Genomic DNA, 72,089 nt, shown 5'->3' with positions numbered 1-72,089 from the left:
TGATATTTATGCAGTAATTAATTACGAAGAAGGACCGACATTCAATCGTAAATCTAGAAATATTTATTGACAAACTTAAACCTTGACCATACCTTGAACGGCTAGGTCTATGTCTTTCATACTTCACATATGTAATTCTTGTGACCAGGGGCTCGTAACATAAAGCTTGCTAAGTTTTTGACTTAAGTAGGGTCGTAAGTACGTTTTAGGCACAATCTTAGGACCTGCCTAAGTACTACTTAAGTATGTCTTAAACCGTAACATAAAGCAAACTAAGCTAGGTCCTAGCTAAGTCAAACTTATGTTAAAAATATTTCATATGAGTCAACCTATGGTTTCTGATTTTATATAGATATACTGCTAAAAGTGATTCAGTTAAGGTTTTAATTTATTACATATTGAAGTTGACGTCCTTACCTATTGGTTTAAGTTATGTTAGATTAGATTTCGTATTAAAATTAAAATTTGTTATAAATTAATCGGAATGTTTGGAAACCAATACCGCACTGTCAGAAAGTGGCGATTTGTGGTTCATTGTAATTGTACGACAATTGTTATATCACCTGAGATGTTTTCAGTTTACCTTTTGTAACTCTTTTGTTTTGACAAATGTTCACTTACCCTGTTATTATCGCAGACAAGAAAAGATAATCGACCGTTTATCTATTTAAAATTGAAACTCTAAAGAGTTCAATACATGTTGAATCCCCGCTTTGTATCAGGCCATGCATGTCAGAAGCAAAAACTGCAGAAGCTTTATGATATATTCATTTGCAATTTAATCAAGGATACAAAAAAAAAATCGGGATATTTTTTTCGTATATCTCCACTTATCAGCAATTCTCTCTCTCTCTCTAACTATAGTGAGCCCTGTCTAAATTCGCACTTGTCGCGTTCTACAGATACTTTTAATGATATTATTGTTACTGTCATCATCCTCTTTCTTTTCTATATTTAACAAATCATTTCAACTCATTTTTTCAAAGTAAACATACAGATCCATGGTTTATTACTGTTTTCAATTTAATTCTTTAACCGAGGTCCCACTAATTTCAGACGTATCCCTAAAATAAAATTTTATATGTACATGTATGCTGTGTTGGTAGTGATATTGGAATCAGTGATCAGCCCCCCCCCCCTCCCACGAAAAGATAAAATTCTTAAACCAGCGTCAAATAGAGATAATTATTTTCTTTAATGCATAATATGAATAGAGTAATATTTTAACATCGAAAGTCAACATGAAAGAATTCTAAATATATGTACAAGAAAGTTAAGATATACTTAAGTCACCTCTACCGGCCGCCTAAGTTTTGCTAAGATTACCAAGTCTTAGCACGCTTCTAGTTACGGTCTTAAGTTTTAGACTGTACTTAAGTCCTACTTAAGCACGGTCTTAGACGTAAATAGCCTTTATGTTACGACCCCCAGACCTTTGTATAGAACCCATTTTTTTTCAATTAATACAATTTACAATTAATACTGTTGCAAGTCTTTAATTTTTGTACAGAAGAATTGTTGTCACTCGCTATTAGTGTCTTTATGGGTGAGTTGTCAATATTTGTGGTATATTGTTTTATGAACGCCTTATAATATGTCATTCAAAAGTTATCAGAAAAGTGGACTTTTTAGATTAGGTCAAACATGATCAAAATGAAGGGGTCATAAGTCTTATAGCATATGTTAGGACATAACTTATATGGTTATATACAGCCTACTCCGGATATATTGAAATTCAGGGGACCAGGCAAATTATTTCAATATATCCGTAATTCATTATAAGCGAAATCATGAGGCCGCCATTTTAAAAGTTTAATCTCGATCTAAAATAATGAAAAACAAACCCGAACAAATTAATTTTGTCTTCGTTTTTCTATAACAGTGATCATAACTTGGAAAATTAGCTTGAATATTTTTTGAAAGTTAAAATTTTTTTTTGGGTTTATTTCCCAATTGCATTTATTTACGTTTTAAAGAAAAATCACCGGACTCAAACGGTTGAGTGCTGCTGAATGCTGCTTTTAATTGTATTTCATCGTAAGTGTACTCGCGTTAATTGTCCTTAGCTATTTCGAATTAAGGTTATCAATAGAACTTATTAACATTACGTATTTTATTCCAAAGTAAAGTTTCTTTTCTAAATCTATAGGGGTTACTATATTACGTTTAGCCTCAATGCGTCCGTATTACACAATATACAACGGGTAACGCGGGGGAGTCGCTAAAAAGTAAGAGGGGTCGTTTTCAACGTATGGGGGAGTCGATTTTCACCGCTTCGGAGTCAGAAGAGATGTGGGTCACGTCTTTTTGCGGTATATGTAAGATGTATTTACAAAAAACAACTAGCCCACGGAAGGAAGCAATAGTTAAGCTTCTGCTGGTCATTTGTCTGGCTAGCATGTACGCCTAGTTTTCTCACACACTTCGATACTATTCGACAGATTTCATATTTACGTTGATCGAGTGATTAAAACATGCATAGATTGCACAATCTACGACTTGTGTAGGGATTATGACAGTTAAAACAGCAAAAGCAAATTTAATGTTAATCTTTTAATTGCAACTATTCAAACTTGGCTAGAGTTTATAAAAAATTAATAGTTAAGGCATTTTCTCTTCAGACAGTAATGGTTTCGCCGGGGGGAGTCGTTTCTGGAAAAACACAAAGCATAGGAGAGTCGCAAAATAAAGTGAAATGCATACCTAATCTGGTGTTGTTTAGTTCAAGAAAATGTCAGCAATATGCATGTACAATTGGATTATATATCCTGGGAGCACATGTGCTTGGGGACAAGACCCTTCCCTAGCACAGTATGTAATTTTCTCATGCATCACAAAAATTCAAGAAGATCACGAACCCTCACTTTCAACAATGACAGCCTCTCCATAAAGAAAGAACAATCAGATTTATAATATGGAAAATTTCTTGATAATAATATCAGCCATTTTTTTTAATTAGAAAAGTGCAAATCTCTGACCCTTTATTCCCGCCCCTTGACTTCTTTTTTTCGAGGGGGGGGGGTTAGAAATTTTTAAACTGGTATATGCTTTTAATTTGGTCGACATATAAATAATTTATTTTTTATTTATCATATAGAATAACACATCTTCAGGCACAAGCGATGTATCTTAACTGAGAATAGTTGGGATGATCTGGGGTTTACACAGTCAGCACTACATATACATTCATAGACAGGGTTCGAGGGCAACATGCGTTTTTTCGGACCGAAGAACTAAACTGTTTGCCCGAGGTTGTTAGGCCGAAGGCAAAACGTTTTGTTTGATAGGTTGACAAAAAGCATTTTTGTCCAAGAACAATCGATAAATGATTTTTTTAAATATTGCTTATTATGATATTGTCATGATGAAATTTTGCTCACGCGCACAAAAGTTTAAACTTGGTCAATTCCGTCAAGTTCTGATAGTGACCCCGCCTACACTGTGAAGTAAGGGGTGCAATATCTCATCGACAGGTCCAACATCTCACTCCACTGTCAAGCAGCGATTTATTTGACCGCTCAGGAAAACAGTAGAAAGGCTTTACTTTTTTTTAGTTATAGTTTTTTTAACAATAACATTTTTTCATAAGTATGAAAAAAAAAATTTATAAACAACTTATCTGAAAAAAATTTGACAAACAAAAAACGTAGGTAGAAGATTGTTACAACAGAGTTTCTCAACCAAATTTTATTAACACATTTGCAAATATAACTATGATTTAACTATTCTGCAACAAAACGTTGGAAGACATTTCATACTACGTGCCTGTTTCGAGAGATGTATTTCAGAATTGTTATTATGGGTAAGGGCAGGGTCTGACGTTCTAATTATAATAAGAGCTGTAAAAATTCACAAAGAAAAATATCAAAATATCATGCCCTCATTCCGAAATACATGTATACTCTTTAGAAGAGTTTGATGTTATGTGTGAAGGAAATTGGCAAAGCTGAAGTCCCCTTTCCATATTTGTAGTTATTGTTTTCTTCGACATTAACAACCTTTAATTTAAAATGCTGAAAATTTGGAATATGCCACAGCTCATCCTTGCAGAAACCATATCAAATGTACATAAAGTAATGTATATGAAATACGGGTACATGTATATACCCATGCACTTCACATAAGAAACGATAAATACATGTTTTTTTTAATATATACATATTGCTTTTATTGATCTTTATTCATGTTACATTTTACTAACATTGTAAAATTACCAAAATAATTATGTAAGGTAGCATTTAACAACAGAAAAGTCGAAATCTAAAATAGTAGTACTATTCAATTGTGCGACTCCCCTATACGTTGTGGTTTTCCAGAAACGACTCCCCCCTACGTAACCATTACTGTCTGAAGAGAAAATGCCTTAATTATTAATTTTTATAAACTCTAGCCAAGTTTGAATAGTTGCAATTGAAAGATGAACGTTTGCTTTTGCTGTCTTAGCTGTCACAATCCCTGCACAAGTCGTAGATTGTGCAATCTATGCATGTTTTTATCACTCGATCAACGTAAATATGAAATCTGTCGAATAGTTTCGAAGTGTTTGAAAAAACTAGACGTATATGCTAGCCGGACAAATGACCAACAGAAAGCTTAACTATTGCTTCCTTCCGTGAGCTAGTTGTTTTTTGTAAATACATATTACATATACCGAAAAAAGACGTGACCCACATCTCTTCTGACTCCGAAGCGTTGAAAATCGACTCCCCCATACGTTGAAAACGACACCCCCTTACTTTTTAGCGACTCCCCCGCGTTACCCGTTGTATACAGTGGTATTATATACATGGAAACAAAGAATTTAACGGTGAATAATTTTATTGCGTAAGAATATGCAGTATAAAAACACATAAAGGCCGATATATACGGTAAGATTTGTATTATAATACAAAATCTTACTGTGTATACACTCTTAATACAGTGTATCATAAGATTTTTCAAATCTCATAAAACTGTATTAAGAATAGAGCAATGCTCTATTTCCTAATACAAGTCTTTACTAACCTATCACTTTCAGCCAATGAAATGTAATGACACTAGGGGTCATCCTATTTTTATCATTACTAAAAAAGCACATGGTAAATAATAATGATCAACTTTACAAGTAAAGACATCGAAAAATTCCTGGTTTAATGGGAAAGGGAGAAGGACTTGTGGAATATATATCAAGCAATGCATAGTACGATGATAGACACTCGTATCAGAGCCTCATCCTCCATTTTTCTTTCTTTGATAGAGAGAGAAATATGGCGTGGAAAACACGTTGGAATACTTAGTTTATTTACAATCTTATAAGATATGTATTAGCCTGAGTACAGGAAAGTATCATAATACAAAAGTATACTACAAATCTCATCGTGTATACAGGTCTTAAGGTGAACACTTAATTATTCACACCTTTGTATATCATCTGGTCAGTCAGGGATAATTACTGTCACTAACTGTAACGACAGCCGCGGAATTTCAAAATAAGCGATTTCAATATAAGTGGAGTAAGCTGTGCTAGTAAATCACGGGTAATGCAAATGTCAAATATGAAAGCCCAACTCTTCTCAGTCAACAGTTTTGATTAAATAGAAAACTTAAATATTTGAAAAGTAGGTCAAATTAAATATTTGAAAAGTAAGTCAAACTTAATTAAGGTTCAACGTCACGCGGTCAAAACTTCTAGTGTATTTAGAAAGATTTTGTTCCTGGTTATACACATGTGAAATGTGAAATCCCTATCTCTTCTCCAACAAAAGTTTTGACATAGGTTAAAGTTTTGAAAAAGGTCATATTTTAGATTCAAGGCCATGAGCTCAAAAAATCATAGTGTACTAGTATCTAAGGTTCATAAACCCTGTGCTCACTCAGATGAAATTTTTCTTTAACTTTTATGATTTTCCAAAGGAAATGTATATGCTGAATACAATACAAACAATTATAGCATGCCTTGCAGGGATAAATTTGACAAAAAGGCACTTAAACTTGACAAATTTATAAGGAATAATAGACTTTTGTGTCATTAAGAGTTATCTCTCTTATCAGAGTACTTAGTATCAATGTACCTTAAAAAGTTCTAGCAACAGATTATACACATTTTTAATATGAAAGCCTTATCTCTTCTCATTTCTGTCATTTTTTAGCTCACCTGAGTCAAATGCTCAAGTGAGCTTTTCTGATCAAAATTTGCCCGTTGTCTGTCGTCGTTGTTGTCGTTGGTGTTGTCGTCGTTAACTTTTCTCATTTTCGACTTCTTCTCAAGAACCACTGGGCCAATTTCAACCAATCTTGGTACAAAAGATCCTTAGGTAAAGAGGATTCAAGTTTGTTCAAATGAAGGGCCACGCCCTCTACCAAGGGGAGATAATTATGAATTCGTGAAAAATGGCATTTTCAAAAAATCTACTTCTCAAAAACCACTGGGCCAGAAAAAATGAAACTCATCTGGAGCATCCTCATATAGTGTAGATTCAAATTTGTTCAAATCATGACCCCCGGGGGTAGGGTGGGGCCACAATGGCCGATCAAAGTTTTACATAGGAGTATATAGGGAAAATCTTTAAAAATCTTCTTCTCAAGAACTACTTGGTCAGGAAAGAAGAAACGCATGTGGAAGCATCCTCATATAGTGTAGATTCAGTTTTATTCAAATCATGACCCCCGGGGGTAGAGTGGGGTCACAATGGCTAATCAAATTTTACATAGGAATATCTAGGAAAAATCTTTATAAAAATCGTCCTCTCAAGTTCTTCAAAGCAATGATTCGTGATAGTGTAGGAAGAGAATGTTTTTTAAAAATCTTTTTATCAAGAACAGCAAAGTCATATGCTGTATTAATATGAAAACTCTCTAAGGTAGTATTAAATTCACACCCCTCACCCCTCTTAAGTAAACTTTTCAGTTCTGTTCAGTTCTGATTTGTCTTTTCTCCTAGACGATTTGCTCAGGTGAGCGATGTGGCCCCTGGGCCTCTTGTTTAAACATTCTTCTTCAGGTTTTGCCTTAATATTCTCAAAGTCTATATAATACGAGATAAGAAAAACATCAGAAAATGTTGATAACCGTTTTATACGCGTTGGATTTATTATTTTTTTTTTAATAAGCTTTGACTTTTTTTATAAACCAAGGAAAAGAAATCATTCTAATTTTAGCACTTTATTTCAAAGTATATGGCCTTTTAATCTTTAATGACCGCGACTTTTACATAAATATTAAGTTCAACCAATAAAAACCGAATTATTCTGACTTAATTTACCAGTGTCTACGAATGTTTTGGACAACCCTTGTAATTAAAAAGTGAAGTGTATATGTTAGAAGTATATTTTTATAATCAGGAAGAATAAATTACAGTATATGTCAAGTTTTGTCAAAAGCGTTACATAGAATTTTCACTTGACCACAGTCTTCAAAATGCGAGAATAAAACATAGAGAAGAAGTAATTTTCCAGACATGTTTTTTTTTACACTTTATACTGAGCAGGGACAGTAGAAGGCTTCAGTGATGATCTAAATTTATCAATATGAAAAAAAAAATAATGTCTTTTTGAATTGTCAGCAACAGCAGTAAAAAGAGATTGATATAAAGATAATTTGTAGCGATACAAATTACACAAGTTATCAAATAGGAATAACAACTAATCGAATAGGAAACACATTGTATCGAATAAAAATGATATGTTTTAGGATAAAAATTATCTTATTCTCAAGGTTATGCTCCGAAAACGATCACATTTAAGCCGGGGCAGGCTACTGACAGATAAGTTTGTTACAGGGATTTTACCAACCTTCTTTAAAATCATCATCACTTACATGCAATGGTAGCTATATTGATTTTTTTCTCTAATATAACCTATCATTCGATTCATTTTGGCCGATGTGTTTCATTCTAATTTTTAGGCTTTTAATTCTGTAAATTTTATACTAAATTTGACTAGATGGGATTTTCAACCCACCTGATCAATATATATAGGGCTCACTTTCTAGGCTCAAAATTTCCAGGTATTTGTTTTATGCCCTATTCATAGTTTTGTAGTTATTTATGTATGCTATGGATTTTAGAAGGCGTTGTCAAAAAAAAAAGTTGCCATGCTTGAAGATCACTGAAATCCTGTACTGATCAAATTGACAAAATATGTCCAGGTTCACGGTCACGTGATGGCACAAGGTGTGTAAATTTACCTGAAGGATAAATGTTGTGTTATATTGAATGAAAGAATTACGGACAAGGCTTTTATGAACTGCTGGAGGTATGTGCCATAGGATATAACGTTAAAAAGTATGTAAACAAGATGTTTGGGGAAGTTGTCTAAAAAGGTTTATTTACTGAGTATCGCCTGAGTAGTATTCACCATCTTGACCGCCTGTATAACGAGTGGTCGATCTTGATCTTGATAAATACAAACTTGTTACTTGTATTTTTGAACATTGAACATCTAACTCAAAACCTAGCAAATATACAATATGAGTGATATCAACGATACATCTTTCACACCAACAACTCACGGCTTAAAGAGAAATATTCATCAAACTGTTAGCCCCTCTGAGGTGGCGGATCATGTGGATGCTCCCGCACCTCTACGAATAAGAAACTCCTTTGACAATTTAGCCTCCGTCCAAAAAGGCAGTATAGCTCCAATGATACTAACACACCAGGGTAAAACCTTCAACATCTCAAAACTGGTCCATGCTACGATCATGATCAATGGTGCTGATTTCATTCAATCAGCGGCATCAACCTTTATCACAGCCCTTATGCCACAACTTGGGACTCTAATAGCTGAATCATTTCAGCCACTCACTTCAAAAATTGACACTGTTATTCAAGATCTAACGACAATTAAATCAGACCTATGTCAGAAAATCGAATCTCAAAATGTTATAATTCAAGAACTAAGCTCAGAAAACCAAACTTTAAGAACTGAGGTTGACAATCTATCTGCAAAAGTCAACAAGATAGAATCAGGCCTGGAAGCACTTGAACAGTAAAAAGAGAAGAAATTTATTAAAGGTTCCATGGGGTTCAAATGACTACATCTGAAATCAACAAGACCGATCAAATTGTGGTTGGAATTTGTAATGAAAAATTGAAGTAATTTCCCCCTATCAGTCCGGATGATATAAACAGGTCCCACATAATTGCATCAATCCAAAACCGAAAAGCCCAATTTATTTGTAAATTTAACAACTGGAAAATCAAAAATAGGGTCTACCGGGGAAAATCCGAGTTAAAAGATCAAGGCAGTGAAAGTGAAATCTCTCTTTCCGAGGACGTTACTCGCTCTCGACAACATCTTTCAAGCTCTATCCAAGGCGCGTTATTACAAAAAAATTGACTCATATTGGACCAATGATGGAGGAATACTTGTAAAGGAGACTGTGACCTCACCCAAAATCTTGATAAATCACCTCAGTGACATTGCTTTCTTCCTACCAGAAGTTGACCACGTCAGTGATGACGAGGCTTTAAATCAAATAAATGTACTAACTGTTATTATCCCCAAATTACTATAAAAAAAACTCTTATAAGAGATTCCAAACAAGTAAAACAACCAGCGATATTTCTTTTCAAACACTTGCAATGCTAAATGTGTACGACTGTATATATTGTAAACATGTATATTTCTAATTTACACATGAAGACACATTTATCCTTTTTTCTAATTTCCTTGCATGCCCATACTTTGCTCTGGGTTCTTACTGATTTCCATGTATTCCCAATTCTTCCACTTTTCTCCATGTCAATACTTTATGTTTCTTTCTATCTCACTTTTCACCCACTTTATCATTGCACTATAGCTTCTCTTTACTCAATGATTACTCAAGCGTTACGCTGTATGAATGAAGTCGACACTCCTGTCAGCCATCGCCGCACGAAAATCACTCTTCTTTACATATTTCGATTTGACGTTTTAGATCATGGGTAATGATATTATGACATATCGTGCGGCGATTGGAAAATACAACTCCGTGTATCACAAAATAATTATTCGAAAAAGATTTTTTATTTTAAAAATCGGCAAACTGGCAAAAGAAATTTTGTTTTTCTTATTTAAGGTTGTAGATTTAATCAAGAAAAATATACTGAACATTCAGTATATTCTAATCCTAATAAATCTACTTTTGTTATGTAATGATATTTCAGCTAAACGTAACTGGTTTGACAATCTTTCATCTAAACTGTAGGAGTATACGACACAAATTAGACAAGATAACTAATTACATTGAATTGAACGATATTTTGTGTTTTACCGAGACTCATTTGAATGATCTAATTAATACAGAGAATTTAACAATTGAAGGATATAATTCCCCATTCAGATTAGATAGAACTAGTCATGGCGGTGGAATTCTTGATTATATAAGAGAAGGTTTAGAAGCTCTAAGACGTAGAAATTTCGAAAATGCGCTGGACGAAACAATCTGGGTAGAAATCAAGCTAAAATCAAAAAGCGTTTTTCTATGCACTATTTTAAAATAGACTTGAAACATCGAAAGTTGAATTCTGGGAAAAGTTAGAAAATTCTATTGGAAGGACTTTAAAACAATCAAGTAATATAATATTAAACGGAAATTGGAATATAGATTTCAACTAGAGCAAAGCTCGTTGGAAAGAAACGAGTAGGTCTTCCGTCCTGTTTTGACCGGAAGTGACGTCAACAAAAGAAAGCAATGAGCTAAGTCGTCTCCAGTCACTTTATACTTTCAATTTTGCATCAAAACCTTAAAAATAAGCTATTTTTGGCTACCTCCGGTTTGATCGGAAGTGATTTTAACGGACGGAAAATTAAGTTTTATGCTTCCAGTGACATATGTTAACCCAAAAACTTGTCAAGAACGGCAAAAATATGCATTTTTTGACGACTTCCGGTTTGACCGAAAGTGACGTCGCCGGACGCATTTTGATGACTTCAATAGATTAAGTTTGACATTTTGAACAACTTTGCTTTTTGGACGTATTACATAATTATTCTCAATACCTTTTGAGATATCTGGAAAAACTTTTGGCCCCTCTAGATCCCTTAATTTAGGGGTCAGCCCTTTTTTCGAGATATCATTTGAAAGATCTTCAAATTCAAATTTTGTTCTATATGTTTTATCAAAATATTTTTAGTTTAGAAGATAAAAAGCAAAATATGTGTAAATTTTCGCTCTTTCAGGCGTTCTAATTTTTTACCCCTATATAACGCCATTTTGAATAAAGAAATCGAAAATCAAAAACCGATGTGCACAACTTCAATCCTTTTATTATCTTAAATCAGTAGAATTTCTGCTCCAGCTTTAGTCGTCTCTGAGCCTTTGTCTGGAAACGAAAGCCTAAAAATTTTTGTTTCAAGGGAAATAGCCCAAAATCGGAAGTGACTTTTTGAAATTTTGGACAATATTCTAATAGAGTTTAGTAACTTCTAGTACGTCTGAAAATTTGAGCGAAATCAATTGAGAATTGAGTGAGATATGAGGCTTCAAAGTTGGCGTCTAGGAAGTAGAAGAAAAAAAAGAATAATGATCTTTACCAACAGAATCAGTAGAAGGTCTTCCGTTGGAAACGGAAGACCTTAATAAAAAGCTTCCAATATATGTAAGTGATATAATTTCGACATACATGTATAACCTTATAAACTATATTACCGAGCCAACAAGAGTGATAAATTTGAAATCTACCTGTATTGATCCCATACTTATTACAGATACCCTTGATTGTATTGAATCGGGTTCTATCGATATAGACAAAAGTGTAAGTGATCACAAAGCAACCTATATAATACTTAACCTTGATACAGCGATCCAAAATGTTTTTTTCAATTTTTTGTCATATCTAACTAGAAAAGCTAATGCAATACAAAAAATTTCCTTACATTTTAGTGTTACTTTATAAACAGTTCATAAAAAATCCTGGTCATTAGAAATGGGTTGTATATTTTAGGTCGCGCGACATTGAGATAAATATGTAAATACATGTACTTAATAATCTACTCAAAGATGAACTACATACTTTAAAGTTTATTCTGTGGAAAGAAAAATATAATGTTAAATAAATTTTACATTTTATTTGATGTGACACAAAGAGTCTAAAGTCTATGACTCTGTCCATGAATGTTTTGAGAACCCTTTTACATATAGACTCTGATATGTCGGTGATATTATTATTTTCAAATATAAATGTTTAAGTAGTACATGGTTGAAATATTCTAACAAATTCTGAAGGTGCTGCACTTCTATGGGTTAGTTTTGTCTCCCCACTGCTCTGAGATTTCTTTCCTTTTCGAAGACCCAATTTGTCAAACCAACCCATCTCCACAAACATGAGTTTGACGCGATGAGTAAAGATAAAGGAAATCATAATATACACCCCCTGTGACCCATTTATAACTGTTACTAGGTATGAAAAGGGTGATACGGGGAACAGTCCATCTATGATCTGAAAAACCCAAGCTGTACCAGTCAGAAGAAAAAGCTTAAAATAAATTCTAAGATCGTTTCGACATTGGGTATTTTCAATTGTAGGAGCACTGTGGATTTTATAAAACGTTATAGAAAACAAAATAAAGTTTATGAAGCAAATAATAGAGATAGGAAGAATAAAGCTGTACAGTTGAGTGTCCTTGTCGTCAATAAAACAAGAACTTCCCCCAAACCCTGTCAGAGAAGATTGCGAGAGAGCCATATGAATTCCAATAGTTAGGCAAATACTTAAAACAGGAACCAGGAATGCATAAATCGAGTATAATATGATGGTATGATTACAAGGGTTTTTGTCATAAAATCGAGCATCACACACAAACACACGAAACATATGGAAAGAACAAACACTCGCACAAGTAAATGTAGAAAGCCAAAAGTAGTAAATGAATATCCCAACCACGTTACATGCTATCTTGTTATCTTCGAACACACCTTTAAGGAGTAAAAATAGTTGAGCAAAGAACAGTGATGCTACAAAACACATCAAATTTTGACCTGGGATGGTGCGAAGCTTTTTGAGAATGGAATAGACAATGAAAGTAATAATCAGAGAAACAATGGATATGCATGTTGTTAGAATTGTCAATACTTCAAGGAAGAAATGTTCTGAATTTTCCCCAGATCCTGACTGAGTTTGATTAGATTGTATCGTAGATGTATAGTCAGTGGCACATATCCGAACCGTATTGTTTTCACCTCTGGAGAATTCATTATAAAAGAATGTCCGGTTCAGAGAAGATACATGTACCTGAAGTCCATCATGTGAAATCTGAAACTCTTCGGTTGATAATGACAGTTGCGGACAAAACAACAGCTTGGTGATATCAATACCTGGGTTATTGCTGTATTGTCGAAGAGACAGATAGTGTGTATCACATAATTGAAGGGACGGTAATGTGTTCTTTTGGATTGGTAGAAACCACGCCTTCACATCCTCTGAAAATTCCATTGAAAAATTCTGGAAAGATCCAGTCTTCGTACAAGCGTTATTAAGACTATGTTCGATTTCATTTTGATCTTTCACATTATTTTTGCTTTGTATGATTATTTTGATAAAAATGCTTAACTCAAGTGGATTTGAATCAAACACCGTTATTGTATCTTCACACATTCTTTTGTAGCGCTGTCGATATTCCAAAATATTAACACTTAGATCGGTACCATTGTGAAGATCCTCTATCAAGAAGGAAATCATTGTTTGAATTAATTGGTCAAGATTCATCTGCATGTAGCCTTGGTGTACTTGAAGAACTGCTTTAAAGGCTATGTTGTAAACTAAAGGAGATTGGAATGAAATCAATGGATAACATTTCCCATTCACAAGGGTTTTCCCAGGGAAACAGGAAAGTTGTCGACATTTTCCCTTAAAGTAAACAAAAAGTTTATCATATAAAAATTGAAACAAACAGAACCATTAAATGTAAATGAGGCATATGTAACTCAAACCCATACGGAATATGTGTTTGTTATTAAGAATAGAAAAATCAAACGCATGGGGAGAAACGGTATATATATGGCATAGTTACCTTGAAAATGTCAAAAAATTCATTATCTTGGCATTTTGCGTTAGGATCTTTAGGGTTTTCTAAGCCTATTTCATCTGTGTTTTCAAATAACGAGAATATCGTACGATAATTAATAGTAAATTCACGTCCTCCACTTATAGTCTTTCTTGCTTGATCACATAGTGAACAGTACAGACTTCCAGCTACAGAAAAGACACAACCGGGTGGAAAAGAAAGGGATGGCCGAAAATTTAGCTGACAATTCCTAGAGTCAACGTTTTGTATGATAAGTTCCAAGCTGGCTTCACGTTTAAAATTCCAAATTTCAGGACATGCCAAGGAAATAGTCCATGGCACGAGGTAGGTGTGGTTTTGAATATTGTCGCTATCCGGTACAACACAAAGAAAACAAAAATAATTTTTGTACGTAACCGATGTATTTTTATCCGTGATTGGTATAAGGCTAAGATAATGTTTGTTGTCTTTTTCACAAAGATTCTTGATTTCAGTGTCATTGTAAGCCTCCGAGCATTTACTTATCATAAAATAAGAATTTTGGTATAAATCAAGTGTCCGAGGGTACGATACATCCACACATGACCATTTGTTCACTTGCTTCATAATGAGCTCATACTTTGGATCTTCACAACAGCTGCTGGTATTGTTGCACTCGGCAGAACATGAACAAGGACGATATGAATATTTGTCATCTGAATACTCTGCATCGGCATCAATACGGGACTTGGCTCTTCGACACCATTTCCTCTTTAGAAACCAGCCGAAATCTTCAGCATTTGCTTGCGGAAAACGTCCTTTGGTATTTAAATGGATTGATATCGAGGATTCATAGGAAAAATTTACGTTACTTACACTAAACTCAGATACATAAGACACTTTTCCAGGAATAAATTGACCATTCTTGTTTGTTTTTTCTGGTCTGTTGTAAATATAAATAAACAATATGGCGTCTTGCAATTTTATATCGGTTCTTCCTGTTTTGACTAAATTACATTCTTCACAATATTTGTTTTTATATGGATATTGTAATGCTTCTACAGTATCGTTCATGCATGCATCATATAAATGTTGAGGTATATAATCAATCTGCCCCGTGACATTGCAAGTTGATATTGGTGGTTCAAACAAGCCATCTCCAATGTTACACAACAGGCAAAAGGGATTTTGAAACAAGCCAAAAGGATGATAGTTTGTCTTGCAAGCAGTTTCAACTGTCGAATCAAATGAAGATAGCTTTCCCGTGGCATTGCACTCACCGATACGATGTTTATTCCAATCACATACTTTAGGGACTTCTAATTTCTGGCGAATGTCATCTGAAGGGATGAAACTTAAAGAGCAATGCTTAGATTGAAAATAATCCCACACATCGTCAATGGTGGAAAACACGTTTTCACTAATGGGGCAATTTGTTTCAATATCCCAAGGAACAAAAATAGAGTCATTATTACATTGAGCACAGTAAGCATTCCTGTATGACATATTAGTTGATTTTGAGGTAACAGGGTTTCTTCGAAGTAAATTCTTATTCTCGTTTGCTTCTTGAACTTCCTTACAAGTTGTTTATCGGCACTTGGGAGGCAGTCATTTTTTATAAAATAAAATTTTTGTTTCCCTTCAGAACCGAACGAGGTTTGCACGCATGTATTGAACGATATATCAAGGCAACAGTTACCATGAATCTGACATAATCTATTGCAGCTACAACTTGGACAGGAAACGTTGCTTGTCCTGTTGGTGGTGGTGCCTATCAAAGATTGATCACAAATGGCGTCTCTGCCACAAATTGAGGAATATTGATTCATTAGATTCTTCCAGTCTTTATCATCTTTCTCGGTAGTTATAGTAGACATCGACAAATAGAAGACAATTTTGACCAACCAGAATGCTTTGACACTTGATGATGGATCTAAAAACAAAATAATGTGTTGTTATTAAATTTCATAAAACAACCATTGCATGCAGTTCAAAGCAAATAGAAATAATATCCCTTGTATTATTGGTAGGATTTTTATTCCATATAAATGAAAATTTCAGCGAGACGCAAATTTAGCGATGTGTCCTTTAAAATTGGTAATTTATTTTTAGCGAGATGTTATTTTAGCGATTTTAAAATCCACATTAAAGAAGCTATTACAATATATAACGCAATTAATTTTAAGCGATATTCAATTTTAGCGATCTCAGCACTCTCGCTAATAATGCCAAAATTAAATCCTTGCTAAAAATTCTGCTTATATGGTATGCTCTTGGATGATATATTATTAGAGATTCCAAATGTTTTTTTTATATTTTCTTGTCAAATGCAACCGTCTTTGTATCCATTTATTTTAAATCATACTTTTGCCTTGCCTTCATACAGAAACAGTGCAGTTCATGTAACTTCTGTATTTTATGTACTTTAGTATGACACGAAGGTGCAGGATGATAGAATTATTTCTCTTCTGTTTGTCTACTTTCCTTGTTAAAAAGATTTTTTTTCAGGTTAACTTTCTGAAATCTAGCATCATTAAGACACCTTCCAACGCAAAATTTCAAAGTTTCAGACCATAAATGTAAAAGATTTTTTACTCCAATATTTACAATTTACTATGTTAAAAGATAAACAATTCTTTATTATCCTATCCTTTCACATGATTTCTTAATGCAGATTTGTCATTTTTCGGCGCTGTATTTCGTCGAACCCAAGACAAGTGTGGAAAATGTGCAGAGAACTTAGAAAAATACTTATCCATAAGACATCAATTAAAACATTTCAACCGAACAGTATCAAAGAAAGTTCGATTTATTAATTTGTAAATACCTACAATGTATGATAGGACCATACACATTTAAAATCATACAATTTATAAACAAATTACCTTTTAGAACATTGACTTTTAAAACGAAAGATAATAATTGTAGAAAATATGCACCTTTAACATGAAATATTTAATAATATCAGGGTTATGTATCGTACTGAAACTTGATAATTTTAAGTTTTATTGCAAGAAAAATGTGAGTTTAATTTTTGGGAAAACCATGTGAGTTTAAAAAGTGTGTTGAGCTGTAAATATTGAAAATATTTTGAGTAACTTGTCATGAACCAAAAATAGTTTGTGAATATAATTTTACGGGCACTTTTTATGATACTCTGCTGTTGATATATAATGTAATATGATTTATTCATAATATAACTCTTAACTCCTAGATATACATAAAATGTTATTTCGAGAGCTTAAATATGAATATTGGCACTTACTAACAATTTTTTTAAATCCAATCTTATGATTGCTTTGCCGTATCGTTCCACGGATGTCATTGTATGAGTTCATGCATTAGGTGTAAATCATGCTTTAGTTTGATGCATGAATATTATTTATTATAAATAATAAAAAAAACCCAAGATTTTATCGTCATATTCAGCCTTACAAATTGCTTTTACAAGTCATACACTGACACTAATGGGTTCCGTCAAACGTCAAATTCTAAAACACAGATTGCTTACATATAGGTAAAAGGAGCTAATCAGCTCTCCACAAGAACGCAACAAGGGAATTAATCTTCATTCTTTAAAATAAAGGGTTTTATTTACACCCCATTTGTTAAGAAAATTAAATGTAGCTTCCTTACAAAGTTCATTTGTAGGTGCCATCTTTTTATACTTCAAATCACTCTCTATATGATAAATAGGCTAGATTAAATTTGAATGCCTTGCACAATCTCATTATTGTATATGGTAGTTAGCGCTCTTCCTAATTTCTCTGCTTTACGCGCCATTCTCACTAGTAAGAACTTATTTGAGAGGGATTTTCTTTTTATTAATTTGTGATGTTTGACATTTTTTTGTATTTGGTCGTCAAATATAAGGTTATGGTTATATAATAAATAAGCTTTAGATAATTAAGGAGCAAATCAAGACATCAAACTTATCCATACTATCTACGTTTTTTGTTCTAATGATGTCTCTTGATTAAAAATTAAAAGAAACGTATAGATATCAAGTGCAGAATTTACAATACTTACAAAGAATTCTTGTTTGAACATTCCTATCATGAAGACCCATGATTTCCGATTCACTGTTCTACGTTTATAATGTAATCATTTGCTGCGTATAATACAATCCTAACTGATAGCTTAATGACCATTGATGTATCACTGTCCTCTGCACACGACACAAATAAACATTTTGAAAGAAATATAAGTTTTAAAAGGGGACAGTTTTTCGATATTCCCCGTTTATACTCCGTTCATAATTGTCCTACCTAACTGTCATTTTAGGTAAATGTATTGCTTTTTTGTCAAGGGATATGAATTTGGAAGGGAGTATTATTATCGAAACAGATGGTTTATTTGCCTTAGGTCAGCAGCTTTTTAATTTGTCTTTCTACGAGTACATTGAAATCAAAATAAGAAAGAACTGTGTTGCTTATGTTTTATAGATAAAACAACGTTTCAGTTTTCCAACAGGGAATTTAATCAAAGTTTAAATACGTTCAATCAATCAGTTTAATGTAAATTCATGAAACCCAACCCTTTTAATTTGATATTAACATCCCTTGGAAAATTCTTTTAATTACGATCTAATTCTTTTCAGTCAACAAATGTTCAAAATTTCACATATCACCCTGAAAATATACAATATATTTAAATGTCATATTTTTTAGAAAATACAGTGAAATCACCCTTAATCAACATGCACTAAAATGTTTTGAAATGAATATCACTTTATATGCAGAGATTTCAAATATAAGTTGTATTTTAAAAATATTAATTTTTACGATATTTCGTTTGCATATACTTAATATTTATGAATAAATTTGTATTTTATTATAATTGATAAGAGAAAGTCTATAGAAATCATTTGCCAATGAAAATAATTAACTTTCTAATTACCATATTAAGTCTAGATTGAAACATAATTTCAAATATGGGTTGATAAACAGCCGTATTAAACATTGTACGATGTCGCCTTGCCACAATAACATCCGGTTGTTCACATAGGTAGCAGCTGCTATTCAATCGTAATGTTATGAAACTGATAATACACGCAAGCTTGAATGCATCAGAAAAAAAAAACACTAAGATTTATAAACTGCCCATGTTTAGCTCTTTAAAGAGTAAAAACGATTTAATATGTGAACATCTATTGCATGAACTGGATTCCAGGTTTCTTATTTGAATTGTGTTGGAGATATTTAACGATAAGTTTTAGTCTTTCATAAGTCTAATATATTTTTTTTGCATTAGTCCTCCAGATCATTTCTGTAGATGTAAAATATGCATCTATTTAACAATGTCTTATTGAATTTCAAAATATAATAAAAAAAATTCCTTGTCATAAATGCATGTATTACGGGTAACAAGTTCATATTGACATCAATTATAAGCATATATGTAATAAATTGAGATAGTGACAAGTTTATAATACTGACAAGACCATAATCAATTTTTACCTTACCAAAAAAGAACCCTCAATTAAAACATTTACCAAAAAAAAAAAAAAAAGAACCCTCAATTAAAACATTTCCTGATTCTTTTTTATATGACTATACTGTAATGAAAAAAAAATTATCATTATCAAAGACAAAGTAATGGGAGGTATAAAAATTCATTTACCATGGAATTTTTATTCATTTACCATGGAAATACAATAATTTTAATTGCTTAGAAATCTATAAATATGATTTAAATAATATTACATACACATGATTCAAACTTGAACATCCCAGGGCCAGACCAACGACAGCTGCACGGTTATTTAACGATGTACTCATTTGCTGTTCGGAATACGCTTGAGGCAAAGTGACAATAATTCAAATAACCTTTTATATACACTATTTTTCATTGCTAACGATATGAAAATTAAAATAATTCTTGTCTAGAACTCACGGTTAGATACATTTGCAATACAATTAATGGCATGTAACATATAAACCATAATCCTTACAAAATAGAATGGAATTGCAAATGTGCAAATTTCGTTAGAAATCTAATTTATAAGAATAATTTATACGTCGAATTGGTATAATTCTCTCTCCTGATAGAAGCTTCTAGACTGTTGTCTTTATTTTCAAGTTTTTCTCTAACTCAGGATGTAATAAAATCACCACAGTTCGTAAATCACCTTTTTTTTTTATATTCTACCCCCCCCCCAAAAAAAAAAAACCCTGACTTTTTAAACTGCAGTTAATATAAAACACCTTGCGTGTATTAGACAATGCCTTGTGCAATTTTCAAAACTGCATAAAAATAAAAATAAAAACGAAACTGAAGATCAATTTTAAACGCATTAAAAACACAACTTTTTTTTATTGACAAATGTACCTTTTTTGTTATGAAATGAAAATTAATAATGTGTGTAGCATTCTCCCTAAAACTGACATTATATATAATGAACTATGTGATTATGATATTGTTGCTATTACTGAAAGTCATTTAGACCAATCTATAACTGACAATGATATTGAACTTGAAGGATTTCAAGCACCCGTTAGACTTGATCGTAACAGGTATGGAGGTGGTGTTATGATCTATGTTAAAAGTAACCTCAGTTTCAAGAAACGAGAAGATATCCTTACTTCAAATATTGAAATTATATGGATTGAGATTGAAAATGGAAATCACAAATTCTTAGTTGGTGTAATATATAGACCACCTAGTGCAAAAGCAGACTTTGTAAACCAACTTGCACTATCTATAGAAAGTGCTTTGAATGCTGAATTACTAATATTTCTATTGGGCGATTTTAATTTTGATATGTTAGCTGATGGTAACAATGCATTTAAGAACATGTTGCAATTTTTTTCTTTATCAAATGTTGTTACAAAACCAACAAATTTTTCAAGATCAAAAGGTACATGTATTGATCTTATTATTACCAATGCTGTTGAAAAAATAGAAACTGTAAATATCTTAACACCTTTTTGTAGCACTCATAGTCCAGTTGGTGTTGATCTACATTTTAAAACATTCAAGCAACACTCATATAAAAGATACATAAGAAATTATACAAAAGCTAACTACTCACAACTATGCACAGATTTGTCAAATGTTGATTGGGATAGAGAGGTATTTAATACACACAATATCAATGACATATATGATAACTTTATGAAGATATATTACCATTATGTTGACAAAAATATACCTAAAAAAGTAGTGACCATTAGACCATCAGATAAACCATTTATGGCAAGTGCTATTAGATGTAAGATGCGACAAAGAAATAGAGGACATTATAAAGCAAAAGCAAATAATAATGAATATCAATGGAGTAGATACCGTCATTTAAGGAATGAAGTAATAAGTATGGTACGTAAATCAAAACAAGTCTATAAGGAAAAAATTACCTCACAAATATTAGATAGAACAATATCACCTGGCAAATGGTGGCGAATTGTAAAGTCTATTACTAAATTTTCTAAAAAACAAACTAAACCCCCACCAATAAAATCCAATGGTAGAATTTATATACACCCAATTGAAAAAGCTAATATAATTAATAAACACTTTGCAGAAATATCACATATTGATGTCAGCACAGAATCCCAACTACCCCCTAAAGGGCCAGGTCCACCATATTCAATAAACACAATTCATATAACACCCCAAGAAGTCAATATCAACCCATCTAAACCCCCAGGACCAGATGATATTTCTCCACATATACTGAAAAATATACTTCCGTCTATCATTGCACCCCTAGCAAAATTGTTTAATGCATCATTAACCAGCAAACAGCTTCCCCATATATGGAAACTATCAAATATTACAACAGTTTATAAAAATAAAGGTAGTCCCGAAGAACCAGGAAACTACAGACCTATTGCTTTAACTAGTATTCTCTGTAAGATTATGGAAAAAATTATTTTCAAACATCTCCACAACTACATGATGGATCATAATCTTTTATCCAAGAATCAGTCTGGATTCCAACCTGGGGATTCCACCGTAAATCAGCTTCTAGAAATATACAATACTATTATAAGCAATTTAGACCAAGGCAAAGATGTAAGATTTGTTTTCTGTGATATATCAAAAGCATTTGATAAGGTCTGGCATAACGGGTTATTATTTAAGCTTAAGAAGAATGGTGTTGTTGGAAATATATTGGATTGGATTGAAAACTATCTTACTGATCGTGAACAAAAAGTTTTATTAGAAGGGTACTCCTCAGTTAGAGAAAGTATAAATGCAGGCGTCCCACAAGGTTCGGTATTAGGACCATTCCTCTTTTTGATATATATTAATGACATAACTGAAGATTTAGAAAATCAAATTAGGTTATTTGCAGATGATACTTCTTTGTTTGTAATTGTAGACTCATACACAAGCCCCTGCCGTCTCTTTAATAAATGACTTAGAAAAAATTAAACAGTGGTCCAGACAATGGATGGTAGACTTTAACCCTAGTAAAACTGTAAATGTTAATTTTACCCGGTCAATTAAAGCTCATCCACAAATCTCATTTGGTTATGTAAATAGTTACATAGAACAACAGCAAAGTCACTGCCACCTTGGACTTATACTACAATCCTATGGTGGTTGGTCAGAACATATATCCAAAATATATTATAAAGCATGTCAACGTTTAAATGTTCTTCGCACCCTTAAATACAAATTAAACAGAGATTCCCTTATTAGTATTTATATTGCTTTTATAAGGCCTATTTTAGAATATGGAAATGTAGTATGGGATAATTGCACACAGGAACAGAGTAATCTATTAGAGAGTGTGCAAATAGAGGCTGGGCGTATCATTACTGGGTTAAGGCGCAATTCTTCAAAACAAAAATTGTATAATGAATTAGGATGGCAAACGCTTAGTGAAAGAAGAACTAAACATAAGCTTACACATATGTACAAAATACTTAATGATTATACACCTGAATATTTGCAAGAAATGGTCAATCAATGCCTACCTGTTTCACATAATTACGCGTTACGCAATAATTCGTATCACTTACCAATCACTAGAACAGTTGCATACTACAATAGTTTTTTACCATCTACAATTAAATAATGGAATGATTTGCCAGATAGCTTAAAATCTGTAACAAGTGTAGCAAAGTTTAAACAGTGTATGCAAAATAAAAATCTTGAAGATAAAACAAAATCCAAATTATACAATTCTGGACAAATAAAAGTAAATATACTCCACTGTCAGTTGATAAACTTCTCTAGTAATCTTAATGCAGACTTGTTTAATCATAATTTAGTTGATTCACCTAAATGCTTAAAATGTGGATATTGTTTTGAAGATTCTGTTCATTTTTTCTTTCAATGCCCATGTAATGATTTTGCCAGGAACATTTTAATTACATACATGAGTGACCATGACATACCAAGAGATGTCAGTATTGTATTATCAGGTTACGATTGTCTATCTCTTAGAGAAAATATGTTATTCTTTGACCAAGTTCATAATTTCATAAAAAACACTAAAAAATTTTAGTCTGAGCCTTCCTCTCCATATTCTTACTACTTAATTTTTGTTTGTTTGTTTTTTCCATCATTTTTTTTTATCTTTTCTTTTAAATTTATGTTATTGTTTTCTGTATGCATTTTTTCTCCTCAATTTTTCTTCAACCATGTATTCTTTATAATTCTCCTAATATTAATTTATAATACATATTTTGTTGAACTTAGAATATGTACAGTAATTTAATTGTACCATGTGTACCTTGATCTCAAATGGAGAGAACAAATATAGACCCTTGGCCTGCTGTTCAATCCATATTCATATTGTACTCTTTGTATATTATGAATAAAATACTTCTTAAACTAAACTAACATGAACTCTCGTTCTAGATTAGTACAATACCTTAACATAAAAAAGCGATAAGCATAACTTAACAAAATTAGAATACTAAATAATATGAATAGTTACTTCTAATCTTAAAAAAATATTTTAAACACTCTCATTTTAAGTTCTTTTGGTGAATTTTGGACCCTCTCATTTAGCAACCTAGATGAACTTATTTTGCAGACTCTTGAAGACCTTTTTCTAGTCGAGAGTATACCATCATCGAAATGATTTTTAAAGAAGGAAATTTAGCTTACCATTGAGGATCTTTTTCATTCTACTATCGTCAAAAATGTTTTTAAAAGAAAAATAATCTTTTATTAAATGTTTTAAATTACATTTACCTTTATTGCATTATTGTGACAATGTTACAGTCTTGGAAATAATGGTAAGTATAATGTGAATGTGATCGTCATGAAATCCATGCTTGATCCTATTCTCCATTGAGAAGTTGAAGGCTCGTTTCAATACTCCCCTTTTTTAGCTCACCTCAACGAAGTTGGGGGAGCTTATGTAATACCCTCGGCGTCGGCGTCGGCGTCGGTGTCGGCGTCGGTGTCGGTGTCGGTGTCGGCGTCGGCGTCCCGGGTTAAGGTTAAGTTTTTTGGAGCAGTTTTCTTTTTAAGTACTTCTATGTCCTATATTGATTAGACATGCATGGAAGATGGTTCTAGTGTGTTTCATTGTACCAGTCAAAGTTTCAGATGCTGCAATTTTAGCAAAGGAATGACCAGGTTAATGTTTTTGAAGCAGGTTAACATTTTTGGTGCAGTTTTTGGTGTAGGTTTCATTTCCAAGTAACTATAAGCCCTATGTTAACCAAACTTGCATGGATGATACATCTAAGGATGCATACTAACGGGCTTGCTTCGGATGCTGAATCTGACCTACTTTTTCCGGTTGAGTGAACAGGTTAAATTTTTTTGGTGCAGGTTTCATTTCCAAGTATCTGTAAGTCCTATGTTGACCAAACTTGCATGGATGATACATCTAAGGATGGATACAACCAGGCTTGCTTCGGATGCTGAATCTGACCTACATTTTCCGGTTGAGTGAACAGGTTAAAGTTTTTGGTGCAGGTTTCATTTCCAAGTATCTGTAAGTCCTATGTTGACCAAACTTGCATGGATGATGCATCTAAGGATGGATACTACCAGGCTTGCTTCGGATGCTGAATCTGACCTACATTTTCCGGTTGAGTGAACAGGTTAAAGTTTTTGGTGCAGGTTTCATTTCCAAATAACTATAAGCCCTATGTTGACCAAACTTGCATGGATGATACATCTAAGGATGGATACTACCGGGCTTGCTTCGGATGCTGAATCTGACCTACATTTTCCAGTTGAGTGAACAGGTTAAAGTGTTTGGAGCAGGTTTCATTTGCAAGTAACTTTAAGCCCTATGTTGACCAAACTTGCATGGATGATAAATCTAAGGATGCACACTACCGGGCTTGCTTCGGATGCTGAATCTGACCTACATTTTCCGGTTGAGTGAACAAGTAAAAGTTTTTGGTGCAGGTTTCATTTCCAAGTAACAATGAGTTCTTTAATGACCAATCTTGCATGGATGATACATCTTAGGATGCATACTACCAGGCTTGCTTCGGATGCTGAATCTGACCTACATTTTGTGGATGAGTGAAAATGTTAGTTTTTGATGTATGTTTCATTTCCAATTAACTATGAGCCTTATAATGTGCAAACTTGCATGGACGATACATCTTAGGATGCACACTAATGGACTTGCTTCGGATGCTGAATTCGACATATATATTTTTCAGATAATAGACCAGGTTAAAGTTATGGTTGCAGGTCTATTACCAAAAAACTTTAAGGCTTTTATAACATTGTTTAAACCAAACTTGCACAAATGTTGCATCAAGAGATGAAAACTCAAATTTGCTTTAGATGCTGAATTACATTTTCATGAAGAAGAACTACTTTAAATTTTTTATGTTGGTCTACTTCAAAGTATCAGATCAAAATTGCTTAGATATTTTCATTTTTGGAATGTATATTTTTTGTTGGTTAATTGTGTGACTTTGCCTTATTTAAAGACAACATTCGTTGAGGTGAGCTCTGTAATCTCTGATTACCTATGTTTCTAAAATAAATTGACAAATTGACCTTTCGTGTTAACAATTATTAACACAGATAACTTGATTGATTCAAACGTGCAATAAATAGGGTAAGCTTGATATATAATTAAGCAGATTAATTATACGCGGCTCTTAAGATTAGCTTTAATGACTTTCGTGATCTACATTGTATCTCTATCCCATGGAATATTTAATGTATACATGTGCTAAAAGCAAACATTTTCTGACTGAAAGTTTTTTTCTGTTCCATTAAACAATAGCTTAAACAAGTGGAAGGAAAGAAAATAATTTGAAACGTCAAATATATCAAAATTGTACTCGAAAAATAATTTATATAAAAACATATAATGTACAGAAAATAAGCAAACTACACATAGATAAAACGTAGGCAAATAAAGGTTAATGAAAACTGTCACGCATACAGATGAAACCATTTATTATAAATTGTTGTTGTGCTTATTACAGATAGAAAATCTGACATATCGATAAATAATGGCAGCGGCTGCTACACAGTCACTAGTGGTCTGGACATTGCAAACCTGTCAACGAGACATGGAAGAATGGTTTGGTTTTTAATTTTTTTTAATATGAGTGGGTGGACTTAGGATTTCCATTGCGCGATACTTCGCATTTCATGGTAGAATGAAACATTTTTACAATTTTTTTCACTAAATTAATGAAATCTAACACAATTAGGGAATCTCACACTAAAAAAATTATTCAGTACGATTTTATATAACTGATTTTTAATGCGTTTTTTTCAACTAATAGGTAGATTGACGTCGTAATGGTATGTTTTTGACATTATGATAAACTGAAATTTTCAAAGAAGGTTTAATAAAATAAAAGAAAAAAAGAGAAAAGCAATTTGTGTGAAAGTATAAGCGAAAAGACAACCCAATAATAAATAATATTTTTTACCAAGATTATTTTCAAAAGTTAGATAAAATAATATGGAACAATTTCAGTATTTCAAAAAAAAAATATATACATACATTTTTTTTCTGTCAATTTCTTGAGGTAATTATTTTAAATGAAAACTAACCTTTATCAATAAAATTCAAAAATAATCTATTTAACGAGTTATTTACATGAAATTAGAATCAATAGCTAAGTAAACACTTTTTCCAGCACTTGAAGAAGAACAACAACACGTATTGAGGGTCACGCAATTATCCATTTTATATGACCACTGCCACAAAGAGGCCAGTACAGGGACCACTTTTCATTTCAAAGTCTTGTTTAGAGTCAAAGAAGTATTACTACCATTTCAAGAAGACTGAGAAGAAACTTATGGTGGCACATTTATGCCATCCACATATTTTTTTCTCGTCAAGTGATGAAACATTTCAGACTTTTATCTTGTATAGTCGAGATAAGCTATCGTATTTTTGCGATAGCCATCTCGACAAAAAGTAATCATGTCAAGATAGCTATTCGACAAAATATGATAGCTTAAATTGACTGGACAAGATATAAAAAAGTCGGCGTTTCTCGACAAACCAGAAAGTTATCATCACTTGACGAGACAGTTATCTTGAATTGACATGATATGCCATATTGACAAAAAATTATGTAAATACGCCACCGAAGAAACTCAATTTAGTGTGGACGATCGCAGTTTCAAGTCAACATACATGTAATGGTTTCCGAATCCCGGAACACTAGCGTAAACACATAACTCAAACTAAGAGGTGATATGAATAAGGAACTATTTTCTGCAGAGGGACTCAACAGCCGCTTTAATGGGAAACTCAATAAGAATCATATAAAAAGAAATAATGAGGACAATAGTGAACTCATAGAATTGCTTAAAAAGAAACGACAACACTCTCTGATCTCTTAAAAATTTGAACTGAACTCCAGTGTCGTTGGTCGATGCATATCTGTCTAGGAGTTCGAAAACAGGTTGAAAAAGCGGACGGGCATTTTCTTGTCGTTTATGAGAAGAAAGAAATACTTTATGTATGTTATCCTTGTGAGAGGACCTTTCATTAGATACCAACAACTTTGACCCTTTGACCTTGACCAAGTCTTTATTTATAAATTGCTGTACAGAAGAATTGTGGTCCCTCGCTATTAGTGTCTCTGTGGGTAAGATGTCCTTATTTGAGGTATATTGTTTTATGAACACCTTATGTCATTAAAAGTTATCAGCAAAGTTGAAATTTTAAATTAGGTCAAACATGATCAAGATGAAGGGTCACAAGTCTTATAGCATGTTCAGACTCGAAATAATTTTGTCACGGGAAATGCACATGTCAAATATGAAAGCCCTATATCTCTTCTCATTCAACAATTATAATTATTTTTTTTTAAATTATACAAGTTGGTCAAATTAAGGTTCAACGTCAAGCGGTCAAAACTTCTAGTGTATTTAGAAAGGTTTTGTTACTGGTAATATACTTGTGAAATGTGGAATCCCTATCTCTTTTTCAACAAAAGTTTTGACAGGGGTTAAAGTCTTGAAGAGGTTAAATATTTTAAATTCAAAATCATGAGCTCAAAAATCATAGTGTACTAGTACTTAACGTTCATTAACCCTCTGCTCACTCATATCAAATTTTTCTTTAACTTTTATGATTTTCCAAAGGAAATGTAAATGCTGAGTACAATACAAACAATAATTGCATGCCTTGCGGGGATAAATTTGACAAAAAAGGCACTTGAACTTGACAAAACAGATTCTGATTGCACACATAAGTACTCTGAAGTTGACATCAAGAAGATGCTTGAGTTTCTGATTGACAATATCCTGGTTTTTGGAGACCAGGTATTCCAACAATCTATTGGAATTCGCACGGGTACGAATTGCGCTCCGTTATAAGCAGACGTATTTTTATATTCATACGAAGCAGAATTTATGCAAAATCTTATGCGTGAAAAGAAGAAAACACTTGCTGTGGCCTTAAACTCGACATTTATAGATATATCGACGACGTATTGTCATTAATAATGATATTTTCCATTCCTACGTCGATACGATGTATCCTGGTGAGCTTGAGATAAAAGCTACCACAAAGTTTTCTGCTTCATACTTGGATATTTTACTTAAAAAAGACACTAGTGATAATCTAACAACCAAGCTATATGATTAACAAGATGACTTTAACTTTTCTATCGTCAACTTTCCTTACTTATGCAGCAATATACCTTCATCGACTGCATACGGAGTTTATATATCTCAGTTGATTCGATACGCAAGAGCATGCTCTACGTTTAAGTAATTTTTAAAACGAGATAAATTATTGACAAGCAAGTTGATGAAACAAGAATATGAGCAGTCTCGTTTAGAGTCATCATTTCGTAAGTTCTATGGTCGATACAATGACCTTGTCAGCAAATACAATTTATAATTGAGTCAAATGCTGACTGACGTTTTTCAATTTTAGTCCATTATTTATACATTGAATTGACGGCGGATTTTTTCCGTTATTTCCTGATTATGACAAGGAGCACACGGCGGGTCAGACCGGTCGGCAGGGAATGCTCACTCCTCCATGATACCTGATCCCACCTCTGATGTTTCGGAGGTCCGTGTTTGCTCTGCTCTTATTTTGTATTGTTTTATTGACTTTGAGATGGAATTCTGTTCGTTAACTCCATATCCTTCTTCATAAAGAATAATAGACATTGTGTCATTACGAGTTATCTCTCTTATCAGAGTATCAATGTACCTTAAAAGTTCTTGCGACAGGTTATACACATTCTTAATATGAAATCCCCATCTCTTCTCATTTCTGTCATTTTTTTAAAAAACATTCTTCTTGAGGTTTTGCCTTAATATTTTCAAAGTCTATATAATAAGCGATAAGAAAAACATCAGAAAATATTGATAACCGTTTCATGCGCGTTGCATTTATTATTATTACGAGGGTCATTCAAAAAGTTCGTAGACTTTTGTCCTAACTTTTTTATTTAACGTCATATTATATCCAAATTTGGTACAAATATTTTAACAACAGATTCAAATAATTTGAGTAAAAAAATTGGAATGTATCCTCATATTTATTAAAATTACCAAGGATTTAGAACAGCAAAAATGGGGTCACGGAGCACCGTCAAAATTGAGTAATTTTCTAATTTTCACTTTATTGTATTTACAGCTATACCTATAATAAATGGAGCTGAAACGAAATAAAATTTACATGTTTAAATAAAGTATTGCTGTATTAATCAAAATGAAATCAGGTTATGTAATATCTCGTTCCATTTAAAAGATATCAGCTTCTAAATACATATGGACTTGATTAAAAAAGGCAAAAAACCATGACGTTGGAGGACGTCACGGAGCAGCAAGTAGCAATAAAATTAGACTGTACATTCGGGAAACTTTTTCTACAAGCTTAAAAAATCCTTATAAATCAGGATCTGTATGAAAAAAATCTGTGTATTTGTATTAAGTTGAAAATAAAATTTTTGAGTGGTAGCGAGTTTGAATCGGACGATGGATTGTCTGCAAAGAAACAGGTTTAAGTTAAAAATATTGTCAAAAGAGTTAGGAACGTCATTGAACGTGATGTGTGCTTCAATGTTGAAGAAATAATAAAGTTGCATGGTAAATCAGAGAATTTTAAAACAATAACATTCTAATTCAAGCTATATTTGTTCAATTGTTAGCAAACCAGCTGTTAAGTATTGTGGATATGTGTTTTGAATGGAGAAGACGCAACAAACCGTGTTTGAAATAACAAAAATGTGTATACTTTTGACAAACTTTCTCAGCGTTGTTTTTGACGTTACGATATTGGTTAACCGTGCTCCGTGGTAACAAAACATGTTGCTTTTAATTTTGGCTAACGTGAGTTCTATTTAATCAAATGGAATGAAACTTCACACTTCGACAAAATAAATGTTTATGTTTACGAAAATGTGTTGATCTATAATCTTGTAATAATCATATGATGATGAGAAGTATTGTCTATGTATTTTTTGAATGACCCTCGTATGTTGTTTTTTTTTTTACAAACCTTGATTTTATTTATAAACTAAGAAAAAGAAATCATTCTAATCAGAGCACTTTATTTCAAAGTATATGGCATTTAAACCTTTAATGACCTTGACTTTTACATAAATATTACGTTCAACCAATAAAAACCGAATTATTCTGACTTGGATTTTTTATAACTGATATTTTGATATACAATAAGTACATGTTTAACCATTCATTTTGACAAAACTACCATTCTCCATATTTTCTTTGGACTAATTTACCCTTGTAATTAAAAGGGAAGTGTACATGTTAGAGGTATATTTTTTAATCAAGAGGAATAAATTACTATATATGCCAAGTTTTGTCAAAAGCGTTACATAGAATTTTTCACTTGACCACAGTCTTCAAAGTGCGAAAATTAAACATAAAGAAGCAGTTATTTACAAGGCATGTTTTTATACTTTATATTGAGCAGGGACAGTAGAAGGTAGTCCAATCCTCAGGTTAATAAAATTAGCAGTTTAGCAATCAAAAATACTAATAAAAATATCTCTGAATCCACAAAGTTATGTAAATTTATCCACAACATTTTCTTAAAGTTAAAGATTAAAGTTAATCATATTATATAGGAATTTGTCAAATCTCCAATATTTTTGCAGAAAAAGAGAATTGGAGTATCAGCAATGCATTTCCTAATTGCAAATTGATCAACAAATATATTTTAGGCTAAAATATGATAGGTATCCAGGCATATTTAGAAATTGTCATGATTTTTATACTTATTTGGTATTTTTAGTCTTCAATTTCCGTCATGAATTCTATAATACGTGGTGTAAAAGGCATTTGCTATAATTGCAAGACACCACAAATCACTTCTTTTTTCATATCATGATTATAAGCATTGGTATCTAAGGCTTGATTCAAGAAAATGTTATTTCTCTAAAACTGTAATATTATTTTTTTTATCCTTTTATAGGGTAAAAATGTCAACTTTTTATAAGACCTTCTCTAAGACTTCCAAAAACCTTGAATCTTATAGAGATGAATAAAATGAAAATTGTTGCATAAAAAATTGAATTTTCAAGCTTAATTTTGATGTATTTTAAATTAAATATTAAAGTTTGGAGTTATCCTTCCTGGCTGAGGATCGTATATCCTCAAGCGATGATCTAAATTTATCAATATTAAAAAAAAATATTGAAATGAATATTTTAAGCAATATAGCAATATAACGGACCCTCAAAAACCTTTTTTTTTTTTTTACAAATTCTGAAAATTGTGTAAAAATAATTAGTCGTTTTAACAGTTCTTCTTTGGTCAAAGACATGTCCTTGAAGGCAAACATATACTACTTTTCATTACACAATTTTCACAATCTATAAAAAGGGTTATTGAGGGTCCGTGATATTGCTGCATTGCTTAAGATATTCGTTATCAAATACATGTACAAATGTATAAAGGTTTCCTGTTCATGACATATGTCATTTATTGTAATTAATGTGTTGATTGGATGTGTATTGTGGTGAGTGTTGCGGAAGAAAAACGAAACAGAAAGCGGAAACTACCAGGTTTAAGACACTTGAAAGAAATACCAGAAACGAAGAACATTGTATCATTTAATTTTTTATCTATTGCGTGATTTTTAAAGCACGGGTTGATATAGCCATGTTTATTTTCTTGTAAAATTCTTGAACTTATAAACAAAGTATACGGCATGGAAAAAACGCAATAGAAAAAATTATCATGTACATATAACAGGTTGTGGTAAAAAAATATTGAGAAAAATGTATAATATAACATTTTCATTGAATAGACAGTACATTTTCATCAAATATGCAATATATACGATAATTAAACGAAACGTGGTACGAACAAACACAGAATAGTCTTTAATGCATTATATGTGGCAACTGAGGGGAATATAATACAGAGAAATATATTATTCACGCTTCGTGTGTCCGTGAAAAGCAACAATACATTTTTTGAAATATATATCACATATTCCATCAGGTTTTTTTTTTTATAACATTGCATATTAAGTAGTCGAAAATTGTGAATCTCGTATTTTGAATGGCTTAGATATGAACTCGAATCTTGAATGAGCCTTCTGGATTTTCGTAGAATTCACTGTGGACACAAAGTCTGGTTGATCTCATCTCGGATGAGATCGTATACTCAAATAGATGTATGTGCTTGCTCCAAAAAAGATCCTAAAAGTGCTTAAAGGCACGAAGTGCCGTGTAAGGAAATTTTAGCCTTCGACGGAAAAAGGTATCTTTTTACGAATTAAAGAAAATAAAGCGACCTTGAACAACAAATGTTTATTTTCATTATTATGCATATATTCTTGTAATTCACTGCGTCGTATTTCGTGATCAATTTTTTTTCCCAAGTGTCCATATCTTATTTAGGTCATCTATAACATCATTTCTCTCTATGAACTTCAAAGCTCTACATATATCCAGACGACTTAATTTTGAATGATGTTCCTTCAATTTCAATAGAGATTTATATATCCTGTCTTTCACAGGAGACCCATCAACCTCCAGTTCTTCGATATGTATGTGGGGCAGACCTAAAAATCGCACAAAATGAGTGTAATCTTTCGGAATTTTTTCTGCTAAGATATGGAATTCGTTGGTTGACACAACCTCAGAAGGCAATACTATATCGGAACATTCAAAGTCCGTTACTTGAAAAGTTTCGACGCTATCTGCTGCTTCTTTTAAATCGTTTTGATTTCGCAAAATTCTCTTTAACTCTTCAAAACGATCCTTGACTGGCGTTTTGCATTTCCATTTATAGAGAATTCTGAATCTGTTTTCTTCTTCAAAGATTTTGGAGCTTTCTTCCATTTGCACATCACAATGTGACGCAAGCATGAAGGAGGTAACTTTTAATTTTCTTGACACTGCATTTAAAATCATTTCAATCGCTAAATGTAAATAAAAACACAATCACATTTTACCTTTTTTGATATAGGAAGTAATATATTATTTATTTAAAGCTATATTATTTTAAAAACATCATATCATTACTGGAAACGTAAACATCAGAGATAGAATTAAAATTGTAGAACGAGGTACATGTAACATACATAGCACGTGAAGGTTTCCTTCTTCAGAATCATCCTCTACCTGTTAAAAAACGTATAATTTATTATAATTTTTTAACTTTAATTTGAACTGCTGTACTTCATTAAGTATTCTAAATCATTGCACGTAGAATACAAAAACTTACTTTTAAATTTTAGGCATTATTTACATTAAAATTTTTTTATAGTCAGAGAAATAAGAGAAATTATAATTATACAAATACTATGTATAGTTTTCAAAAAATATGATAAAAAAAGAGTAGTCAGAATACGTAGGTACCTGTTTCCAGTATTTAGTAATATCTTTTGTGTTGATGATATGTTTTCTCTCCACAGGACATGATATACACTGGAGAGTCGGATTTTTGAGATCTGATTCGTTTATTATGGTACTTTTTTCATTATCGCAGAAGCCTTCAGGTTTGCATTTGAAACCAATATGGTATTTTGAGTTCTTTTGGAAAGTACTGGAAAGAATGTTCAATTCATTCTCAATTTTTTCTCTTATCTCGAAACATGTCGGTATTTCAACTTCTCCCTCAATAACACACACCTGTAACTGAATTTCTGTTGACGTCATTCCAAGCAGAATGTTATGTTCCTTAAAGAGAAACACGACTGCTGTCTGGTAAATGCATGGATATTCCTTTCTTCCTTTTCGCTCTTTGACAATGCTCCAAGGAAATTGTATGCAACTCACTACAAGGCGTTGGAAGATGCCAGCAGGAAGGACATCGAACATATAACAGAGGATGGATGAGGCAGGGAATTGAGAGAAAATATTTCCAGGAAATTGTTTTTTATTCATACAAGGAACATACCAATTATGTTCATCTATTTTAGCCAAGAGTGCTAGCTTCTCCATATACAGCATAATATCATTTTGGTATTCAATGTACTCCCTATTGCTCATTTTCCATATTTTGGACAACAAAGTGTCATTTAGTTCTCCAGTTTCATTGAATTTGGCAAACTCTACTGCACACTCGATCAGATCCTCCTCTGCGTGGTTTTCGTCAGTAATTACATTTTTGAAAGCATCTGCAAACCACTGAACATCGAGAATAATTACATCTCTTAGTATATCCTTGTCGAAAAAGAGAATTTCTCTGATGTCATGGAAAAACTGAAGCATGGTATTTATATCTCCGAGCGTTTGCAATTTTACCTCCTTCGGTAATGCTTCATTAAAATCCAAAAGTATCCTTCTACCGATAATTCTTAGCTTTTTCTTTTCCTGAAAGAAGTTTTCGAACATAGCCCATGAGTGAGGAAGCTTTTCTCCCCAGTGATCAAGGTCTTCAACAATATCAACGATCGATCGTTTGATGTTTTCAATGCATTCCCTGTTATCGAATCCTATTGCAAACATCTTTTTTGTATTGAAATGGCTTTGTAAAGACTTGTCAGTTGTTTCCAAGGTCTCCCATATATCGCGGAAAAACTGTACCTTCTCCTGGGGAAGAAATTGAGAGTCAATATAAATATTAAACATTCTTGTTAAGTCTAATTTAAATAACTAAACCAGAAACAAGATAAAAATTTATACAACGCGATAGCATTACTACATGCATTGGTTTTTTTCCCATGCCTGCACTTGGATACTTTTGCAAGAAATGAATCCCCAATCGTAACAAAAAAGACACATGCACCCTTACACACAAACACACCCTCACACACAACACACAAAGAGTGGCTTAATTGTTCATGGGGAAACTCACTGATACTGATAATATATGGAGATAACAAACAGTAAAACATAACAGGAGTATTAAAACAGGATAAGAGCAAACACGGACCTACAAAACATCAGATGTAGAATCAAGTGCCATCTAGGAGTAAGCATCCCCAGCCGATCGGTCATACCAACCGTGTGCTCCTTGTCATGATAGGGAAATAATGAGAGATAACCTGCCTGAGACCACTTCTGTTTTCAGAATCCCCATACATGTTCGGCTCTTACTCTGTACTGTTTAAATGGACTTACAGAGTGACCACTGTTCATCAACTTCACACTTCATCTATGGCGTATATAATGTAAAATAAAAAAATCACGGTAGCCTAGTGGAAAAGCGTTCGCTTTATGATCGGGAGGCCCGGGTTTGAATCTCGTTCGCAGCGCCGCGTCATACTGTAAACATGTTCCTTTCGGATTAGACCTTAAAAACGTAGGTCCCATGTCACGGTAGGCGTTGACACGATAAAGAACCCTCACTGCTTAATGGCCCTGAGTGCCGAGCAAAGGTCTAAATTTGAAGCCCTTCACCGGCATCCGGTGACGTCTCCATATGAGTGAAAAAATTCTCGAGAGGAAAGTTAAACAGTATACAATCAATCAATCAAGTAAAAAAAGTGAAATGGGGATCATTTGAAGAGAATTTCTGTTAAAGGTACTAGGACACAGATTTGAAGTTAATATTTTCAGTATAATATCACGAATTATATATTTTAATAGTATTTCACATAAAAATTAATTAAAAATCTTATTTCATTTAAAAGTTATTAAAACTTCAATTTTTTGGCGAGTTTGATCGACAGATTTTTGCACTTTCACAAATTTTAATTTTATTCTTAATAATTAGGAAAAGTGTCAATCTTTGTTGTGTATGAATAAAAAATATTGATACTATAATCCAGAAAATTCAGAGTAGACATGTTCAAAAGCAAAACAAACACACAATACATTGTCAGCCCGTGCAGCTGTGGTGAACAGACTTTGGCAATTAAATGCACCCGGTGAATCGTAAACATCAGTAATAACAGAGCTCGTGCCCTGTTTACAAAAACAGTGTACATACATGTACACTGTAACACGAGTGTGATCGATTTGCTAAACTCTGTACACAACACTTAGCTCGAAATGACGATACTTGTGAAGAAGTTCTGCTTTCTAACATTTCTACTCTGAACAAAATTATTTTTCTGGATTAAAGTTTTGATATTTCTTATTATTATATAACAAGATTGCCACTTAATTTTTGTGTGAAATGCTATTAAAATATATAGTTCGTGATATTACATGTGTATATAGAAAATATCTAAATTTGTGTCCAAGTACCTTTCAAACAGTATATATAATTTTTATTATTTATAGATATTTTAGATGAGTCAGTGGTTGCTTTTCGCACAGCTAACATACCCGTTGCGTTTTCCCTTCAGCATGTGTGCCGACCAATAAAGCTGGGGCCTTTTCACTGCTGTATTGGTGAATAGACTTCGCCCAAAATATAAGATAATCTGTTTAAAATACAAAACATATAGATAACTTTAAATTTAACAGATAATTAAATCAGTGCATTACCTTGCAAGTAGAAATAAGAAAGATTTTTATTTTTTTAAAATATAAAATTAATTTAATCAGCCAATTACTCTTTTAATATTTTTGGCAAAGTAATCTGTTTAGATCATTTTTAAGAAAATGAAGTTACAGATAAGTATACGAATCCACGATTGACTTCACAAACCAAAAAAACTGCTAAGGTGATGCAACTACCGAGTATCTTTAACAAGAGGCCCAGGGGCCACAAATTTCGTTCATCAGTTAAACAAACTTGAATCTACACTTAACCTGAGGATGATTCCATATAAATATCACTAATCATAGCTTTGAAGTACTTGAAAAGAAGATTATAAAAAGTTTCCCTATATATTCCTAGGTAAAACTTGATCCTAGCCCGTGATGTTGAATCTACACTACTGTGATTCCACATGAGTTTCATCTTTCCTTGCCCAGTGGTTTGAAAGAAGATTTTTAAAGATTTTTCTTATATATTCCTATGTAATTAATTTGGCCCCACCCTTGCCCCGGGGGTTATGATTTGAACAAACTTGAATCAACACTACTTGAGGATGATTCAAGATGAGTTTCAGCTTTCCTGGCCAAGTGGTTCTGGAGAAGAAGATTTTTAAAGATTTTTATATATTCCTATGTAAAACTATGAAGTATTTTGGCCCCACCCTTTCCCACAAAAAAACTTGAATCTACACTACCTGAGGATGATTCCACATGAAATCTTTCCTGTAAGTGGTTCTGGAAAAAGATTTTTAAAGATTTTTCCTATAAATTCCTATGTAAAACTTGAAATGTACATTTACATTATTGTGGGGTTATGATTTGAACAAACTTGAATTTACACTACCTGAGGATGATTCCACATGAGTTTCATCTTTCCTGGCCGAGTGGTTCTGGAGAAGAAGATTTTTAAAGATTTTTCTTATATATTCCTTTGTAAAACTTGGGTCGGCCATTTTGGCCCAACACTTGCCCCGGGGGTCATGATTTGAATAAACTTTAATCTACACTACCTGGGATGATTCCACATGAGGTTAAAAAAAAGATTTTGAAAAATATATTCCTTATAAAACTTACTAATATTTACCACCCTTGTAAGATTTATTTCTACACTATATATTTCATCTTTCCTGGCCCAAGAAGAAGATTTTTTAAAAATGCCATTAATTTTTAACAAATTCATGATTATCTCCCCTTGGAAAAGGGCGTGAAAATCATTACCCAAGGATTTTGTGCCAAGTTTGTATCTTTCTTGATAAGAAGATGAAATGTGAAAAGTTAACGCACAACAACGACAACAAAAAGACGACTAGACAAATTTTTTAATTTAGCCTTGATAAAAAAATGAAAAGTTACTCAAACTCCTTCTGTTGGCGTCTAAACAAACGAATTATATTTTGATGATATGTCATCTTAGTCATAAATCTGGTATAGAAGATCGTGTGTAATTTCTGTATTATCTATTTTGAACTGATGTGTGTTATTTTATTTATTTATTGTTAGTTATTGACACGAATTCTTATTGGGTTATTATTTATATTTCGATAAGATAAGATTTAATTTGTTATCGAAAAATACAAATTGTACATTTTAATAAGCATTCACAATGTGAATCTGAAGTAACGCAAAAAATGATTTCTGTATTCATGAAATATTGTGTAAGTTAAAAAAAAGACAAAAGAAAATATTCAAAAACATGTTTTCATTCATAAGCGGGGAAAAGTACGTAAACATTATTGTGAAGATTTTTTTTAATCATTTAGGCATGTTTTTCTTTATTTTAAGAACTGAAAATAATCTGACGATGAATTTTAGTAAATTTTAACAAATCTAAGTTGGATGATTAATTTAAAAAAAAACTTTGAAAAATAATTCGTTATTTACTAATATTTGCTGTAAGTTTATTTTCCTATATATTTCAAAAACAGTTGTTACTATTGTTTGATAAGATGTTTAAGCTCTCTTTCCGTCCGTGATCCCTTTAAAAGGAGGGAAGTCATTATTCACAGTGTATCTTTATAATTTTAAATTGCACCTAATGCAGAATATGCAAAAAAAAAGATAAAACTAGCCATATTCTTTTAATTTATTGATAAATGAGTGCTTATCTAGTAATCTTCTAAAAAGTTTGAAATCCGGTGACAAAGATTTTTCTGACATAGTTTTGATGATTGAACTCCAAATTGTAATAAAGTAATGTCAGTTTTGACCTCTATGACAATTGTCAACTAAGGTTCTGTTACTGAATATTTACTAATTATAACTTACCGTTCACGGTAGCTCAGTCGGTAGAGCGCTCGCTCCGTGATCGGGAGGTCGTGAAATCGTATCTCTGCCGCGACTGACCAAGTCGATAAAATGGGTAGCAACTGTTCCTTCGCCATGCGCTCGGCACGTTGAAGTGAAAGTTGCAGGTCCTTCGGATGAGACCTTAAAAACCGAGACCCCGTGTCAGCGGCAGGCGTTGGCACGATAAAGATTGATGCTTAATGGCCCTGAGTGCCGAGTAAAGGTCAAAATTTGAAGCCCTTCACCGGCATACGGTGGCGTCTCCATATGAGTGAAAAATTCTCGAGAGGGACTTTAAACAATATACAATCATTCAATACTAATTATAACTTTTCTTCTTATACTTGTCTTATACCAATTTCTGTTCTCTATCATTCATAATAGTGTATATAATTGAACTTCTATTTTTACATATTTTATATATTTTTAAATTATTTTCAATTTTATGGAACAGAAACAAACCTCTGTAAGTCCAGCCGTTGAAAATCGAGTCTTTTTGACTACAAACTTCTTCTCCAACTTTATCGTCCAGTGTTTTCTGCATATTGAGCACCAAAATGAAGAAGGCCCTAGGACTCAGAAATATTTGGTGTGAAGCGTAATACGCACATTGTCCAGCGAAGTCCACCATTGTGATCCGTTTTTCTGGTTCCTCTGAAACGTTTTTTGAAACTCGTAAAATTCCCAAATTTTCTGCATTCTCAGAGACATTGGTATCGTTTTCACCTAATTCTTCTTCTTCCTTTTCATTGGGTTTAGCAACTTCTTCTGGTTCATATGGCTCTGTTTCTGTGTTTATAGTGTTTGGCGTTGTCGACTCTTCAACATCAACCTCTTCGCTTGCAGCTTGATTTTTTCCACCGTTTATCTCAGGTTCATCAATATTCGATACTTTCTCATCAGAAAATTCTGAAGGATGTTCTGTAACATCGTCAGTTTGATTTTGTTCTTCCATTCTAACCTTAAAGCGTTGTTTTTGATTTGATGAATTTTCTGTAACAAATGTACTATTTATACATCACCGATTTCTTAAGAAAATACATGGAAAAACCTTAGTCCAAAAATCATAAGTTCATTTAATGTTACCGGTATTTAATACATGTCGAAGGAACGTATGTCAAAAGATAGCATGAAATATATCTTGATGGAATATTGTTATGACACAAATATAGATAATCTTGATAAATAATTTCTATTTTTACATTTTAAGGAGGCTAGGTGGTATTTTTTTTTATTAATCACCAGATATAACTTAAATTTTGGGATATGGTATCCTTAAGCTTTCAAATATCATTTGGCAAAGAAAAATTTCATACATTTCAATTTTAAAATTTGATCTTTTTATTATATCTTTATATGGAGCTCTTCTTCTAAAGGAAATCAAAATAGTATAAAAATGGCCACGTCCACCCAGCCTCTTTAAAGGATTGCTTCGATGGATCAATTGAAAATCAATGTTCAGAAAACAAGATCCAAAATTATCAGCTAATGTACATTTGAAAAAAAAAAACTTCTTAGCTCAAAGAATGTTATTGAAATATTTTGGACAATTTGATTTAAACGGACGGATGGACAGACGAAAAGACGGAGAGATCATGCTTATGTTTTATGTAGAATGCACTTGTGGATGCCTTACACTGTAATTATTTTCATAAGCAACTATTGAATAAATCATTTTACAGCAAACTATTTGTAGCTCACCTGAGCCGGAGGCTCAAGTGAGCTTTTCTGATCGAAATTTCTCTGTTTTCTGTCGTTGTCGTTGTAGTCGTTGTTGTTGTAAACTTTTCACAATTTCATCTTCTTTTCAAGAACCACTAAGCCAATTTCAACCAAACTTGTCTCAAAGTATCCTTGGGTAAAGGAGATTTAAGTTTGTTCAAATGAAGGGCCACGGCCTGTTTTAAGGGGAGATAATTATGAATTAGCAAAAAATTAATGGCATCTTTTAAAAATCTTCTTCCTAAGAACCACTGGGCCAGGAAAGATGAAACTCATATGGAAGCATCCTCAGGAAGTGCAGATTCAATTTTATTCATTTCATTGGGATTGGCTAAGGTTAGGGTTGGGCCTCAATATTTAATCAAAGTTTTACATATCAGTGTATAGAGAAAATCTTTAAAAATCTTCTTCTCAAGAACAGCAAAGCCATAATTAATAATATTTATATGGAAGTATCCTCAGGTGGTGTAGATTCAATTTTTTTTTGTTTAATACATTACTTCCGGGGTAGGGTGGGGCCACAATGGACGATCATAATTTAACATAGGAATATATAGGTTAGATTTTGAAATTCTTCTTGTCAAGAACAGTGAAGTCATTATAAGCATTTGCAGGTGGTGTAGATTCAAGTTTGTACAAATCATGACCCCTGGGGATATGGTAGGGCCACAATGGCTGATCAAACTTTAACATATGAAACCTATGTATATATGAAATAATCTTCTCAAGAACCACAAAGTCATTGTTTGTTATATTTATTTGGAAACATCCGCTTATAGTGTAGATTCATTTTTGTTCAAACCATGCACCATCCCCCGTACCCCTTCTGCCTTTAAGGGGTAAGTTGGGACCACTCATGCATTTAAGGTTTTTTTTACACTAAACTGATTTTTGTTTTTTCCTAACCACAGACTCGGGTGAGCAATGTGATGTGCACCCTTGGCTTCTTGTTTAAGTTGAATATCTAAAATTGTTTTACACGTCTTTCTTTACCATTTGATTAGCATACATAAGATATTTAAAGTAAACAAAATCTAATAAACAATACCTATGGTGTCCCCAGACACATCAAAAACGTCAGTATGGACATCAATTCCTCGGGTTGATCTTGTGGTGATTTTAATTTCTTCCACATCGATGCCTTTTAACCTCCCAAGCAAAGTAGATTTTCCACTTCCAGCGCACCCTATTATCATCCCAGAGGCATTATACATCACTGTCTCCCCTTTTTTCAGATTCCCCATGAAATTCTTCACTGACTCATCTCCCCTCATTATAATTTGAACGGGTATGCCCACTGAAATGTAAAAGTGCTCCTTACGTAAAACTCGGAACTCCTTCAAAAAATTTAATAAATTTGCTTTAAGAATTTTTTAAAAATAAATTTTGTCGATGTTCATATATCCTTGTTTGATTTGTATTTAAGATTTAGTAATTAAGAAAAAAAATATCGCTCAAACTTATTTACTATCAATCATTTCCATGTACAAATATTTGTATTGGTGTTGGAGGTAGAGCATGTAGTTAGACAGTTGGATTCTCGCATAAATTGCATGAAATAACATAAAAGAATGTACTTAGTATAAACATACGATTTTTAAATGCAGCCTGATGTATTGACGCGTCCTTCCACGTAGGATGTTCGAAAATATCCTTTTCAAGTTTCGTTATCAACTGTTCAGTTTGTCTAGGCAATAACCAGCAAAACACTTCTCCTTTTTTCTTTGGATACGCCCATGATCTACAATATTCAGCTATGTTTTCTTTTTCAGCCCAAGTCAGAAACACATCAAGAAAATTTGGATCTTTTGCGAATCGTAAAAAAGTATTGTTTTTGAAAAATTCACTCGAAAATTCGACCTCAGAACTATCTTGCTTGAGTACTCTAAGTATTGGCTTGTACTTTTTTAGAGTGCTTATACTGAATTGCTTTTTTAACTTCTTGAACTTGAAATCGTTTGCAACAGCTTCAGACTTCTTTATCCAATTGTCTTCTTTCAGGTTTATTTTGTATGACTCACAAAGAAGAAGGCATATCAAAACTCCAGTCCCATCTATAACGTAAAAAATCATAATCGTTAATAAATGTCTTGCCTATTTTCAATTGTTCTTTGAGTTTGTTGCATTTAAGGACAAATATTACTGAAGCAAAAATGTCCCAATTCAGGCCAAACAGAATTAAATGTAGAATAAATTTTGTTATGATTGATACTTGGCACATATTTTAGAATCTTAAAGCCATTTTTTTCTTCTTCAATCATTTAGATGTGGTGTTTATTTAATTTTTTCCCTATGTTATGCAAAAGAAATGTTAGAAGAAACATCATTCATTTTTTCTCCAAAGAAGTGGCTCTTTCTTTTCAATTTGACAAAGAAGCTGTTCGGGTTCTGAAAAGTCACATACCTTTCTTTTGAATATCACGAAATAATTTCTCCACCTCCTTAACGTCGTGCTTCTTATGCTCATCAGACGTTGCAATGCATTTCCCACACAAGTCAACCTCGCATTGTGTGCAGTACTTGCCTAATGTATCGCTAGGATGTCTCGTGCACTTCAGATTCTCAAGAGGAAGACCTGATTATAAAGAAAACAGACAGAGATCATGAATTACATACATAATGGAATCGTTTGTTTAATACACAAGGTATTGTTAAGATGACGTTTTCAATAACGTTTCTCAAAGTAGAGGTAAAGGAATTTTTTTTCAACGAAAAGATATCTTTATTTAATGGCAAATCATGAATTTAATAATTGATAGAAATTGAGCAATCTAGTAAGGATAACTCCAAAATATACAAAAAACACATTGCACATTAGAATATTTTTTTCTTTTTCTTTTTTTTTTTTTCAACTTTTGGTTATTTAATCTTGGGACTGGTTTAAACAGGAAAATAAAAAGTTTGGATTGAAAATACATGATACTCTTGAAATATGCATTTTAACGCATATTTCAATAACACATACCGATCTGTGAGTCCCCATAGAGACATCTGTATATGTTCACTTTGTTCTTGTACCGAGAACCAACCCAGAGAAGATGTGTTTTGTCATTATAACTCAGGCCAAAAGGCCTTTCCATGCCGTGGTTTGATGTCTCTACAAGTGACAGGAAGTTACCATCCTTGTCAATTATCTGCACTGTGTGTGTATTATGACTACACACCAAGATGTTCAACATGGCATCTGTACAGATTCCCCGGGGATCCAGTCTATTACCTGAAGGGGGTCCAGTGTAGGAGAATCGGTGATTTCCCCCTCTATCTGTCACCACTACATCATGAACGAGGTCCGACACAATAACATCTCCATTGCGATTCTCGGTAATGTATTTAGGAAATTTATACAGTTCTTGACCTTTGCTGTCATGTTGAATGGTTTGGGTATTTTCTCCAGCGGAATTATACCGGGCTACCTTGTTTTCATCCGTTTCTGTATTGAACATCACGACCAACAGGTCTCCAGTTGAGGGGGAGCTGTAAACACATCGTGGTCTCCATGCTTCTGTATAATTGATTATTGAACTCTTCGTTTTGTCTAAAGACAGTTTAATAATGTTATAATTTTTATCTATATAAATTAATTCCCCATCTTTATTCACAGTATGTACGCCATCACCACTAATTACATCTGTGAGTTGATGGAGTTTCTCACCCTCTGTGTTTGTCAATATAAGATTGTTATATCCATCACTGATCCAAACCCTGTCAGACGTTAGGTAGGATATGTGGCAACTATACTTAGCCCCTGTCACTGTTACAGATTTCTGTAACGCTAATTTAGACAGCATATTGAACAGTGTTTCATTTTCTCTTTTTCGTTTGGTATATCATCATGAAAGAATCACATGCTCTGCTCCTCACTTTCCTTAAACAGAGAAACCCTGATGAAAATTACAGCATTTTGCACATAGTTTCAATGTCAATGTTTTAAGCACTTAAGGGTCATCGCAGACTAGATATATGCATCTCTTTTTGGCATATATTTACTACACAATGTCTTCTTCAAGATATATGATAAAAATAACTCCGAATTATAATCGGTGTTATGAAACATGACATTAAATGTCAAAGACGTTTTATAAGGCTTTGTGCATTTTTATGTAGATTCTAGAGGAAAATTACAAGTTCCCAAAACAATATCCATCCTGCTATGTCTGGTCAAACTTTGAAAACTCGCCGTGAGTCAATAATCATTATTCATGTGAAAAATTGGTAAAAATACAATGTACAAACATATTTATCGAAAATTTGTTTCAAAGAAGACAACATAGATTGCATTTACAGACAATTTCATGGTATCTACTGTGTATTTTGCGTTATGTTTACTTTAGCTGAGGATTTTGATAGTCATGAACCGTCAACTTTTTTGTCATTAGTAGTTCTATTTTAGAAATTGTTTGTAAGAGACAGAGCTTGTTTTAGACCGACAGAAACTTTCTAAAAGTGTATAAAACTTTAGAATGTACTTATATTTTATTTGAAAAAAAAATTAAGAAAAAGTCACCTCTAACATAGAAATAAATGCCAATTGTCCCTGAAGTGTCACAGCTATGTCAGTGAAATGTACCATTGATATAAAATGAAAGAAGTAATGTTTAAGAGCAATAAGGAAGTATAAAATTCTGTGAACTACTTAAGGCTGGTTGGTTTTTTTGTGGTTTAATAACTCATTGCAAGATTTTTAAGGAAGGATGAATAATGGTTTAATCTAAATCACTTTTCATATCAACGAATCCCTTGTAGAGTATGTCTTTTTTCCTTGGCTGAATAATCCTAATATTTCCATCATCATGATGCTATGAAATAATTCCAAAATATAGCCCATTTTTAGTGCATTTCTGAAAGAACACCTCTACTTTTTAAGGGTAGGACTTGAGGTGAGAATACAGATTGAGATGGAGGTCAGATTTAGGTCAGTTCTTCGAGATACAAGTTCAGTAAAAAAAAAATTATCGAACATACTTATAGCGAATCTACGCCTAAATCGAAGTGATTTTCATTCCTCAAGCCCCTTATGATTTCGTTAATTAGCGCATGTTTTTAACAACCTTTTGAAGGAATTTTCTGTACCTGTACTACCCTATTACTGTATTTTAATGTACTTTGCTTTTTTTTTTAAATATATGAAACAGACTAGTTAATTAATTTTGATGGGATGTATTTATACATTTGTATAGTTATGCTTATTTCAAACATTCTTGATTCGTTTTTAATCTAAACTGTATTTAAGCATCGTGCTAAATTATTTTCACAAGGATTTGACGTCATTTCTTAAAACGTGATGCATTTTGTATGCAGTGAAAGGCAGATCAAGTAATATTTTCTCACCGATAAATGTATTCTATAATTATTACACCATTTTTAACAGATATTCCATGGGTCATCAGCTTCAATTTAATGTCTTCTTCAATATTTTAAAATAAAACAAAATTTATATATTTTCCGTACATTTCCTATTTTATTGATACTACCGTATGTTTGTATGCAGGTACAACGGAGGGTAATAAGAGTATCTTAATAAATCGATCTAGTAGGAGAACATATATTCAGTGGATCATAGTAAGCTTTTACAAACTAAATCTTAAATTATTAGGGTATCTGAAAAGGTGCTGTTATCCTGATGAAATCTTGAAAATTACCGTATAAGTAGAATTTTTAGCGAGGACTTAATTTTGGCATTATTAGCGAGGGTCCTGAGATCGCTAAAATTAAATATCGCTAAAAATTAATTTCACTTTATTTGTAATAGCTTCTTTAGTAAGCATTTTAAAATCGCTAAAATTACCTCTCGCTAAAAATAAATTACCATTTTTTAAGGAGAAATCGCTAAATTTACGTTTCGCTAAAATTTCCACTTATACGGTATTTAATTATACAAATATTTCCGTTGACAAGCAAAAAATACAGCATTTGTCATACAAATATGATTTTGACAAAGAAATTACACATTCCTGATAGGATGACAGCAATTTTCAGAAGCTACAATGCATGTTGAAAACATTTATACACCAGGGTTCTCCATTAGCTGTTTTACTGTGTTGCTCCCGACACAGTAAAATTTTCTCCGACACAGTAACGATTCAAATTTCATGCATGCGACACAGTAAAAATTTTGCCGACACAGTAAGAGTTGGGATAATTAGAAAATCTAAACACACAAATTATCTCTAACTAAAACTTTAATCAAACAATTCTACCGTCTTTCAATTCAAAAAAGTTATAACACTTACTAGGGCTTCACCTTGAGTAATCAATCAATTATCTCCTACACTCTCGCCGGACTTTACGCATGACGGAACAAAGACAAATAAATTGTTTTCACAATTCAATGTACCGATTAATTGGTAGTTGGCTTGCAATAAAATACATTGTATTATTTATGAAAAATATTTAAATATGTCTTTCCTATAGAGCCACGGCTCTAGAATTATGTAAGTCAAACATAACATCGTATCGAAGTCATTTAATTGATGTAAATAAATTGCCGAAAATTTTGATATTTCAGCATGTTTAAGGAAGTCACCTCTTTAAAATATTTTTACTGTTCTGAAGTCCCTTTTTGTAATGCGGTAACTCGATCAAGAAACCTGATAAATAAACACGGCAAATCTACTTTCAAAAATGTTAAGTAGTTCGACTATCGGTCAGAATTTCCTCTGATTTTCAGAACGTTTATTCCCCTTTATCAGTATGTACGACCATACCATTTGTGTAAAGAATTAGCGATTTTTAAATAAGTGTGTGCTTGTAATCTTTTGTAATTATCATGAATTGTAATTCAGTTGCGAATTTGTTCGCGAAAATACCGCGAAATATTAGTGCTTCGCTTAAACTCTGCAACACAGTAAAATCTCAAATGATGGAGAACCCTGCTACACTATAAACTATAATTTTAACTAACACTAGTGAAATTTACAGGTAACCTCAATACTTTAAGTAAATGTCCTCAAATCACGTGTCACCTCACCTGACAAGTCTAAATATAGTATCGTCCTCAATATGTAGTAATTAACAATAATTACAATTATCCTATATAAATAATGTACTATAAGTAATCGCCATCCTGATTATGAATACATCTTTAATCACAATAAATTGATGTTATTTTTTCTAATTTTTTCATATTTTTCATTTCCATTTTAATTTTTTTATTTGTATTGTATATTTTTTGTATGATTGTTCGTGAATTGTTTCCAAGAATTTATTTCGTCTGTAACTCCTTTGAATAAAAGATTTTCCAAAACATGTTACATTTATTACTCTATATAACAAAAAGGGGATTGACAATTAATATGTTTTTTATTATTTTCCTTATTTTAAGGAAGAATCAACTGTTTTTTAGATTCATCTGATCTGCTTGACGATCTAAAGCTAATCATTTTTTCAATCTTTCAAAGTCTAAAATGCGATTTCCGGTGTATAATTAAGGCTTCCTAGTCAACGAGAGTCTGGATGTGTTTAACAATTAACTTTGGACAAAGTATTCACCCTTAAAATCAGTTGTACATACATTGTAAGTGTTAGTTTAAAGAGCTTTTGTAAAACCTTATAACGAAAACAGGGACACGATATGAATGCCATTCTAAAATTAAAATAAAAGTAAAGAGACACTATGTATACGTTATGCCCCCCCCCCCCCCTAAAGGACAGGTGAAACCAAAAAAAAAAAAAAAAAACGGATGCCTGGATATATTTTTTACCTATTCAAAATAATGAGAATGAAAAATCTCTTGATTACCGGGGTATTAAAAAATTGTGAAATTACGATGTTGTTCAAAATTCTACTTTTCTCCAACCATATTTATATCTCTATTGAAATGTTTGTTACTTAAAATCCCCTTATTGATGATATTTGAATAAAAAATGATCTATTTGTTTAAACTTATTCAATTTACTTATATAAGCATGACTAAAGTCGTTATTTTCAAAAACTTTCACAAAAGTTTGTTTGTATCTTCCATCCTTAAGAGATGCTCAAAAAATGTCAAAAACATGCATGTATTTTTTTTATTTCATTTAAACGAATTAAGATTGCATGGGATATTTACCTCATTTCCGGTTTGTATTCTCCATAAAGGCTGTGAAACAGTGGGGGCTACATTGTAGGAGAATGTTTTGGTTGCTTAAAGGAGAGAGTAATATAAGGACAAAATGAAATATTTGCAGTTTATGAGAAATGCTCGATAGATTTTGTATACAGTTTATATATTTTGCATTTCCAATGCAAAAATAAAGACGAAAATATTTCACCTGACATGCCCATACCTGTATCATTTTATTCAATTCTCCTGAAAGTAATAGATATAAAGAAAACTTAGTCACACACAAAACGATATGCATATGATATTGTCTCATTTAAAAGTATACAAAGAATTGCAAGAACAGAAACAAAACTATTCAGTGGTCCTCACTAAAAAAGTAAAAGTATATCTAAAATCAAATAATGAAAATATTTATTAAATGTCAGAAGTTACCAAGTACATGTACTCCGCATCCAACGATATAAAATCGGCGGTAGAAAGCTTTAACTTCTATTAAATTTTACGTAAAAGTTAAATACCTTATCAGCTGCATGAAAAAGTAAATATAAAATCGAATTCACTCTGATAGAAAATTTGATTTTATCAGTTGCAAAAGCAAATTCAATTTGTTTTATAAAAACGTATCAATAGAAGAGATTTCATATTAACCGTACATAGAAATAACATAACATTGACGAAGCATAAAAATGAACATGTACTTTATAGAATAAATGCACAAAAATACATACACCACATTACATATTCCTTACAAAAAATGAAACCAACATCTCACAAAACTTAATAACAAAATTTTTGCTGACAAGTGTTTTACTTCATATACCACTTCCCCTTTTCCATCTGTGTCACGTGACATAAGTAGGTGTCATTGCACTAAATGCTACAAAATATACTCAACATAAGTTAAGATTACATTTACTGTTAAAGTTAAGCTCAACTAGAAAATTTGCCTTTTTTGCAAAATATTTTGTAGATGTGGTGGTAACATATAAAACACTCGATTACTTTTTCCTTCATTACCTGCATACGGGGTTTATATATCTCAGTTGATTCGATACGCAAGAGCATGCTCTATACTTTTTAATACGAGGTAAATTATTGAAAAAAAAAACCAAGTTGATGAAACATGAATATCAGGAGTCTCGTTTATAGTCATTATTTCGTAAGATCTATGATAGATACAATGTCCTTGTTAGCAAATACAATTTTTCATTGAGTTAAATGCTGACTGACGTTTTTCATACTTATTGTTAGTTCATTATTTATACACTGAATCGACGACGGATTCTATGTTGGAGGTCCGTAGTTGTTCTGCTCCTATATTATATTGTTTTATGAACTTTTGATCTTGTATACTGTTCATTATCCCCTTATGTTTCATTAAATATATTCTTTATTTAAAAGTAGAAGAAATATTCTAAGAAGCCTCCTTATGCCATAACAAATAAATTCAGTCAATGTCTTCTAAAAAAGAACAGAAATCAAACTTTGATCCATTCATAATAATTTTTGTTATCAGTACTAGCACTAGTACACACCAGGAAACATCAGTGTGAGAAGAATTTTTAAGGTTTATGGAAACTAATAATTGAAATTCAAGGCGAGTGAGAGATATTGTTTTTCCCCATAAAAATGCTAGTTTGTCTTTCATAACAGTATAATAAGCGACAAAAAAATAAAAGATACAATTTATTATTTACTATCTGTGACAACCCTTTTGCAATATCAAATTCTCCATACTTTATTTTTTTTTTGGTGTGACAAGACACCATCTGAACTGGAGGAATTCTATTTTGGTTAAAATATTCTATTAATAGATCATTCAAAGTTTGAGGCATTTCATCGTCGGATACCCACGGGCGATCTTATCTTAAATCAGCACCAGTGGTCAATCTCGCTGGAAAATCGCCATATTTATGCCCTGTTCACACGGAGAGTTTAATTCGCAGTAAATTAATGCGAAGTAAACTAATGCGAATCAAAATAATGCGAATTAAATTGCGTTCACACGACAGCTAATGCGAAGTAAACTAATGCGAATTAAAATTTTACTTCGACAGTCAGGCGTGAGGAAGGCTATTATGACGTCATTTGCAAATCACGTCACCTTATGCAGAAGCAGATACATTTGACATAATGTCACAGTGTCTGGAGACATATTTTAGTGATTAACACATTTTTTCTTAGTTTTTCACTCAAAAATAGCACAAATACTTAAAGCTGACCACCGACATGACGCATTTGACTTAATTTTGCCATTACGCATGCCCCAAAATTTAATTCGAATTAGCTTCGCTTAGCGTTCACACGGAGCTAATGCGAAGTAATTTAATGCGCAGTAAACTAATGCGAAGTAAACTAATTCGCATTAAATTCTCCGTGTGAACGCTAAGCGAAGCTAATTCGCAGTAAACTTACGTTTAATTCGAATTAAACTCTCCGTGTGAACAGGGCATTAATTTCAATGCGCGTGTTATTTAACTTTTTGTTAAATAGAGAAAAAGTTTCAAATTACTTCGCATAATCAATTATTTGACCTTTCTGCACTAATAAAATGTGATTTTTCTGGCATTGGAAATTTAAAAAGCAAGAAAATTATTTTAAAGTCTTTAACTTTTTCTGAATTAAAGCAAATAGATCAAAGTTATCTTGAATATTTAGAAAAGAATATCAAAAGTGGGGGGTATATGATGTTAATTTTCAGATTTTACTAAAAAGTGTCAATTTTACGTTAAATTTGGCTCAATTTTTCCAGGGTTTTCAGAATGTATTTACTATATTTGTCAAACTTTGTTGATAGAATTCATAAGAAATAATTTAATAGATATTTTTGAACAACCATGACACATTTTACTGCAAAAAACAACTTTGTGTGCAACTCGCATGGAAAAATAGGAATCCAAAATAAAGAGAACTGTTATAGTTCAAAAGGAAAAAAAAACGAACAGTATACAAGATCAAAAGTCCATCAAAAATACAAAATAAAAGCAGAGAAAAACCGGATCTCCAAAACAACAGAAGTGGGATATGATGCATCCCCTGCTAACCAGTCACATCCGGCCTGTGCTCGTTGTAATGACAAGGGGATCGTGAAATCTGTCAGCACAATCGATTTATTTTCATTTAAAAGTGAATTGAAATAGACAAAATATACAGTAATTTTGAAACATTTACTTCAATAAATACATAAAGGATACTAGTATATACAAAACAAGCTAATTCAGAGAATTCGTGTCCCCCCGCTTAGGGAAAAATAAACCATGCGTAGCTCGGAGGGAGGGGGAGGGGAGTCGGATCCCCCTGACTGTATTTGTAGAATTATTAAATGTACATGTATGAAATTTGAATAAAAAAAGATCTTTTTGTTTAAACTTATTCAATTGACTTATATAAGCATAACTAAAGTCGTTATTTTCAAAAACTTTCACAAAAGCTTGTATCTTCCACCCTTAAGAGATGCTAAAAAAATGTTAAAAATATGCATGTATTTTTTTTATTTCATTTAAACGAACTAAAATTGCATGGGGTTCTTACCTCATTTCCGGTCTGTATTCTCCACAAAGGCTGTGAAACAGTGGGGGCTATATTGTAGGAGAATGTTTTGGTTGCTTAAAGGAGAGAGTAATATAAGGACAAAATGAAATATTTGCAGTTTATGAGAAATGCTCGATAGATTTTATATACAGTTTATATATTTTACATTTCCAATGCAAAAATAAAGACGAAAATATTTCACCATGCATATGATATTGTCCCATTTAAAAGTATACAAAGAATTGCAAGAAAAGAAACAAAACTATTCAGTGGTCCTCACTAAAAAAGTAAAAGTATACCTATAATCAAATAATGAAAATATTTATTAAACGTCAGAAGTTACCAAGTACATGTACTCCGTATCCAACGATATAAAATCGGCGGTAGAAAGCTTTAACTTCTATTAAATTTTACGTAAAAGTTAAATACCTTATCAGCTGCATGAAAAAGTAAATATAAAATCGAATTCACTCTGATAGAAAATTTAATTTTATCAGTTGCAAAAGCAAATTCAATGTTGTTTTATAAAAACGTATCAATAGTAGAGATTTCATATTTACCGCACATAGAAATAACATAACATTGACGAAGCATAAAAATGAACATGTACTTTATAGAATAAATGCACAAAAATACATACACCACATTACATATTCCTTACAAAAAATGAAACCAACATCTCACAAAACTTAATAACAAAATTTTTGCTGACAAGAGTTTTACTTCATATACCACTTCCCCTTTTCCATCTGTGTCACGTGACATAAGTAGGTGTCATTGCACTAAATGCTACAAAATATACTCAATATAAGTTAAGATTACATTTACTGTTTAAATTAAGGTCAACTAGAAAATTTTATTTTTTGCGAAATATTTTGTAGATGTGGTGATAACATATAATACACTCGATTACTTTTTCCTTCATTACCTGCATACTGGGTTTATATATCTCAGTTGATTCGATACGCAAGAGTTGATGCTCTATACTTTCTAATACGAGGTAAATTATTGAAAAAAAAATTGATGAAACAAGAATATCAGCAGTCTCGTTTATAGTCATCATCTCGTAAGATCTATGATAGACACAATGACCTTTTAGCAAATAAAATTTTTCACTGAGTTAAACGCTGACTGACGTTTTTCATACTAATTATTAGTTCATTATTTATACACTGAATCGACGACAAATTCTGTGTTGGAGGTCCGTAGTTGTTCATCTCCTATATTATATTTTTTTGAATGAATTTTTTATCTTTTATACTGTTTGTTATCCCCTTATGTTTCATTAAATCTATTCTTTATTTTAAAGTAGAAGAAATATTCGAAAAAGCCCCCTTATGCCATAACAAATAAATGCAGTAAATGTCTTCTAAAAAAAAAACAAAAATCAAATTTCGATCCATTCATTATAATTTTTGTGATCAGTAGTAGTACAAGTGCACACCAGGAAAAACGCCAGTGTGACACGATTTTTTAAGGATTATGGAAGATAATTAATAAAATTCAAGGCGAGTAAGAGATATTGTTTTTTTTTCATAAAATATACTAGTTGTCTTACATTACATTATAATGAGCGACAAAAGATAAAAGATACAATTTATTATTTACTATCTGTGACAACCCTTTTGCAATATCAAATTCTCCATACTTTTTTTTTTTTGGTGTGACAAGACACCATCTGAACTGGCGGAATTCTATTTTGGTTAAAATATTCTATTAATAGATCATTCAAAGTTTGAGGCATTTCATCGTCGGATACCCACGGGCGATCTCATCTTCATATCAGCACCAGTATTTAATATTTAATTTGAATGCACGTGCTATTTAACCTGTTGTTTAATAGAGTCGAGATATAAAAAAGAGTTGATCATAGTTTACGTTTCTTATGTATGTTTTGCAAAGTGGGAAACTTTTACGTAGTTAACATACGGATTCACTCATCGGTGTATCTTGCAGTTCAAGAAAGGTACTCATATATAATTTGAAACAAAATTCATGAGTTCACGGGCGTCAAGATAATTAGATACAATAGAAAACAAATTAAGCAAACGTATTCTTAAAATTTAAAATAAATCCATCTTCCTAATTGGAAGTCTGAAAACGATAGATTTGCATATTTTACGGCTATTTTAGGCGTGTTTTAATAATTTTCTTAGTACTTAGCTTAATAGGAAAAAATATTTAGGTAAGAACTCATTTACTATGACATTGATAGATGTTTATGATTCACAAAATATATGGAGAAAACGAACAGTATACAAGATCAAAAGTCCATCAAAAATACAAAATAAGAGCAGAGCAAAACCGGACCTCCAAAACAGCAGAGGTGAGATATGGTGCCATGAAGGAATGAGCATCCCCTGCTGACCAGTCAAATCCGCCCTGTGCTCCTTGTAATGGCAAGGGCTTCGGGAAATCTGACAGCACAATAAATCGATTTATTTTCATTTAAAATTGAATTGAAATAGACAAAATACACACGTCGTTTTGAAACATTTACTTTAAAAAATACATACAGTATACTAGTATATACACAACAAGCTAATTCAGAGAATTCGTGTCCCCCCGCTTAGGGAAAAAGTAAACCATGCGTAGCTCGGAGAGAGGGAGAGAGGAGTCGGATCCCCGTGACTGAATTTGTAGAATTATTTAATGTATACATGTTAACTTGAGCAAATAAAATATGCCGATATGGATATAAAAAGAAGATGGTGAACAAGGCGGGCATAATGCCTATAGCGTCAGATATTGAGAAGTCGTATTAGATATGTGAATTGATTTTTTAAATAACTTCTAATTATTGAAAATTTTGAAATTATGAGAAAAAAAAAACTTTTCTGAGGGAGAAAGAATTTCGTAAAAAATTTTCTTTCATATAATTATTAGATGGTATTCGTGGGATTCGAACCCTAGCAATAAAAAATCCGATGTATCAATACCATACTGCTTTGAGACTAACACGTTAACCACTATGCTACACCGCTCATGGTGATTCTAGGCATTTAAATTATGTTTGTGATATGACACTAGACTTAATGGACTTGAAGTATTTCTTGTAAAGCTGCGAATGTTGTGTTATAAAAGTGTACTTTTATAGTGGGTCTTCGCTCCATGTTTAAACCAAAAAATGTGTATTTTATTGCACACTTTTTGGATCATCTTTCAAAAAAAATGGAGAGAAGAACAACCCATATTGAAAAATGTTGTTTAAGTATGAGAAAATGATCGTTTTTGTTCTTTTTAGTGTGTGTAAGCATTTTCATAGGCAAATATTTTCAGTCTTTGTGTGCTTTTTGTAAATTGTAGAGATTTTACATAAAGTATACTTCAATATTAGATGAAATATCAAGTAAAATTTGGATTCAATTAAGATTAAAATTTTCACTTCTTATCTGTCGCACTATAGGCATTCTGCCCGCCTTATTCACCCATCTTCTTTGAATGCTTATTCTTTATTATCTGTATAGAAGATTCTTTTTATTTGGAATTTTTATCACACTGTAATGACGATTTTATGAGTATGTACAAGCCAGAACTCATAAATTTATCATTTCATATGATGAATACTATCATTTAGTAAAAAAGTTTTCGGAAAAAAAAGAAAATGGATTGTCCGGGATTTGAACCCGGTACCTCTCACATGTGAAGCGAGAGACATACTAGTACACCACGGAACCGATTTGAACAGGCGAAAATTATAAGCAAATACATATATATATTCACGTTCGATATTGTCAAAATTTTACACAATGCATGGTGTCTAATTTGACCTTTCTTAAACAGTTGTTATAGATGTAATAAGAGTATAAAGTCCTCTGAGAACCTGTTTAATACATAATAACTCTTCTCATGCCCTTGTGCTAAAAATAGCGACATGTAATACATGTACAATAAATACTAATAAAACAAACGAGGCGGAACACTTTGAGAGGGTTGAGAGAGGCCCTAGGGAGTTTTGGTATAAAATTACATTGCAAAAGCTCAAAATCTTCTTAAAATATCGCCTGGAAAGGATAGTGTTACACACAGACAGAATATATAAATTTACCACCTTGAACTTTGACCTTTTGAGCTCAAAATCATTAGGAGATTTCCTTAAGTCACAGGGAGTTTTTAGGTAAAATTTCATTGCAAAAGCTCAAAGGGTTCTCGAGATATCGCGAGGAAACGAAAGTGTTATAATAGACAGAATTTGCGAATTTATGACCTTGACCTTAGACCTTTTGACCTCAAAATCAAGTGGGTTCTACCTTAGTCCATAGGGAGTTGCTATGCAAAATTTCATTGCAAAAGCTTAAAGGGTTCTCGAGATATCGTGTGGAAACGAAAGCGTTACAGACAGAAAGACGGACAGACGGGCGGACAGATCCAAATTAATATCCCCCACTTTACAAGCAGGGGACAATATGCGTTGTATTTAGGAACGTGTTCTCAAAGTAGTGAAACAGCCTAGTTTATGTGTTTATTCATGGGGAGTGCAGTTCAGTGGTCTATTATTCCGAAAATTTTAGATTGCATTCCCATTCTGCATGCAAAATGCTTCTTCGATACTTTTTATCATTATTGAATATTTTCAAAACTTCATCTCTTCATATTCTTGTTGTTTTTCTTCAATACGCAACTCATCGAAGTCACATCTGTAGAAAAAAGAAATAAACAACGATTTCCGTCAGGCAACGATTTTTGAATGAAATTTATTTGTCAATCTCAAAAAAGCAATTAATACATTTATTTATTTACCTGCTTTATTCTACTAAAAACAGAACTGAGAACAGAATCATTATACATGTTCTTCATTACTATGATAGAATTTAATTATTATCTTTTTCAATGTTTTGTTTTTCATTGATACCTAGAGATATAAATAGATGAATATATATAGTAATATGATTTTTTGTCTAGCACACAGACTGTTTTCTACCACACAGAAAATATGCTTTAGAATGTTATAAAGTAATAATTTTAATATTATACAAGTATTGTAGCTTACATTTTTGATTCACTTTCGTATTTTAATGTATCTTCTTCCTTCAAAATTTCGCTGTTAAAACCTTCATTTTCAAAACTACCATCTGCAAATTAAATGATATGTCATATCCTAAAAATGTAAGATTGGTATCGTTCATTTTGTGGAAACGGGTATATCAATTAAAAAATATCTATGTTATTTAGGTTTAAAAATACATAAAAAGATAAAGATAAAATAGGCTAAAATCATTACAAATCTATTACCATCTCTCTTGCAGAATGGCACCACAAGATATAGAAATATGTTTATTTTTCATTTTTAATGCACATTTTCGTAAATGTTTATGCATTTCCCGCCAAAATACACAGGGTTCAAGCTTATCTATCTCACACATTAAAACATTATCTCACACATTAAAATCAAATACTTCTTGTGCATTTAAAAGGTAATATTAAGATCTATTGTTTACAAAGTGAAAGTTATCTAAAACTTTGCAAAATTTCATCAGAATTGAAAACAAAAAAATGAAAAAAGTCAGAAATTGGCAACCTCTTTTGGCCTCCTCTCACCTTTTGAATAGAAATTATTGCTGGTTTTTAAACAAACTGAATTAAAATATTCAATTTTTTTCCCGTGTTCTTACGCCAAATAAGGAATTTTGTTACCATACCTCGTCCTTTGACCAATCAAATGAAAATTAGAAAAAAGAATGAAAGATTTGTAATTAAAGAGAAGAAAACCTTTTCCATGCTTGTCACTCTTTCTGAATGGTTCTTTGCCATGTCGTACATATCTTGGCTGAGATACACTGCGGAAAATAATGTTTCAAGTTACATGTACTTGTACTGTACATAATAAAACTATAATCAATTGAAAAATGTTTTTTTTTATTTTTAAAATATTCATCAACTTTGAGTACAAGATCAATTTAAAGTGAAATTTAAACCAAAAAACCTGACATATATAAATAATTGAATTGCAAGGTATAATTATGTTCAAGAAATTTGATTAAGAAATTCCTCATCAATAAATCAGCAAATTGTTTTGTTTGTTTTTAAAAAAAAAAAAAAACAAACAAACATATAACTGCACAATTATATTTGCATTTATCTACACAACTCTTTTGTAAATGACATAAAAAATTAACCTTTTTGAGGTCATTACTTGTGAGGATCCTGCAAAACAAAATAACGATTAAAACTGCATGCACACGAAGACCATGTAAAAAACTATGCTAGTTATCAAAATTATTTTCTAAATTGTTCATTTTTCAAAATAATACATATTGTTAAAATTATGAAGCTTTCTCAATATCTTCTGAAATCAAAATCTATAGAAAATTATTACCGGATGTACTTTTATGTTTATCTTCTGTCACTTCATATTCATATTTGCTTCTGAAATTGATTTACAATTTTTGAAAAAGTCTTATTGTATATTCTGTATTCACAATAATTAATAAATTTCATGTATTTAATTTGTATAAAAAAAAAATCACAAAATTAATGTTATACACACCTCTGAATATTGAAAACAAATCCTATAAAAAGTGTAAAAAAAATTCCAGATTATTTGATATATATTTAATTTACCATACTTAAGTTTGATGACATTATTTGCAAAGACTTATGAAAGCCATTAAAGGTGTTGAAGAGAAAAGATGACGAACCACATATCGTCAGTCCTCCTCTTCTGAACGTAATAATGACCAGCACCACTACTGTAACTAGAACTAAGCACAGCAAAACGGATAAAGCTGCTGTAGAGACAAAATATGTGTTGAGGTCGGATGTTGCAGTTTGTTGAGCTTTAAAAGTAAAATTTTGTTTATATATCACATAAAGAGCAAAAATGCACAAATGCACAACAATAAGAAAAAGGATTACAACATCGTATACCACAAACTTTGTAATGAATCTAAACCAAACGACAGGTATATTAGTAAACAGGTACTCTTTTTTTTACTTATATTTAATAACTCCTTTTTCAATAAAGTACAACTCTGTATTAAGGCACGTGTAAGAAGAAATAACTATTAATTAAAATATTTTTATTTGATCAAGTCTCAAAATAATGCATGCATTACCATTTATTACTAATGAGAGGCTTGTAAAACTTGATCCTGAACCACATGGGCTTGAGGATGACAGAGGAATTTCACAGAGAAAGTGCAGAACCTTGTCGTACTTCGTTACGTGATAAGTAATTCTACTAAACACTATATATTCTCCACTTTTGCTTGCTGATGACGTCATTCCCTCTTCCTGTGTAGCAACTTTGATCCACTTTGCAGTGTCTGTCTTTCTAACACACCAGTTGATTGCCTTCATAAAACAATAAGTAAAAGAATGTAAAAGCTTTAATAAAATCAAAAGCCAGCGATTTTTTTTGTAAAGAAAATACATAATGACAATAAATCTATTTCATTCATTTATTGTTCTTCATCATAAAAATGCTAGGAAAAAAGAACCAAATTAAGTAGTGTACATGTAAGTTCCCAAGAAAACACGATGAAAATATAATCTGTTCCCTAATTAGATTATAATTAATTATGTATAATTTATTTTTTATTTAATTTACCAGTGCATCAGATGTAAATGAGGATGCGCTACATGTGAGATAAAATGTTCTACCAAGTCCATGTGTTAGGACATTTTGTTCATCTATAACTCCATTTCCGTCGAACATCAGAATAGGAGATACCTTCCATCGGCCTTCTGTTTCAAATCAATGAAGATTACAAAATCAAAAAGAAACGAATCAAATTTTTTTCACAATTAAATTACCTTTCATAGTTTTGCACAATTAATTATGAAAAAACTAACTGCAAAGCAAATAAGCTCAAAAGATCATTCTTTTTTTGTGTGAAATTCATTTTGAGTTTCAAATGAAACTTTTAATATCATTGTATCATTACTTTATTAAATTTTTGTCAATAGCTTGCTTTCGAAATTGTACTATAAATTATAATAATTACCGTCTGTTTTGATGTTTGTATTTAATATAATTGTCGAGTTTGCACTTCCATTTCCACATTTTTTCCTACGTATGTTGTATCCGGATTCGCACATAATTTCCAGATGTGCATCACTTTCCATGATATGGTAAAATATTTCCGATTTCTGCACATTTGTGCAACCATCCTTGCTGCTCCATACCAAACCGGAGTTTGGGGGATTTTGTAAAGGTATTTCATCAAATGTTCCTAATTTTTTCTTGCACCACCTTATATACTTGGAAAATAAAAGCAAATTTTCAAATTATTATGAATTACAAGAAAAAATTATTTCATTTCTATCAGTCCTTCAATTAAACAATAGCTTGTTGAACTATTGATTCGTTTTGATTTTAATACATGTTATCTGAATTGTAATAATGTAAGGATTGATTTATTGATTGTATAATGTTAAACGTCCCTCTCGATAATTTTTCACTTATTTGGAGACGTCACTGTATGCCGGTGAATTTTAAGGGCTTCAAATTTTGACTTTTACCTGGCACTGACTTAGGACCATTGAGCAGTGAGGGATCTTTATCGTGCCAACGCATACCGCTGACACGGGGCCTCGGTTTTTTAAAGGTATTATCCGAAGGACCCGCAACTTTCACTTCAAAATGCTGAGATCATGACGAAGGAACAGTTGCTACCCATTTTTATCGACTGGGTCAGTCGCGGCCGAGATACAAACTCACGACCTCCCGATCACGTGGCGAGCGCTCTACCAACTGAGGTACCGGAACGGTCGCATTAGAGACCAGCGTTTAGTGTTTAGCATCAAGACATTTCTTTTTCATTACAGAATATACACATTTCACCTACCTCGCTAGGTATGCCATTAACACTCTCAACTTCTCCTTCACACTGCAGGTGGACCACATCTCCGGGTCTGAAAGGATCTTTACCACCCGTTTGTATTTCACCACTGCTTTTAATAATGTTTGGAGTTTGCATTTCTGAAGGAATCTGACCTATAATATGATAGTACACATTTGTACTTGTAATTATAGTAACAAAAACGTAAAGAACAAAAATCAAAGTTGACCATAGATCGTACAATTAACCTCCATTTAATTAAGTAATACATACCATGCTTTTGAAAGAAGTTTCTTTTAACCGTGTTACCGAGCCTTACCTTATCTCAAAGACTATGGAGTTTAACAAACCCTAAGTTGCACGGCATGAGAATTTCAATATCATTCTAATAAAATGATATGGCTGTCCAGAAGCAAAGTTTAATGCCATAATAAAAATTTATCACTTCTCATTGTGACCCGATTCTTGCTTTTAAAAAATTGTAGCGTGACCAGATTTTAGTTCACACAACATGGGATTCTAGAAATAAGGTTAAGAATATATGGCCTAAATTTCTGAAAAAGATCATCCATTCGTTCACCCATTCTCCTTGTCAACATCGCAAAAAACCTGGAAAAATCCGGAGATAAATCAGTGTGTCAAAAATGGCCTAGCAAGTTGTGAAAAACTTTCTGCAGGAGAATTTTACTTCATGATAGATTATATTTGCTGACATTATCGATCATTGTATCGACCAACTTTCGAAATGGAGACTTTTCAAAAAATTGTTGCTATTCTTGAAAAATTAACTTCATTTGAATTTACTGTATACAGGGAAATTTTTGCCTTCGTTTTATTTTCGCCCCTTTCGCCCTCTTTACAAGTGGTCGAATTTAAAATGGGGCGAATTCAAAGAACACAGTATTAATTCTTAAACATAACTGTGTTTGGGAGAAAATAAAATGGGCAAAATTTATTCATAAGTGTAAAAGGGCGAAAATAACACGGGGCGAAAATAACCCTGTATACAGTATACTTTTGATGAATTTTTCCAAAGTCAATTATCTAAATGAGCCAGTTCCGGTTTAATGTTTTAATGGATGAAATACGTTGAAAAACAATATTGCAGGCTCAATAAAATGTAAAGCAAATACAAAACACTGTTGTAAGGATACAAATACATGTATTGACTGAATTGATGACAGATATTTCCGTTAATTCCCAATCATGACAAAAAGCACACGGCAGGTGTAACGGGTCAGCAGGGGATGCTCATTCCTCCTTGACACCTGATCCCACCTCTGATGATTTGGAGGTTCATGTTTACTCTGCTCCTATTTCGTATTGTTTAATCGACTTTTGATCTTTAATAATGTGTGTTATTTTTATGTGTTTCATTTCTTATACTCTGCACATTATATTTCAAAAATTATTTAGTGCTTGCAAACTCACCTTTTGTTGACACAAAACTTTTCTCGCTGCTTTTAAAAGTCTGACTTCCGTTGGAAACTTTACATCTGAAGATCGAGTAGAGGTCCGGATCTACCGTACAACTGCTCAATCCAAAGGATACAAATATCCTGATACCACACCTAAATCCACGATAACAACCGTAGAATGATGATATTGAATAATTTTGTCGATCCGGATCCTGCACAAGGAGATAGGATCCTGTAGTGTTAGTCTTTGCAATTACCTTCCAGTCACTGTTTTTAGTTTTCCGGATTTCCATAAACATTTCAGGAATTATCCTGTCTGTATTCATGTTGTAATAACAATATATGCTAACACTATTTCCTCGCATGGTAGTCGGCGGGTAGGCAGACATGCCCCATCGCCCTGTACCCAATACTGTAAACATACAACATTTGGCGGTGTATTCTATTTTTAGCAATTCTGGCTAAAAGCGGTATATGCTAAATTAATTACATCGTTAAATATCATGTATATTATACGTTTACATCTAGCAAATCAAAATTGCGCTAAATTAAAAGCACGCTAATTTGCTGAAAAATAAATATATGACCAATATCGTGCACGGCACATTCAAAACATCTACAGCATATGATCAATAAATATTCAATCTTTAGTATAAAAAAGTATTAACTTTTATAAACTGTAAAATGAATGGGTTACCTTGACAAACTGGAAAGATGATGATAAACAAAATCAAAGTATACATAGCTACCACCTGGAAATAAAATTCTATGAGATGTCAATCGGCAAAACGTTTTATAGAAAAGACTTTTTGCGACGTTTGTTGACCTGAGATTTAAATTGGAGCGGTACAGGTAACAACCCGTAACAGGGAAGATATGCTTCGGTAGGTTAATATCTTTCTGCAATAACTATGCAAAGTATATACGTGAATCAGCAATTCAACAGAGATTTAAATACATTCAGTAAACAAACTTAAAATGCAGAATAAGTCATAGTGTATTCACAACAATATACATATAATATGTTGTCTTTCCACATCAATAAATAAAACTTACTTAAAAAAATATTTGAAAACAAAAAGGGTATTTAAATAAAATAAGCTCCAGTGTGTCGTTAAGGTTTTCTTTTTTTTCTTTAATTCTTAAAGTCTCGTGTATTGTTTTGATTAATTAATTAATTTTTTTTTTAGAAAAAAATACATAAATAAATAAAAGAAAGAAAAAAAGCTATGTTTGATCTACATGCCCTAATGTGGACATGTGGGTAACATCTATATATATAAAATATCTGCAATACTTTCCAAAAAAATATCATCAAATAGCATGTAAAATATTGTAAAACTCATTCTTTTCAGACTTTTAGAATGTACATATTTATGTCTAGTGCTCGATGTATAATTGGTATTGTCATTATCGCTGTTAATATACCACTTAAAGCATAACAAACATTTACACATTGCTCCTCGTATGAGTTAATGTAGCTTTGTTACTGTAACTTTTAAAAGATCTTAACGTTGGATGACATCAAATCATGTCAATTTGTTAATTCTGCACTTATTTTGAGCACTTTATCAATTTCGTCATCTCTGTTTGCGTTATTAGAACAGCTGGTCAGCATTGCCTTCTGATTTTCTTTCTGTTTACATCGTTAACATTGTCGACATCGCAATTTTAGACGACGATATCGTGAAGACATCGTGTTAACAATGCCTCCCGTTTTCATGGTCACATCGTTTATACTATCGGCATCGCTATGACTAACAGACTAAGTAGATATCTTTTCAACATTGTATATCCTATTCTTTTGTTTACATTGTTGATATTGCAATATTGTTGGACGATATCAAGTCAACCTCGTCGACATTGCATTCTGTGAGGTTCTTAACATCGTTCACATGGTCAGGTTTGTAGTGTTTGAGGATATTAACTCAGGATCAATCAACATTGTTTACATTGCAATATTAACTATACAATGAAAATTATATTATTAAAGACGATATACACTCAGCATTGTCTTATTGCGATGTCAACAGAGCGAATGAAAATAATGTAGACGACGTAAGCAAAATATCGTGTCAATATTGTCGATATTGCATTGTTGACAATGACAATATAGAAATAATAACCTTAAAATACATGTCGTGTTAAAACTATCTAACTTTCAATGTCGGCAATATAGAAATTACAAAGTAAACTGAACATGCATGACCTTTAGATTATATTGGTGTTTCGATATCTGATACAGAAACTAATTCATGTACATGTATAATACTGTAATATGCTATTATTCTCTACATAAAAGAAGTATATTCTTAAGCTTTAAGGAGCAGAAAATTTATCTATATTAGAATTAGTGTTAAAGCCTCGGAAAAATATTTTCACATACAAGAGACATTAACATAACCAATTAACTCTTATCTACCTTAAGGAGCTGAATATATATATTTGCTATGCATTTTATTGTATATGTGGTTCTAACCCCAGGTTTTTACATCACATGCTTACATAATGACACAATTATCCAAATTTTTAAGTGTATAAAATAAAAAAATTGCATTTTTAAAAATTTCATCAATTATCTCCATGTCCATCATTTACCTATTCGTATTACAACTCTTGCCATCAGAAGGGAATATTTCCAAGTCAAAAGAAGCAAACTTTTATTACAAATAACGCCTGTAACCTTGAATCGGCACAGTTCGTGATCCCAAGACAGGGATCCATTGTTTTAAATGAACAATTCCAAAAAAGTTTAATAAATGTAAACGTTTTTCTTCAAGGTAGGGGGGAGGGGTGTCCATCCAAGTCAAAATAATGTCATTTTTAATTGCTCAGAATTATCATTATACACATTTGTGGACATTAATTACATCTTTATATTATTCTTTTCTTCATAAACGTAAAAAAAGATTGTTCAAAATATATACCTACAAACCAAGTCATGAATCTAAAATAGTACATAACTGAACATTTCATTGATAGATACAAGATAAGTAATGTTCTTTTCTCAAGGAAACATTTTATAACTTTTCCTAGAAAGTGTTCAATGTTTTATGATTCAGATGCTTAATTTTGTATGTGTTCTACTTTCAGGAAAAAAGAAAAGACTCGTTCTTTTCGCGAGTCTTTTCTTTTGAACGTGTATGCACTTGTTTTAAGTCTAGATCTTCGTAGTTTTGCTGTTCTTCTTCAATGTGCAGCTCATCATAGTCACATCTGTCGCACAAAAGAAAGTATATATTTTGATTCAATTTGAATTAAAGTAGATTTTATAACAAAGTATAAGTATTAAATTGCAACGGCAAAGTTTGATTAAATTGTTTTTTTTTTCTATTCAAATCACTAAATTGATGACAATAATTGACACCGAAATGTTATTCAGTATGATCCCTCTGAATGTGAAGATTTAACAAAAATCATAATCTTATGCTCTGAGTAATGGAAGGGTTTAGATATTAATACGTTTTAAATTATATTATTTCATATTAGCAATAGCTTCCTACACAAACAGATAATTATCTAATGATGATTCGAAACATGTTTTTTGTCACTTACATTTTTGATTCAGTTTGTTGTTTCAGTTTTTCTCCTTCATTCAAAATCTCATCTTTCATCAATTCATTTTCATACACACTCTGTCTTTGAACCGCCATAGTGCAGTCTGGTTCTTCGTACAACCCCCTGGAGCAAAAAAATTAATTCTTTAGTATGAATTAAACTGCACAAGTGTTGAACAATTTAATGATTAAAATTTAAAAAAAAAATATTAATGAGGCAAAATGGCTTCACAATTTCACTGGTACTTACTGAATATTATCTTCAGAATCTCTTTGACCTTTATGCTCTGACAAAACAAAAATATATTTCAAAGTGAAAGAATCACTTTTTTTTTTTTTTACTTTTTTCTTTTATCACTTTTATTCTAAATTCCATCTTTTTCTCTTTTGGAATGCTAAACCGTTACACAAAAAACTAATGTAAAAATATTCTCGGGAAAATAAAAAAAAACTAAAAAGGAAGTGTAGAAATAACAAAAAATTCTCAAAAGAGCATAATAAAGGAATAAAAATATTTTACTTTCCTGGCATTGTCTTTGAATTAAAATGATAATTTATAACAGAGACATGTACAGACCATGCACAATAAAGTTATGTCCTTGTAAAGTGTAAGCAAAATAATTAATTAACATATTTTAAACAAATAAATAAATTGTGGAATAAAAAAAAATACCTGTCTTGTTTTCATCAATCTGAGAATTGATTTGGATTGGCTCATCAATATATCGTATGCTTGACTGTGATATTCTGTGAAAAGTTGATATTTGAATACATGTAAATTGAATACAAAGACATACATAAATGAAAATCATTTTATATGATAAAAGTATTTTCATTGAACAGTAAACTTTGTAATCCTTTCTTTTATGAAATCTTATTAGAACAATATACCTTTGCGATGAGTTTGCTTGAGAAGGCTCTGAAAAAGCACATTTATAATATGATATTTAGGTTCTAGGATTGTCCATATTAATCATATTAAAAATACGTTGAAAATCTTGCATTGCATTTTCTGAATAATTCTTATATTTTCATTGAACTCTAATAAGCATTGTTTTATAAAACCAATATAATTCTACGAATATTGAAATGATATATTTAATCTCAACTCTACGAATATTAAAATAATTCATTTAATCTCAACTCTACGAATATTAAAATAATTCATTTAATCTCAACTCTACGAATATTAAAATGATTTATTTTATCTCTACTTTTCAATGCATAATAATGTACATCTAACCTGCAATAACTTTGTTCCCGTCCTCTGGCAGTTGAAATCGGTTGCTGATCCTGGATTGTACGCATATGTTTACCGGTAATATTTCAATTATAGATAACAACTTTAATAATACTGTAAACCAATTATTATACGCGTCATTTTTTATTCACGACTGACCGCCCGAGAACTTATCCGCGACGATTTATTTCCGCGAACAAGTAGTCACATTTTTTTTTATTTCCACGAGTAATTTTGAATCAAATAAAAATTTTATATCCGCCCATAAACTAGGTAAAATGGTAGCGTGAGGTCTGCTTACGCATTATTCAAGACATTCTGTGCATTGCGTCCATTTAAAATCTTATATCCGCCCCTACAGTAGATAAAATGTTTACCATGAGTATACTTCATACGCATTTTCACAACGCCCAAACGAAAATCGGGGGAAAATCTAGGAGATTAAAATTGATTTCAAACTCTCAATTGTAAAAGTGCCTCATACTAATTGGGTAATCGACGCTTTCTAAGATCTACACAGCCAAGGGGCAATTATTATTATGATAAATGGTTGGGACAGAGCAGGACTGGGCCATAATTAGCCGTAATTAACCAGGCTATCTCTGACTCGTCTGTAACAATAAATGAACAATAATAACACAAGCTGAAATGATTATTGACATTTTAATCATTTTTAGACAAATAATTTTATTTTTTATTTTTTCTGAATGTTTGTAATGAAATTTCAACTGCTTCTTGTACACTAACAGTAAAGTTTTTCCGTGATTACTTGTTGAATTGTCGGGGTCGGTATTGAAAAAAGGGCAAATAACTCTAAATAAATAATGATATGGGAATATAATGAACAACTGGTTCGCGACGATAAATATCCGCGAGCAGAGGTTACTCGCGGAACTCGCGGATATTTATCGCACGCGTATAATACTTGGTTTACAGTATCAAGCAATCAAAAGTACGTGTATATGATAAATAAATCTTTAAATTTATCATTAAATGACTTTAATTACATATTCTGCATTCTAAGGATTATAATATTTAAACCAAACTGTTAAATCGCCTAAGTTCTGTAATAATCTAACAATGATAATGATTGTACGTACCTTTCAATCTTGATCGCAATTCCTAAAAATAATAATTAATTTGAAAAAAGGAAGCTTAACATGTAGTTTACCAGTATTATTTTATATTTGTGTATGTTTTCATCTTGAAAAAAAGGCAATGGAATTACTGCTGCATTAACTTTTGCAAAGTGTCTAATTCATTTCAAAGCATAGTCCGATAGATTAACATAGGGCTTTTCGTATTTATATTTCAAACATCAATTGATTTTAAACTAGCATAAAATTACCAAATACTGTCATTTCTCCTCTTCTGTATATGATTATTACAAGAGCCGTTATTGCAACTAAAATCAAACACAGAAAGACAGATATAACAGCCACAGTGGCGGCACTTTCCTTTTCAGATGGCATTGTTTGATGGGCTGAAATTAAAGCCAAAATATCTCTATATTCATAAAGAAAAAAAAAATCAAATAAATAATAGTAAATCTATATGAAAAATAATTACATGTACTTTTTACGACACATAAATTAAGACAATGCGTCATTATTTGTTTTATTATGCATATGTATTCATTTTTAGATTGAATAAACAGTTTGTAGCTTAAATTGAAGGGGAAAAATTGTATCAAATAATTAATCTCTCAGAAAGGAACATAGCCATCTTCGGACAAACTCCATAAATATTGATTAAAATCCTTTGTTATTGAATTATTTTACACAGATAAAATGTTAGATACAGGCTGTATTTACCGTTTATCCGAATTGTAAGACGAGAAAAATTTAGTCCAGATCCACAGGGGCTGCTAGAGAAATTAGAAACTTCACAGGTAAAATGAAGAACCTTGTCGTACTCCGTTACATGATAAGTAATTTGACTGAACATTATCATTTCTCCACCACTTTTATTTGCTGAAGATTTTATTGCATCTTCTTGCGTGACAACTTTTGTCCAGTTAGCATCATCTGTCTTTTTTACGCACCAGTTCATCGGCTAAGAAAGATAAGGAAATTACTCACGGGAGAAGCTTTACATAATTAGATTAACCTTCATTCAGCTAGTATAACAAATTCTCATTTCGTATACAGTTATTATTCATGTGATACTGAAATTTATAAGGGGATACAACCGATATAGAAAATTGTAAACTAGATGTGTTTGTGAAACATTTATGCCCCTGTATAGCAGCTAACGGCAAGGATTGAATTCTCTCAAATACAAGTCAAGTTAAAAGTGTTGATACCAAAAAATGTCTTGTTGCAAGGAATACACCTGTGAAATACCCAAAGCCTAGTTCTAGCTGTTACCAAGTCATGACCAAGGCTAAAGTTTTTAAAAAGTCGGTCAAAATGTTAGGCCAAGGTCAAAAAATATTTATATCAGTTGAAAGGTCTTGTCACAACGAATAAACCTGTGAAGTATGAAAGCCCTTGCTCTACCCATTCAATAATTATGCGCTAGGTTAAAGTTGAAACAGGCAGAGAGATAAACAGACAGACAGGACAAGAACAACATACCCCCTGGATCTTTCGATCTTTAGACATAAAAATATCATAATCGCCATATGTGTCTGTCAGAATCATATTCTCATCTCTTTGGAGTTCTTTGATGCACTCATCTTTTTTTTTTTTTTTTATAATTCTTTATTTTTGTTTTACACATTCTGTTATTTAATACAATAAATGATTAATAACAAATACAGAAGGTGTAATTTTTTCATTTTGGAAAGAAGAGAGAGAGAGAGAGGAGGGGGAAGAAGAGGGGAGAGAAAGATAGGGAGGGGGAGAAGAGAGAGAGGAGTGCATGCATCCACAATATTTATATTAATCTAAATATTCATTGAAATAAAAGCTTCCAGTAGTTCCAGCAGGTATCAAACATATCCTTTTCACCATTTTTGTATGCAATATATTTTTGAGTTTCATAAAATGTATTCATAAGCGATATCGCAGCAGGTACATTAAGTGTTTTCCCTGTGCACCTCATTGTGTAGATATAATATTTAAGCCATAGAACAAGATTATTTTGTATCTTTTTCCTATTATCTAAGAATCCAAAAATGAAATTATTTTTTGTTACCGATATCTGAAGATTTGTTTTATTTTCAAGGTATTTTCAAATTCTCTTAAAAAATCTTGTACATGATCACACTCCCAAAGCAAATGTTCAATTGTTTCTTCTTCTACTTGACAGAGGGTACAGTTTTTGTTGTCTGTGATTTTGATTTTGAATAGATATGAGTTTGAGGCCAAAATTTTGTTCAGAATTCGGTACTGGAACTATTGCAATTTGCAATTGTTTGTAACTTTAAAAGGCAATTTAAAAATCAATTTCCATTCTTTGTCGTTCAGTTCAAATATTTCATTCCATTTTCTTTTACCAGTAGGTTCTGTACTATTTTGGTTGAGAAAATTATAAAATTGCCTTGATTTTTTGCATTCTAAAAGAGTATTTATATTCGACATGACCAGAGGGTTTTGTGACTTAGTTACACTTCTATCAAAATTCGCTTTTTTCATCCATGCTTTAAGAGCACTTATAATACTCATATATTCTAAAAAATTAATTTTCACTTGTGGATATATATCACAAACAGATTCATAAGTCAAGAAACCTCCCTCTTCATTTATAACATCATTAATGTATCGGATATTAGCATCAAACATGGATTCATTGAAAAATACTTTCCCCCCAACAAGGATGTTGGGATTATAAAAAAGAGGAGCATTTGATCTAACTGCAGTTGGGTTTTTTTTATGATGTAGCTCAATCAATGAGTCAAATACATCCACCCAAAATTTGTTTTTTAGTGATTTTTTAATATTTTTAATATATTCAATTCCACATGTTGCAACTTTATTGATATCTACTATTGGTATAAAATCATGTAGATCTCTATTTGACAATAGGAGTTTTCGCATCCAAAATAATTTTAAGGAAGATGTAAAAGCCTTTACATTTATCATCTTTAATCCCCCATCTTCATATGTTTTAACAATTACATCCTTTTTTATTCTATGTTGAGAGTGGTTCCACAGAAAGGAAAAAAAAAACTTTATCCAACTCCTTATAAAAATTGTCATCTGGGTTTGGAATTGCCATAAAAATATGGTTTAATAAAGGCAGAACCAAAGTTTTTATAACAGTGATTTTTCCTATTGGTGTTAAGTGTCTTTTCTCCCACTGATGCAAGATTGATTTTATTCTGCTTAACTTTGGCTGATAATTCAATTTAGACATATTTTGAAGATCTACATCAAAATTAATTCCA

At 32.0% G+C, this 72,089-nt stretch overlaps 4 protein-coding genes across 13 annotated transcripts in view; all 4 read right to left on the bottom strand.

The window, feature by feature from the left end:
- Positions 1 to 11,981: 11,981 nt before the first annotated feature.
- LOC134261611 (uncharacterized) lies at positions 11,982 to 18,104 on the bottom strand. Its single transcript, XM_062744037.1, is given in 4 exon segments — positions 11,982 to 13,807; positions 13,971 to 15,514; positions 15,517 to 15,876; positions 17,973 to 18,104. Coding segments are annotated over 4 exon segments (3,606 nt in total). The 5' UTR covers positions 18,013 to 18,104; the 3' UTR covers positions 11,982 to 12,145.
- Positions 18,105 to 32,387: 14,283 nt separating this feature from the next.
- Positions 32,388 to 50,129, bottom strand: LOC134261591 (uncharacterized). 4 transcript variants are annotated; one of them, XM_062744020.1, is made up of 11 exons: positions 49,956 to 50,129; positions 49,234 to 49,473; positions 44,151 to 45,050; positions 43,590 to 43,760; positions 42,778 to 43,239; positions 42,234 to 42,482; positions 39,926 to 40,456; positions 37,022 to 37,119; positions 34,163 to 35,338; positions 33,886 to 33,925; positions 32,388 to 33,723 (listed from the first exon to the last, which is right to left on the bottom strand). In XM_062744020.1, exons 3-11 carry the CDS (start codon positions 44,971 to 44,973, stop codon positions 33,164 to 33,166), a joined length of 4,110 nt encoding a protein of 1,369 aa, XP_062600004.1. In that variant the 5' UTR covers positions 44,974 to 45,050; positions 49,234 to 49,473; positions 49,956 to 50,129; the 3' UTR covers positions 32,388 to 33,163. The 4 variants fall into 4 exon arrangements, with proteins under 4 accessions (XP_062600004.1, XP_062600002.1, XP_062600009.1 ...); XM_062744018.1 differs by lacking the exon at positions 49,956 to 50,129 and having other exon boundaries at positions 49,234 to 49,515; XM_062744025.1 differs by lacking the exons at positions 49,234 to 49,473; positions 49,956 to 50,129 and adding an exon at positions 45,308 to 45,507.
- A 5,821-nt stretch (positions 50,130 to 55,950) lies between these two features.
- LOC134261171 (uncharacterized) lies at positions 55,951 to 63,743 on the bottom strand. 5 transcript variants are annotated; one of them, XM_062743623.1, is made up of 13 exons: positions 63,657 to 63,743; positions 62,973 to 63,371; positions 61,548 to 61,696; positions 60,705 to 60,960; positions 60,308 to 60,444; positions 59,814 to 60,051; positions 59,397 to 59,534; positions 59,246 to 59,267; positions 59,075 to 59,124; positions 58,875 to 58,902; positions 58,468 to 58,535; positions 57,749 to 57,830; positions 55,951 to 57,395 (listed from the first exon to the last, which is right to left on the bottom strand). In XM_062743623.1, exons 1-13 carry the CDS (start codon positions 63,700 to 63,702, stop codon positions 57,332 to 57,334), a joined length of 1,677 nt encoding a protein of 558 aa, XP_062599607.1. In that variant the 5' UTR covers positions 63,703 to 63,743; the 3' UTR covers positions 55,951 to 57,331. The 5 variants fall into 5 exon arrangements, with proteins under 5 accessions (XP_062599607.1, XP_062599614.1, XP_062599621.1 ...); XM_062743630.1 differs by having other exon boundaries at positions 60,308 to 60,441; XM_062743637.1 differs by having other exon boundaries at positions 57,338 to 57,395; positions 57,749 to 57,856.
- Positions 63,744 to 65,765: 2,022 nt separating this feature from the next.
- LOC134261569 (uncharacterized) overlaps positions 65,766 to 72,089 on the bottom strand; it is an 11,066-nt gene continuing 4,742 nt past the window's right edge. For 2 of the 3 annotated variants that reach the window (XM_062743997.1, XM_062744005.1), the window contains exons 4-12: positions 69,571 to 69,811; positions 69,105 to 69,239; positions 68,857 to 68,878; positions 67,760 to 67,809; positions 67,408 to 67,435; positions 67,190 to 67,263; positions 66,767 to 66,803; positions 66,515 to 66,640; positions 65,766 to 66,175 (exon numbers count right to left, since the gene is read on the bottom strand). In XM_062743997.1, the coding sequence (XP_062599981.1) occupies positions 66,049 to 66,175; positions 66,515 to 66,640; positions 66,767 to 66,803; positions 67,190 to 67,263; positions 67,408 to 67,435; positions 67,760 to 67,809; positions 68,857 to 68,878; positions 69,105 to 69,239; positions 69,571 to 69,811 (840 nt within the window). In that variant the 3' untranslated portion in view covers positions 65,766 to 66,048. The remainder of the gene's footprint in view (positions 66,176 to 66,514; positions 66,641 to 66,766; positions 66,804 to 67,189; positions 67,264 to 67,407; positions 67,436 to 67,759; positions 67,810 to 68,856; positions 68,879 to 69,104; positions 69,240 to 69,570; positions 69,812 to 72,089) is intronic. The other variant, XM_062744012.1, reaches the window with a different exon arrangement.

The sequence above is a fragment of the Saccostrea cucullata genome, unplaced genomic scaffold (genome assembly GCF_032062105.1).
Source record: "Saccostrea cucullata isolate Sc308-1 unplaced genomic scaffold, CSIRO_AGI_Scuc_v1 ctg356, whole genome shotgun sequence".
Lineage (NCBI taxonomy): Eukaryota > Metazoa > Mollusca > Bivalvia > Ostreida > Ostreidae > Saccostrea > Saccostrea cuccullata.
Note: the sequence above shows the minus strand (reverse complement) of the source record. Positions and strands in the feature narration are given on the sequence as shown.

Coding starts and splice junctions, on each gene's coding strand:
- LOC134261591 (XM_062744020.1), bottom strand. CDS start 44,973: ATGCTGTCTAAATTAGCGTTACAGAAATCTGTAACAGTGACAGGGGCT. Junction 37,120..39,925: donor CAACGGCTGGACTTACAGAG/GTTTGTTTCTGT, acceptor TATTTTAAACAG/ATTATCTTATATTTTGGGCG. Junction 35,339..37,021: donor CTGAAGGGAAAACGCAACGG/GTATGTTAGCTG, acceptor TTTCTTCCCCAG/GAGAAGGTACAGTTTTTCCG.
- LOC134261171 (XM_062743623.1), bottom strand. CDS start 63,702: ATGTATACTTTGATTTTGTTTATCATCATCTTTCCAGTTTGTCAAG. Junction 60,052..60,307: donor CATTTACATCTGATGCACTG/GTAAATTAAATA, acceptor TGTTTTATGAAG/GCAATCAACTGGTGTGTTAG. Junction 58,536..58,874: donor CAAGTAATGACCTCAAAAAG/GTTAATTTTTTA, acceptor TATTTTCCGCAG/TGTATCTCAGCCAAGATATG.